The sequence below is a fragment of the Podarcis raffonei genome, chromosome 1, assembly GCF_027172205.1.
Source record: "Podarcis raffonei isolate rPodRaf1 chromosome 1, rPodRaf1.pri, whole genome shotgun sequence".
NCBI lineage: Eukaryota > Metazoa > Chordata > Lepidosauria > Squamata > Lacertidae > Podarcis > Podarcis raffonei.
The window spans coordinates 11,546,753-11,618,841 of record NC_070602.1 but is presented as its reverse complement, the minus strand read 5'-3'; the positions used below and the strand labels follow the sequence as shown (position 1 = coordinate 11,618,841).

The window sequence follows — 72,089 nt, the reverse complement described above, 5'->3', positions numbered from 1 at the left end:
AAGGATTTTGAATTGAATTGAATTGGTACAGTCAAATGCTACATTCCTTATTTCCCTAGAGTGGACACAGGCAGGGGGACATCCAGTCAGTGCACCTTCCTGTTCCACTGGTCTGGAGCTTCTTCCCCCTGCATGTGACCTGGGAGATGGGCGTGGCTCTGGCTGATTCCATAAAAGAGCCAAGTTATGCAGCCATTTTCATAGTCTCTAGTTCTGTCTTCACTTGCTTGGTGATCTTTTGCTGCCATGCTGCTCTCCTGCAGCCATTTTGTTCTCTTAATGTAATTTTGCTGTCTGCTGGTTCTCAGCCAGCAGCACATGAGTTCAGTCTCCACATGAGATGAGCTCACAGTTTCTTTGTGTAACTACCAAGTAAAGCCTGCCTTTCAGGGATCAAATCGTGAACTGAAATGTGAGTAAGCTTTTTGTTACTTTACTCAGAAAGACTCTTGTGTCTTTATTCTTTTAAGAGGGATCAAAGGGGACACCAGGAAAGAAACTTAACTAAGAGATTCAAACGATTCTGCAAACTAGATTCCAGCTACATTGAGGGGAATCTGCTCTGCTACATCACTTACTAGCGTCAGTGAAGGAAGGATAATACTTATTCAATATATCCTTTCCTACTATCCTTAACATTCACACACTTCTTTTGTTGAGGGTCCCCCTTACACGACCTTAATCCCTAATTCCATTTTAATTCAGAGATGTTTTCTGCCCAGGTGCCTCAGGTCAGCTGTGCCTCAACTCCGCACTGAAGGGCAGTGGAAGAAAAACACAGAGGAGACCTCATCTCCAAGGGCATCTATGTACCTGGGCTAATTCAGTAAGGAGTTCTTCTGACTGGTATCAGCTGTTTTGCCAAAGAGTCTTCGTCGCTCCGTAACCAGAGACAACGAGGGGCTCTTTTCTGTATGGGTGTGCGTGCGTGAAGCTTCTGTCAAAATGATTCTTTCAGCCGGTGGCACTAGATGAGTTAATTATGACTTCTTAATTTCAAGAGACAAAGCATCAATCGCGATCATACAAACAGCCATCACCGCGGCGTCTTCGGCTTATGATTACCAGTTGCCTTGTCAAAACTCGGTGTTTAATAAAGATTCATGGAAATGAGATAAGGAGAAAACAATAATGAGTCACTTCTCGCCAGGCGTATTAAGCAAAACTTGTATGTTGCTTCTAGGCAAATGTGGAAATTAAAGACTTTGCAGATTATACTATTTTTGGATGGAGATCAGCAGATGTCTGCATCGACCAATCGGGAAGCCGGACGCCATTGGTTAATTAAAATGTTACTGACAGCAAGGACCCGTTGAATTCCTTTAATTTGTCGATGGAAACAACAAAGGGCTTGTCAAGTGTTGTGTCAGCTTGGGGGAGGGCAGTCAAGTTCAGTGTCTCAAAGGACACATCTCTGGTTTGATGCAAAACCCTGCGTCATCGAGGCAGGAGAACGAGAGACAATTCAAGAACATGAGAAGGATGCCCACAAGAAAGCAAAAGAGAAGTACCATCATTTTGATGGGGGTGGAAATCACCCTTTGCACAATGGAACTTCCACACTGAGAGCCAGTGTGGTGTAGTGGTTAAGAGCAGTGGACTCGTAATCTGGTGAACCGGGTTCGCTTCCCCGCTCCTCCACATGCAGCTGCTGGGTGACCTTGGGCTAGTCACACTTCTCTGAAGTCTCTCAGCCTCACTCACCTCATGGAGTGTTTGTTGTGGGGGAGGAAGGGAAAGGAGAATGTTTGCCACTTTGAGACTCCTTTGGGTAGTGATAAAGCGGGATATCAAATCCAAACTCTTCTTCGTCTTCTCTCCTCTTCCTGGGTGCATTCAATGCCCTCCCCCAATTGTTCTGTAGGGTTGTCAAAAAACCCAAAACAAACTAGGCACAGGTGGGGGGGGTGAGGGGTGCAGAGAGAGGAGGAGGAGGAATGGTGCCATTGTACAACCAAAAGTCCTTGCCCTATCAGAATCCCTTTGTTGGTTACTGATGATTATCATTATTTCATTTATGAATTGCTTCTTATAAAGCCCCTCAGAGCAACTTCTACTACTTGATTTCAACGAAACAAATCCAGTTACAAATCCAATGCAGAAACAGAATGCAATAACAATATCTGCTTAGATGGCTGCTTGAAATGCTTGTTTTGAATTTTATATTAATGTTTCATAGAATCATAGAATCATAGAATCATAGAGTTGGAAGAGACCACAAGGGCCATCGAGTCCAACCCCCTGCCAAGCAGGAAACACCATCAGAGCACTCCTGACATATGGTTGTCAAGCCTCTGCTTAAAGACCTCCAAAGAAGGAGACTCCACCACACTCCTTGGCAGCAAATTCCACTGTCGAACAGCTCTTACACACCCAGTTTACATCAGCTGCAGCTTCTGAACTCAAGGGCAGCCCCACATTGAGTGCATTACAGGCGTCTAGAGGCTACCAGTATGTGAGTCACCCACTTCTATATGCACAAACGAACAGCTGTGGTCCTTAGAAGATAGGTCTCACACAAGTTGCACTTTCTGCAACATCATCGTTTTGGGTTGCAGCACAGGTTTCGACCGCTAGATGCCCCTCTTTGCTGCACAGCCCCCCTCACGGTGTCTTCCTCGCTTGACAAAAGATAACAAGCTAATCTTCCGTTTAGGTGGATGATAATTAGTTTGTATTCCTGCTAGAGTTGAGCTGAAACTAATCTTACAAGTTTGCAGGCTCGTTCTCTGTCTGCAAAGTTATGCCTTGAGTTTGTGTGTGTGTTTGTGTGTAAACACACACACAGAAGGGCGTAGTGTGGGGAGGACCACGGCCCTGGGTGCAGGTTTTTAAAAGTGCGTGAGGGGGTGCCCCCACAACAGGCTCCCTCCCTCACTGAGCCTTCAGGCAGGGAGGGACAGAGGGGAGGGCTCCACCACGTCACCTGCCAAAGAGAGATGAGAGCCTTTTGCAGCCTGCCACCTCCTTTGTGAACAGGGTGCCAAAGTATTGCACCCAGATCCTGCTTGCATGCTTCCCACTGGTTGGCCACCCTGAGGGAAGGATGCTGGACTCAATGGGCCTTTATGGCCTGCTCCAGCAGGTCTCTTATATTCTTATGGATAAATCTTTATAATACTAATACTTTCGGAGTGGCGGAGGGTTGTGTAGGTTTTGATATTGTCCCCATGGGCTTGTCTTACTTACATTCATCTGTTTTTTCTCTAAATCCAAAGTGCCAAATTATATATACCTACATGAAGGGTCCTCACCTTCACGAAAGAAACGTACTTTGCACGTGGCCACAGGTCCTTTAGAAACAACTGCTCAGCCGCTCGAAGGAAAGGAACTCCACCCATGCTCAGAGGTACCCAAGTGAAACTGCTAAATGCATCAGAATCAATAAACGATGGAATCTAGGGACTTAAAAACTGGGCAGCTCTACGCTGCACAGAAATGAAAAGGAGATTCTGACTAAATATCAGCAAGAACGTTCTGACCGTAAGAGCTGATCGACAGTGGAACAGTCTCCCTCTGGAGGTTGTGGACTCTCCTCCCTTGGAGGTTTTCAAGCAGAGGTTGGATGGCCATCTGCCATGGATGCTTTGGCTGAGATTCTTGCATTGCAGGCGGTTGGACTAGATGACCCTCGGGGTCCCTTCCAACTGCTATGATTCTATGAAATGTCAAGGAAGAAGGAAGATAGAGCCATTAGCCCTCTGGAAAGATCAGAATCGGACAGCCCAGCCTGCGAAGCCTCGGAGGAGAGCCTCTCCGAACAAAACAAAGCAAGGGGCAGACAGAGGATAATGAGGCAGAGAGAGCATAATCATTCAATGGTAGCCCAGCTTCTGACTCTCGGCACCATATATATATATATATATATATATATATATATATATATAATGTTGTTGTTTAGTCGTTTAGTCATGTCCGACTCTTCGTGACCCCATGGACCAGAGCACGCCAGGCACTCCTGTCTTCCACTGCCTCCCGCAGTTTGGTCAAATATATATAAAGGTAAGGTAAAGGTACCCCTGCCCGTACAGGCCAGTCTTGACAGACTCTAGGGTTGTGCGCCCATCTCACTCTATAGGCCGGGGGCCAGCGCTGTCCAAAGACACTTCCGGGTCACGTGGCCAGCGTGACAAAGCTGCTCTGGCGAGCCAGCACAGCACACGGAACGCCGTTTACCTTCCCGCTATAAAGCGGTACCTATTTATCTACTTGCACCCAGGGGTGCTTTCGAACTGCTAGGTTGGCAGGCGCTGGGACCGAGCAGCGGGAGCGCACCCCGCCGCGGGGATTCGAACCGCCGACCTTTCGATCGGCAAGCCCTAGGCGCTGAGGCTTTTACTTTTATTAGTTTTTTAACGTATCATTTTCAACAGTAATTAAACATACTTCTACATCTTATACAATTTTTTGACTTCCATCAATCCTGTCTGAAAATTTTCCAATCTAATCTCTTAGTATACAATACTTTCCCTATTACATTTAAATCTCATAACTGATATCTCTATTCTTTTTCTACTTTGTAACGTTTCATATTTTTCTCCTTACAAAACTTCTTGTAGTCCTACTAGCGTAATTTGTTGATTACAGTTGCTCTTCAAATAGTTTGTATACTTCTTCCAATCTTCTGTAAATCTCTGGTCCTGCAGGTTTCGAATCCTTCCTGTCATTTTATCCAATTCTGCATAGTCCATTAATTTTATCTGCCATTCTTCTTTCGTCGGAATTTCTTCTTGCTTCCATTTCTGGGCTAACAATACTCTTGCTGCTGTTGTTGCATATAAAAACAATTTAACATCCTGCCTATTAATATCCTGACCTATGTTGTTGTTTGTTGTTGTTTAGTCATTTAGTCGTGTCCGGCTCTTCGTGACCCCATGGACCAGACCTATAATACCAAGTAAAAATGCTTCTGGTTGTTTTTTAAAAAAATGTATATTTCAACATCTTTTTCATCTTGTTATATATCATTTCCCAGAAGTTCTTTACTTTCTTACATTCCCACCACATATGATAAAATGTTCCTTCTTTTTCTTTACATTCCCAACATTTATTATTTGTCTTATACATTTTAGCTAATTTCACAGGTGTAATATACCATCTATATACTATTTTCATCATATTCGCTTTCAAAGCATTACAGGCTGTAAATTTTATTCTTTCTTTCCACAACCTTTCCCATTCTTTAAGCTGTATGCCTGGGAGTCATTTTGGACTCACAGCTGTCCATGGAGGCACAGGTCAATTCTGTGTCCAGGGCAGCTGTCTGCCAGTTCCATCTGGTACACAGGCTGAGACCCTACCTGCCTGCAGACTGTCTCGCTTCGTGGTGCATGCTCTAGTTATCTCCCGCTTGGACTACTGCACCACGCTCTACGTGGGGCTACCTTTGAAGGTGACCCAGAAACTGCAATTAATCCTGAATGCGGCAGCTAGACTGGTGACTGGGAGTGGCCGCCGGGACCACATAACACCGGTTCTGAGAGATCTGCATTGGCTCCCAGTACGTTTCCGAGCACAATTCAAAGTGTTGGTGTTGACCTTTAAAGCCCTAAATGGCCTCGGTCCTGTATACCTGAAGGAGCGTCTCCACCACCATCATTCAGCCCGAACACTGAGATCCAGCACCAAGGGCCTTCTGGTGGCTCCCACATTGAGAGAAGTGAGGTTACAGGGAACCAGACAGAGGGCCTTCTTGGTAGTGGCGTCCGCCCCGTGGAACGCCCTCCCAGCAGATGTGAAGGAAATAAGCAGCTATCCTATCTTTAAAAGACATCAGAAGGCAGCCCTGTTCAGGGAAGTTTTTAATATTTAACACTATATTGTTTTTAACACTTGATTGGGAGCCGCCCAGAGTGGCTGGGGAAACTCAGCCAGATGGGCGGGGTATAAATAATAAATAATTATTATTATTATTATTATTATTATTATTATTATTATTATTATTATTATTATTTTTTCCAAAATCTTTTGCCCAGTGGACTCTTGGCACCTAATCTTAGTGGGCATTAAAGTTAACGGCAATTCCTCTGACAACCGCAAGAGGCCTTTCTCCACTGGGCTGCTAAGCTTCTTACGGCGACCTCTGCACTCCACATGCTGCTGAGAGTCAGTAACTGGTGTTTCGGCATTTAGTCTAATCCACAGGTTCTCCATCATTAGACATGAAAGGCTGCTCTCCAGTATTAACATCAGCGCAGCGGTGCGGCGATACTTTTTTCTTCTTCTTCAAGCTAGCTTCTTCAAGTAGCTTATAACGACAGGAAGTAGCCCAGATATACCAGGCGCTTGGAGGACGCACACTGTGTACCCCCAAGGCAACGAGGGGGTGGTAAATTCCGATGCAAACAAATAATCAGGCTTAGTATTTTAAAGAGAGAGAAAGTGGGAGCTCAACGGCACAATTGAAAATGAGGTCTGGATTAGCTGATAGCTTTCTTCTCGCGACGATTCCCTTGTCTTTCTCCTGGAGGTTGCACTGGCCCGGGTGATTATGGCGAGCCGGCCAGAATCTCCACAGGCGTAATGGGAATGTAGCTCAGAAACACGGCTTTTCCCTATTTTTGCTAATCCGGTCTGCAAAGGATGCTGAGTGCCACAGATAAAAACGAAAAACAGGGTGGGGGTGGGGAGTCAGTGTAGCTGTAATCTTCATTTCGGCCTGGAAAATTGTCTCCTGCAGACCAAAACGCTCCCTTTCCAAACTTGCTTTCATATATTGTTGTTGTTGTTTAGTCGTTTAGTCGTGTCCGACTCTTCGTGACCCCATGGACCAGAGCACGCCAGGCACTCCTGTCTTCCACTGCCTCCCACAGATTGGTCAAACTCATGCTGGTAGCTTCGAGAACACTGTCCAACCATCTCTTCCTCTGTCGTCCCCTTCTCCTTGTGCCCTCCATCTTTCCCAACATCAGGGTCTTTTCCAGCGAGTCTTCTCTTCTCATGAGGTGGCCAAAGTATTGGAGCCTCAGCTTCACAACCTGTCCTTCCAGTGAGCACTCAGGGCTGATTTCCTTCAGAATGGAGAGGTTTGATCTTCTTGCAGTCCATGGGACTCTCAAGAGTCTCCTCCAGCACCATAATTCAAAAGCATCAATTCTTCGGCGATCAGCCTTCTTTATGGTCCAGCTTTCTTGCCGTGGCGAAGGGGTTTGAATAACTCAGAGAAGCTATGAAGTATGCCGAGCAGGGCACCCAAGATGAACAGGTCATAGTGGAGAGTTTTGACCAAACGTGATCCACCTGGAGGAGGAATCGGCAAGCCACTCCAGTATCCCTGTCAAGAAAACTCCATGGACAAAGACAACAGGCTTTCATATATATGCATCCCTTATCCCCTGGAATAAAGGTGGAGAGGCCATATGCTGTGGGATTTCATTTATTAGGTTAACACAACTCCCGACAGAAGAGGTCAGGCTACGTGGTCAGCTGTGCCTGCCAAACCAGAAACGCATAATAAGGAGGGTTTTGTTTTCCATATGCCTGTGGCATGGAGGGATGGAGGAGGACATTGATTCAGTTACATGCGAATTTACCTCACGTGCCCTTTCTGAAGCACCATGTGGACCCAAACACGGCCATCCTTCAAGATTTGCACCTCTCCAAATTTTGCAATGCGGTTCCCTAGCCAAGAAGGGTGCACAAAAATGCATGTACTGGGGTGAAGCGTGCCTAGAAAGGCATATATTAGTGGAAATAACATCCCTAAATGCATTTTATTAAGGAAGTTATAAATGTTGGGGGAAATATGTGTTGCAAAAATGTGTATATTGCACATAAACATGTGGATATTAGGAGAAATTTGCACAAAGGCCAGTTTTTTGAAATAATAATAATAATAATAATAATAATAATAATAATAATAAATAAATAAAAATAATAGATGTAAAAATGGGGGGAACTGAATTTAAGACTAGAAAAATAAGAAAATGACAACAACTGGATTTTTTTGTGTTAAAGTTTTTTAGGGAACATCAAACTTTTAAAGGGAACATCTCTCCCCCTCGCCCCAAGGTTTTGGGTCTTTTCTTGGATTTTGCCAACTCAGCAAAAATCTGCCCATCTTTATCCTTAAGACCGTGCAGCTGAGTCTGGTTGTTTCTCCTAGATTATCTAGAGCAGGGTTTCCCCACCTGTTTTTGTACTACGGCGCCCATCATCCCTAGCTAGCAGGACCACTGGTCAGGGATGATGGGAATTGTAGTCCCAAAACAGCTGGAGCCCAAGTTTGAGAAACCCTGATCTAGAGCCATTTTAATCTGGTTTCAGGCCTAGTTATGGGATGGAGAGAAGGCAGCCCTTGGATGGAAAACAGTTCCTCACCCATGCTCTGAAGTGGGTATGATTCACACAGTTGAAGCAGCTCCCCCTAGCCCGCCTGAACAGTCATGCATATTACAAATTTCCAGACATTTAACCCTCTCACTGGCTCTTGTGTGGATAGGCGGAGTCCCCCAAACCCTGGGCGGCCCCCCCCATGTGGAATAACAACTCAAGACAACGTGCTATGGGATTAAATTGGCCACAACTATTGTATTTCAGATGTGGGTAGACCTTGGCTCAGGCATTGGCCGTTATCCCTCCCAGTCCCCCGCTGGGGATCTAGGGAACATCAGGGTTATCCAGTGTGGGGGGGGGGGATGGGCCGACTCTGGAGAACATATGTTCAAGCAGAGATAGCCGCCCCCGTTACGCCGCTGTCGCAGGGGAGAGCAATGACGACCTCTCGGCATACGGTCAAAGCCTCCCCTCAGAAAGCCCTTTAATGGGGAACCCTGGTATCGCCGCCGCAAAGAGGAAGGGGGTGTGGGTCACCGCTGCACCCCCGCCCCCATTCAGGAAGATAGACTAAAGGATTCTGCCCAAGGCCTGATACCGCCAAAGTTGTGACGTTTTGCTATGGCACAGGCAAAACCTGCCAATGCAGGGGAATTCCTTTCCAGCCCTTCAACAGCGACCCTGACGTAGCAGTGCCCACATACCTGTGAAGAAAAGGTTAACCTGCAAAATAAGACTTAACTGAGGGTGTGGGGGGGGAGAAGCTCTGGAGCCAACTGAGGATTCCCAGGTAAGATCCTCCCTCTAGTGTGTGGGCGGGTAGTCCCTCCCCTACCTGGCCTGGGCTTCTTGGCAACACTTCCCCCAGGTGGGATTGGACAACTGACTGAGGTAGGCGGAGACCTACAGGTATCCCACCTGGGGGAAGGCGAAGCCAAGCCTGTGCTGATAGAGCTGCACCGGGTCCAGGGGCTGCTTGCGTCCATGCAAAGGGCGCCCCCCGTTTAATGCGGGGAGCAGTCATTTCTGCAATCCACTGGCCAAAAAGTAGAACATTTAGTGAGTGCTACTGAGGTGGCCTATGTGGCCAGTGGGTTGTGCTTGGTGTTATGTGTTGAGTTGCTCCGGCTTGCACAGAAACATATAAATGCTAAGTGTTATTACTTTATAGCATGATCATAGCCAAGCGGAAAAGCCCACACTGCTGATGTTAACCTTCAGTTAACCTTCAAATGATCTACAAAGACTCCTTTTGCTTGCTATCAGCATGCTGCATGAACAGACATTTCCCCCCCCTCCCACTGTTGATCCGATGCTTCAAAGAAACCACATGGGCACCTGGAAGATCGATGAACATCAAAGACCATATGGGAACTATCCAGCGCCTGAGGAAATGATGAACTGCCTAGTTTAGGGAGGAGTCCAGCTTATGAAAGATACAGATCTCACTGGTCCATCCCCTCTCTCACACAGACACTCATATGTCCTGCAGTGCAAGATTTGGTATAGCCATTCTGCTTTGCTTACAAGTTTGTGTTTGCGCCGCAGGGAATAGGGCATGCATCCCTTACTGACATTTATGGCAATAGGACATGCCAGTAGCCACAATCACACCATAGATTGAAAACAGCATCCTACCACTTTAAACAGTCATGGCTCTCCCCCAAAGAATTCTGGGAACTGTAGTTTTTTTTGAGGGTGCTAGGCATTGTTAGGAGAGGCCTAGTCCCCTCACAGAGCTACCATTCCAAGAGTACCTTGGGAAGAGGGACTGACTGTTAAACATGTTGACTGGCAAGGAAAAATAGGTTAATAAAAAAAAATGAGGGAATTCCCTGGATGCCAAGATCCAGGTTGGGGGCAAGTATTCCTTGGTGAGAGAACCTCAGCAGAGATTTAAAATTACAAAATATGCAGCAAAGTTAATTTGAACTCAGGTCAGGGGAACTTGAGTTTCAAGAGTGTCAAGCTCCTAAGGCCGTTCTGCTATGGATTTCCACATTGGCTGCCTACGATCTGTGCTGCATTTGACTAAAGGCGCAGTCTCACTTGCACAAGCACATGGTATCTCATTCAAGGGGCAATTCACACTTGACTTGCACCTGAATGTCACCTAACGCCATTGAAAAGCATTGCGTAGAAGACCAAGAGGCAATATCCATTAGTCATTCATCCATTCATGATATTTATACCCATCCCCTTACCCATCCCCAAGTTCTGCCTAACACAGGGGTCGGCAACCTAAGGCCCATGGGCCACAAGCAGCCCACAGGGGTCGTTTAACTGGCCCACGAGCTGCCCCTGAACCAAGCTGCCTGCTCAGCAAGTCCCCGCGCACTGCACTAAACTGGCACAGCATGGCGGAAGGACTCGCTTCCATGGCGCCAGAAATCATGCCTGCGCAGACGCAGTCGCCGGAAATTGTGTCTACACAGACGCAGATGCCGGAAATCGCGGGTGTGTGTGTGTGTGTGATCTGGCCCACAGAGGGATCTCCGCTGGAGTGAACTGGCCCAGGCAAGGTAAACCTTGCTGACCCCTGACCTAAGAATTACAACAATCAATTCAAACAACTGTATGCATTCTATTTGCATGCTTTGGTCTGTAATAGAGCGTTCCCAATCCGATGCTGAAATCACTGAGGTACAACATGACAAGAGTGTTGGGATCTCTGCTCGGCCAAAGCTCTTTTTCCTCCGGCCGAGCCTTCGGAATCGCCTCCGCCGATAATTAACGACCTGACCCTTTGATGAGGCCTCAGGCACGTTCCCCCATTCAGCAGAGTTTCCAGCAGCATGCGGAAGGTTGAGATAGTATGAGCTACATGGCTAAAGAGTTTTATTATCTTCTACGCAGACAGCAAAGAAATATACATCCTCTCTCTATGAGAGCAGAGAGCAACTGAAAAGAACAAAGGAACAAAGGAACAGGAAACCAGTAATGTCACATCCGTCTCTAGTCTCCCGTGAGACTTTCAACAGTATGGAATGTGTGGATTGTAAATAGAGCCTTGTGACTCTAAGCAGCTGCTCGGTGGCAAACAGAAACTAACATCGAGGGCCTCTCGAACTTTTCGAACTTCCAGCTCCCCCATCCCTTCTAAATGGACTCTACCTTGCCGTTCTTCCTAGGGGGGTGAGGCATGAGGGTCCAGACTTCCCTGCAGATGGGAGATTCTAAGTGGGAGATTCCAAGTTCTCTTCATACAGCTTCTCCATACTTTCCCCATTGCCGGCTCTTTGACCATCTGCCTGCATGGATAAAGGATTTTGAGGAGGTGGGCAAGCATGCTCACTGACATCTAGAACATTAATTACAGAGATTAATAATTGTTTTAAAGAAAACAATAATACTGGCCTCATTCACACCGTACATTTAAAGCACCATGAGACCACTTTAAACAGTTATGGCTATCCCCAAAGAATTATGGGTGCTGAGAGTTGTTGGGAAGCCCATATTCCCCTCTCAGAACTATATTTCTTAGAGTGGTTTTGTGGGATAACCAGCCTCATATAACCAATATGCTTAAGTCTAATTAATGTAGGAAGGGGTTAATGCCATAGAGTAAACTGCCCTGCCAGGCTTTGTTAGGTCACTTCCTCTTACATTGGAAGGAAGGAAATCAAGCCTATTGTTTCCTTCAGTCTATCATGTGAAATCTGACATGTAAAGAGGTCTGATCTGGTTGCTCAAAGCTCAGACCACACGGCTTTCTACAAGCCGCCTTGTGCTCCTATACAAGTAATTTAGGAATTTTCACTACTTTGGAACTAACCTAAGTATTACTGCCTGTGTTTTCTGAATGCTGTATGTAAAAGTACATAAATCTGACCTTTGAAGAGTTTGTAAGTAAACTATTTTTAACTTACTCATCATGTGGTCTTTTCCTCTGCTAGGGGAACTTTGGAAGGAACTTAGAAGGGCATATTTTAAAGATCTAGCAGTCCTATGTGTGGACGTCAACACACATAGAACGGTGGGGCAGAAATTCTGTTTGGTTCCCCATTTTAATGCAAACCTAGCTCCTGAAACAAGATGGGGGCTGAAATGAAGCCATCTTTCAAAATCCAAATTTTTCAAGTGCAGTTTTCCAACAAAAGTGCATACCGTATATTAGGGGAAAGTGTGCACCAAAGATGTATTTTATTAGGGGAAATTGCTTGCAAAAATGTGTAGAACAGGAGAAATGTGTGCTAACATGTCAGAAGTGGGCTCCACAGTAGCTTGGAATGGGGCTTTCAATACGGCTGCTCCTGCTCTGTGGAACAATATTACTCCTGAACTACATCAGGCAAAAGTTATCTGTACTTTCCAGAAACAATTGAAAACATTTTTGTTTCGAAAAGGTCCCTGCCTTAAGATGTTCATTTTCTATTGCTTTTAAATATATCTTCTAGATCAGGCATAGGCAAACTTGGCCCTCCAGATGTTTTGGGACTACACTCCCATCATCCCTAGCTAACAGGACCAGTGGTCAGGGACGGTGGGAATTGTAGTCTCAAAACATCTGGAGGGCCGAGTTTGCCTATGCCTGTTCTAGATAGATAGATAGTTTAAATAGTGTTTTATTTAGCTTTGTTGATGGAGAGGTCTGTAAATTGCCTTGGGACATATATGCAGAAGGAGATTCACAAAATAATAATAATAATAATAATAATAATAATAATAATAATGCTGATGAATTTTCATGAGGACTTAAAAAAAACCCCACATTGATGAATAGATGTGGAGAATGGAACTTAAAGTTGGACAAAGGAGAACTTGGGAGGAATTTGCATCAATTCCTGTACACAGATCAAAATCCTACCTCGTGAACTGCATATATTATGTGTTGTTGTTGTTGTTGTTGTTGTTGTTGTTGTTGTATCCCACCCTTTCCCCAGACCAGGACTCAAGGTGGCTTACAGAAATGAAAACCATTCAGATAAAATACAGAAAGGTAAAAACATATACAAGATCATCGTTCAAAGTAATTAAACTCTAAGAATTAGAGTTAAGAATTAAAGCAATATCAAAAGCTAATTTATTAACGTACAGATAACAGAAGCAGCTTAGCACTATTAAAAGTCCTTGCTTTAAAACACACACACACGGCCAGTTCTCAAAGGCCTGTTGAAATAAAATGGTCTTCACCTGCCAGCGGAAGAACAATAAGGAGGGAGCCAGTCTGGCTTCTCTAGGGAGGGAGTTCCAAAGTCTGGGAGCAGCCACCGAGAAGGCCCTCTCCTACGTCCCCACCAGGCATGCCCTGAAGATCTCAGAGTCCAGGCAGGTCCGTATGGGAGAATATGGTCTTTCTGGTAGCTTGGATCCAAGCTGTTTAAGGTTTCATACGTGTGTATCTGGTTTCTCTAGTTCATCATTTTAAAAATGGCATCAGACCAGAGCACTCCATGCTCTGACACTGGTGATCACGAGCAGAAGTTGCCAATGAAGTTGTTATGTACTGAGTTGAATAGGATCCAAAATGCAGCAGTCTGATTGGTCCTAGAACAATAGGATCCAAAATGCAGCAGTCTGATTGGTCCTAGAACAAATCAGCAGTATGATTGGTCCGCAGGAGCCACCCAATCCAGCTCCAGGTGGAAGTGAATCTGCAACCTGATTGGCCTACAGGAGAATCCCGGAATTAGCCAGTCACGTGTGGCCCATTGTGTAAATAATGTATATAAAGCAGATATTGTGGGGGAGCCTTCATTCCTTGCTACTATGAGCTGAATAAAGAGCATGAAATCCATACTCGACTCCGAGTATATTTCAGAAGTGTTTAATAATGAGAGTGTGCTGTTGAAGTGTCTAGTCAGAAAGAGAGAGAGAGAGAACGAGAGAGAGAGAAAGAACACACTCCTGTCTGGCCCCACGAGCCCCCAAAGCAGCAGGATATTAATAGGGGTCCTGTCTGGTCATATGGATTTGCATTCATTCCTCCCTTTCAATTATTCCCCCCCCCAAACTCCATTCTGAAAAGAACTAGCCCACAGGTAATTTGAGCATGTTGTTTGCAGAGAAAAAATGACATCCCCATTAGCATCCAAGAAGCAGAGATGTCAGAGCTGCGGCGTTCCGGCCCACCCCAGATGATAGCTGTGTGCGGCTCAGAGGGAAGTGGCCCTTTTAAAAGGATGTAGCCATGCTCCGGGGGCTTCAGAAGAGGGCAAGGGAAATAGCCAGGGGTGGGGAAAACACATCCCAATAAGAAAAGTTGGAGGAACTAGTATATAAAGCCTGGAAAAGAAGAAACTGGCCAGTGGTGTCACAACAGCAGACGTCAGAACTTCCAAGGGCTGTCAAAGTGTTGGTGCAGACCTTTAAAGCCTTAAACAGCCTTGGTCTGTTTAACTGAAGGAGCATCTCCACCCCCATCGCTCTGCCCGGACACTGAGGTCCAGCGCCAAGGGCGCCAGGGAAGAGGCATCAGCTTGTTGCCCTCGCCCGCCTCTGCCATGCCACGCCAAAGCAGCGCCACACCTGGAGCCTCCGTCTGCCATGGCCACCGCTGCACGAAACAGCCAGCTGAACCAGGAGGCACTGTTGGCATGCAGAGGGCTGGGAGGCCAGCTGGCTAGCCCCAGCTGGGCTGTCTCCTTCCAGCCTTCCCACTTTGATGACCATCGGAATATGCTCTGACGCAAATCAGCGACCCGGGTTTCAAAGCCAGGGCACACTATCAGCAGAGCGAACTGCGCACACAGAATAGGTGTGAGGCTTGTGGAAGCATACTGCAACTACAGATTTATTAATCATAAATCAGGACAAATAAACATGTCATCTCTCTCGTCGTCTCAGAGAGGACGGGAAAAGCAAAAGCTCCCAGCAAGCTGTGCTGGAATGTAAACAGGCATGTGACACACAACAATTCCACACGTCTGCTCCTTAAGGTGGAATAGAAATGTCAACAGGCGCCGCGTCCAGCCTTCACCTCTTCCCCGCCGGAGGAGCCACCCTCCAGCTGCTGCCTGCATCCTCCAGCCCCGCCAGCAGCACCGTCCTCCCTTAAAAAAGGTCTACAGGTCGACAATTCTGGGAAATGGGGTGGGGCGCCAGAAGGAGCTTTGCACCACAGCGCCGGATATGCTTAAGATGGCCCTGTTGGGTGGCATTAGCATATGCCTCACCACTGGTTTGCCCTTTGCCCTGAAGTGTCTCAACATATTGGTCAGCGGTGTGCATAACACAAAGTTGCCCCGTTCAACTCCTGTGAGCTGCTATGAGCCATCATGTGAGAACGGCAAACCTCTGTGTCAGTTTTACACTTTCGGGAATTCAAATGATAGCTGCAGTTATCGCATCAATAACGTAGCCCTGTGGCCTCACTCTGGGATGAAAGTAGGCGAGAAAGAACTGGTTCCAGAGGTCTGTACGCTCCGGTTTCCAAATGACACGCTTCCCAAGTCAGATTCCTCCAGAATGATAAGAGTCTTGCCTTAATGGCGGCCCATTTTGCAGTCAGAGACACAGAAAGGATGAAGGCAGAAAATGGTGATCTCCTGCAAATGACCACAGACTTCGCGAGACCCATTCCCTCTCTGCCTGCTTCCGTAAGAAGCCTTGCCGGCGATTTCTGCGAAATCTTCAGAGCTGTCTAATGGCTTTATTGATCAACCTGCTGGGAAAGATGCCTGCCTGCAACTGCCGGGTTCAGTGCTCTTTCTTAATGAGACTGAATTGCTGCTCATCTGGGCACATAGAGAAAAGCACTAAGCACATTTTAATGGAAGCAGGAGGTTGTAGCTCCTTTTCGCACAGCTGATTGAATGGGCGCGACTTCCTTCTTATCGCCCTGAAAATCAGCTCACGGTCCATAGACGGAATCCTCCCTTCCTGAGCCACACCGTCTGGCTGTAAATGCTCTCCTCCAGATCACTCCAACTCCCATCAGCCCATCAGGCCAGCACAGCTAATGGTCAGGGACACAGGTGCCAACTTTAATAAAACATTTGGGAGGGGGGGAGGTAAGCCCCACCCTGCATAATTGATCACATGACATGGTGCACCTATCATGACCAGGTAGTATGCACAGACAGTGCACTGAATTAAACTCTTTTAAAGACTACTGGTGACCAATTCAGTCAACTGTTTCTGGCTGTTTAGAAGACGTCTGAAAGCAGGCCTGTATAGGGAGGTTTTTTTAAAAAAATGTTTACTGTTTTATTATGTTTTTATATATGTTGGAAGCCGCCCAGAGTGGCTGGGGCAACACAGGCAGATGGAGGAAGAAGAAGAAGAAGAGTTTGGATTTGATATCCCACCTTTCACTCCCTTTAAGGAGTCTCAAAGCGGCTACCATTCTCCTTTCCCTTCCTCCCCCACAACAAACACTCTGTGAGGTGAGTGGGGCTGAGAGACTTCAGAGAAGTGTGACTAGCCCAAGGTCACCCAGCAGCTGCATGTGGAAGAGCGGAGATGCAAACCCGGTTCCCCACATTACGAGACTACTGCTCTTAACCACTACACCACACTGGCTCTCCAGTGGGTGGGCAGGCTATACTGTAATAATAATAATAATAATAATAATAATAATAATAATAATATGCCATTGCCTTTTGTTGGTCCCCAGCACCTGGATCTCATCTTACAGTGGTGCCCCGCAAGACGAATGCCTTGCTAAACGAAAAACCCGCAAGACGAAAGGGTTTTCCGATTTTTAGCGGCTTCGCAAGACATTCGCAGCTTGGGGAGCCCTGCAGGCATTAATTGATTTTCAATGCATTCCTATGGGAAACCGTGCTTCGCAAGACGAAAAACTCGCAAGAAGAAAAAACTTGCGGAACGAATTAATTTCGTCTTGCGAGGCACCACTGTATTCTGTACTTTCCCAGAGAGGCTGCCGTTGCATTTGTGTGATTCCTTTTAAAAAGCCATTGAAGCTTTTAAAAATGTAGCATGGAAATTAGGCCTTAGATGAGATTGCTACTTGCTATTAAAAAAAGAAAAAAGAAAACAACCCCTGGCATGTTTTTAGTGATACTTTTCTGTGTTTAATTCAGTTTTTAAGGGGATTGGGGAGAGGATGCGACTCTTTTCTTCATCATTCACAGGGCACTTAAATGCTTGGATGCAGTTTTTGTCTGTTACGTCTGCCTGAGGAACCATAGAATCTCAGATGGGACCCCAGGAGTCATCTAGTGCAACCCCTTACGATGCAGGCATCTCAGCTATAGCATCTGTTATAAGAATTCAAAGGTCTCAAATATAGAATAAATGTTCATAGATGTACAAGGCAAACACATACATAAGTATATAAACCACGTGTCTGAAATAGTACAGGAGAAGAATCCTGAAGCCATTTTGACTCTCCCAAATTGACCTCAAATATTTCTCTGCAAGGAGGAGGGAAATGGGGAAGGTTCTCCCATTGCCTTTGGACACCTCCCTTTTCAAATAGTCTGGCAAGTATCTGTTAAGCTGAGCGAACTATGAATATGCATAAGAGATTCAGGAACTAAAGCATTTACCATCTCAAAGGAATGGCCAGGCTACCCAGAAAAGGCAATCAAGTAAGGCATTATCAGGTATCCTGGCAGACAGGAGAGAAGCAACACTCTCAGATTTCTGCTGGAGACTGCCTCCTTCTGTGATGTATGTATGCTGCAGGGTGGGCAATTTCAAAAGTCTTTATAGGGGCTTGCGCACCATTGTTTGGGGTTCTTCTCCCTCCTGCGTGTGGTGAGTGGGGACCCTATTGCAACAGTTTATTTCCTTTAATCAAGATCAGGCTTACTTTGCTTTCAATATACTCTGGTTGGCCTCTGCTTTTTCTCCAACCGATAGAGATCTCCTGAGGGACTCTATACGAGGACTCTAGATACCCCGTAAGGGAATTAGAGGTACCATATTATCTCCCTCTCTGCTCAGCGCCACTCCTGCAAAGCAGGAGGAGAAACGGAAGGGGCTCCATTTCTCCTGCCGCTTTGCTGAAGGGAGGGAAAGCTGCGCAGCACCTCTCCAGCGAAGCGAAGCACCAATCCCTCTTGCTCTCCTGGCTTCAGCGAAAGCTGCACAGCCTGCATTCGCTCCATATAAGACGCACACACATTTCCCCTTACTTTTTAGGAGGGGGAAAGTGCATCTTATAGAGCGAAAAATACGGAATTTTTTTTCTTATAACACATCCCTGACAGGTGGCCATCCCACCTCTGCTTAAACACCTCCAAGGAAGGAGAGTCCACAACTCTCCACAGGAGGTCATTCTCCAAAGAAGGAGAGACCTTTCCACAGGAGGTCAGTCTGCCTCTGAGGCATTTGCAACAGCAACAACAAAGGAACCCCAGTGGGTTTTCCTCCTCGTCCTACAGAGCTCGGCCGCCTTCCGTTTTGTTCACCAGCTGCTTCTGAAGCTGAATAACACCCGCCACAGCATCTCCATCTTTGTTGCAGGCCCAGTTCACGAGAACAACCCACCAGAGGCCCCTCTGCTCTCCCATCCACACAGCGGAGCTTAGGGGAATTAAACACATCCGTCCCCAGTTCCTCTTATGACGAGGCCCTTCTTAATCTTTGGAAGATGGTTAATTACACTTTAAGCAGCATAAGAACCCTCACATATTTGTCTGTTAATAAAAACTCTCACCGGGGGTTTAAATCTTGCAGGCATTCACAGGTCTCGCTAAAATGACATTAAAAAAAAATTAAGAGAGAGAGAGAGGAATACTGTGGAATATTTGCCAGAGAGTTAGCAGCACCATTTATGCATGGGAGACCGCCAAGAGTTTTTAATTTTCCTCCTAACTGCTAGAATGCGGGTGCCATGCTGGGGCAGCTAAATGCAGGCACAGCATAACATCATCACCGCAAAGGTTTTTTTTGGCAGATGTCATATTAGTCAGCTCTTAATTTGTAGCCATGGACAGAGTTTGGATTTGGGGGCAGGCAGGGAAAAGATGGCGCTTGAACTTCATGCTCCTGCACCTGGGGTGGAGAGCGCGTCCTGGGGGCGTGGTGCACCACCTGTGGGGGCATGGTGCCCAGCACAGAGGGGGGGCAGCCACGATGGCACCCTACCAGGATCATGGTGCCGAGGGCAGTGTGCTCTCCCCCCACCCCCTCTTCCTCTGCCAGTGGCTTGAGCTATGTTATATAATACGGTAATCTTTATTGTCATTGTCCCATACAGAACAACGAAGTTGAAAAAATCTATACCAGGCATTCTAAAACCAACAAGCCTGCTGTTATGTACTGAGTTGAATAGGATCCAAACTGCAGCAGTCTGATTGGTCCTAGAACAATAGGATCCAAAATGCAGCAGTCTGATTGGTCCTAGAACAATAGGATCCAAAATGCAGTGGTCTGATTCGTCCTAGAACAATAGGATTCAGAATGCAGCAGTCTGATTGGTCCTAGAACAATGCAGCAGTCTGATTGGTCTGCAGGAACCACCCAATCCAGCTCCAGATGGAAGTGAATCCACAACCTGATTGGCCTACAGGAGAATTCCGGAATTAGCCAATCACGTGCAGCCCATTGTGTAAATAATGTATATAAAGCAGATACTTTGAGGGGACTTTCAGTCTTCCTCACCACTATGAGCTGAATAAAGAGCATGAAATCCACTCTCGACTCTGAGTATATTTCACTGGCTAGCCCAGCCTGGTTAGCCCCCTAAAAACTCTGATACCCCATAATTAAATACAATATATTCCCACAGAGACTACCTTACACTGCGTTTAAAACCAAAATCACATTTGAATAGAAACTGTTTCTCAGGCAGCTAGTCCTAGTCTTTATAACCCTGTACCTTCATCCAGAAGGCAGAAGCTGAAAGAGATCATTTCCGGGGTGCCCACTGTCCTGCACGATCTCTGCAGCTTTCTAATGGCACCTGGAAGCAGAGATTTGATCCAAGGTGGGAAGAGTGCACCCAGTTATTCTCTTCACAGTCTTTACAAGTATGCACTCATACTTACAGCACAGTGCATGGGACGTGTGTGATGTTTCTTCCGTATGTGCACCGTGAGCCCAGGAAGGAGAGCAGGAGCTGTAGCAAAGAAGAAAGAAAAAAAGCACTAGAGAGCAAGGCTTCGACATCACATGTCTCCAGCATCTCTCTTAGTCACCCCATAACCAAGAGAACAGTCAGGAGCTCCATGCTGTCTGGCCTAGGCAGGAAGTCTGTTCCCCAACAGTGACTTCTGGGGGAGCATGGCAGTTTCCTCTTGATGTACATCCACCAGCCGGTCATCATCAGTAGGCTCCCAAAGAAGAAGAAGAAGAGGAGGAGGAGGAATAGTTTGGATATGATATCCCGCTTTATCACTACCTGAAGGAGTCTCAAAGCTGCCAACAATCTCCTTTCCCTTCCTTCCCCACAACAAACACTCTGTGAGGTGAGTGAGGCTGAGAGACTTCAGAGAAGTGTGACTGGCCCAAGGTCACCCAGCAGCTGCATGTGGAGGAGCGGGGAAGCGAACCCGGTTCCCCAGATTATGAGTTTACTGCTCTTAACCACTACACCACACTGGTGTAGTAGATTTATCCCAAAAGGAACTGTCCCTTTATGGGTGGAGTAAGGAAAAAGTGTGCTATTTTCAGAAGTTCCCCCTCCCATTTTTAAATCCCTTGCTTTTTATTCTTGTGCAGTTGTCATCTTGGGCAATTTGACCAAAATATGACAATCTGGTCAAAAATTGGCTTATACAAACATCTAAAATCAAACATATCATAAATAAACATCCAAATCTCTTCCCTGTTTCTGGTTATAACTAGAGCAGAGTCAAGGTCTTAAAGGAACTTCTTTTGCACAGATTTAGGGATCTGGATAGTGAAGGTTTTGCTGAAACTGTGCTGTCCCAAATCACTTTTCCTGCTATTACCTCCCCACTACCTCAGATTGGCCACCCCAAGTTCTTACTTTTCCTTCTCATCCCAAAAGAAATGCTTTGAATGTCAAATCGAAGCCAAATCAAAGTGATGGCAGCATTGGGAAATAATTATCCCTGCCCTCACACTGGTGTTTTATGAGTACGAATATGCCTGCCATCCCTCTGAATAGGCTTCAGGGCAACACCGAGTGAGGACCAAAGAAGGAAGCCACTTTTCCTGTCGGGAGTGGAAAGAATGGAAGCAACTTTGGAGGGTGCCTAGTAGTGGGAAGAATTTATGCCACTGCTGGCAAGGTGGGCAACTTTGCTTCCCCACTCCCACCCAAAATCACCGAAATGTACACCCACACATGCTTTCAAGCACGAAAACGAGGTGATGCACTGAGTTTGGGGTGCTAGGAACTTAGTCTTAGTTCAAGTCATCAAAGCCCACTTGGTAATCTAAATTATAGGTTCATTGCCATCTACTGTCTCTTTCTGTGCAACTGTGCCATTGGAAGAAAAGTGGTACAAAGAAGGGAGAGCGAGAGAGAGCGAGAGAGAATTATGGAGCTCTGCACCTTTCAGCTGACTCCATGCATCATCTTTGGTTTCACTTTGCCTCACTGTCAACATGATAGATGGGGTGCTGACCTAGGTAAGGTGTACACCTGCATGTTGCATGGTGCACATCGTGCAGTAAATAATGGCAGATGAACCAACACAGCTGCCATGACATTTGAATGACTTTTAGACCCTGCATTATCTACCGCAACATAGAGCTGTGGTAGCAGATCTGGAGACACCCTATTTGGATATTCGAAGCATCAGGAGAATTCGGATTTAGGGAGGAGGAAGATGTGGGGCAGCAGGAGTTGGAGGAGACCGTCATGTGGGTGATGGGGAATTAATGGATGCACAAGAGGGTCACAAACAACCCACAATGAGCTAAGCTCTGGACGGCACTTTTGAAATAGAAATGTTTGGGCGGGGGAAAGTGACGGGACACTCTCAGGCTGTCAGTGCTGATAGATTCATTCAGTGGCAAACATACCATGTGTTTGCCAGATGCACCAAAGCTCCCAGCTTCAAAACCCACCTTCCGTTTGCTTCCTCTGCCTTGAAGCAGAGCAGAGCGCAGCTGAAGACTGTGACACAGCCTTGAAGCAGAGCAGAGATGCCAGGATCTCAAAGCAACAAACCGCCGGCAGGCAGCGAGCTGAGGAAAGAGAGGGGAGTGTTGGAGGGAGGCAGCTGGAGAAGGGAAGCCAAAAACCCTTCAGCAGGTGTAACATGTGGGCTGGCGATGGGTGCTTCCTTTCATTGTACCCACTTGTGGATATTTATATATTCCTTTTGATGCCCCCTTCAAACAGCGGGCTTTGTTATCTGCAGGACTGCTTTTGCTGAGGCTTGTCGAGGACTTGTACTTAGCCACATAAAACAAGACACTTCATTGTCAACATCCGGTGATGGCTGGCTGTGTCTCATCTAGCCACAAACAGTGGGGACATCTGGTGACCTTGCCTAGTCAACCCAAACTGCTGAAATGGAACCTCAACCCTTATCGAGATACCCAGCCATGTGAGTTTGTTCAGGATATCCTTAATAAACTGATCTCCCCATGACTGCCTCTGGAAGCCCCTTCCATATTAGTTTCCTAGTTAGATGATCCACTTATCCTGCTTTTTTAAGCCGGTAATTTCAATTTAAGAATTAGGGTGGTTCAACCTTCAACCAGCTCACAGTCTCTAACTTACAACCAGCCCAGGGGGTTGGCACCATTTGTCAGCTTCCTCTTCCTTAGTCTCAGTGTTTCCCTTCTAGAACACAATAGGGAAGAGCAGGAAGATAAATCTTGAATTAGTTGGTGCTGTCTGTCATTGGCCCTGGCTCCACCTACTGTTGACCCCCATGCCTTACACCTTACCAGTCCCAATGGCCACTGCAATTAGACTGGTATTTTGAATAGCATCTTCTCACCTTTACAGCAGCTGCTTGAAGATCTGTCTTGCTATCTGTCTTGGAGAACAGCCTTTACCAAAGATGTCATGGGCTTTGAAGACGCTTGAACTCAGAACGAAAGGGAGAAATGAGCTAAGAGGAAGTCACTTTTGGCAAACCGTTACTGTGATCAACTCCTGCCCAGAAATCTATGTCCCCACTGTGGAAGGATGTGTGGACCCAGAATTGGCCTCCACAGTCACTTTTGGACTCACTGTTAAGACTGTGTTCATGGAAGACAATCCTACTCGGCTATGAGTGATAGAAGAGGGAGGAGGAGGAGGAGGAGGAAGAGGAGGAGGAGGAGGAAGAAGAAGAAGAAGAAGAAGCAGCAGCAGCAGCAGCAGCAGCTATTGTTTTCCTTACTTGGGCTGTCCTTTCCTTATGACCTGCTTTTGCCTTTTTTAAAAGAAAGACATGGCCTAGCTCAAGGCCAATAAAAGAAATTAATTTATAGGAATTCCCACACACCCTTCCCCATAAGATCCCAGGGCAAATTACTACAAAGCCATGGTACTGTTTGAAATCAGATAAGGGAGGATAAGGCTTTCAGTGACAGGTAGCCACGAAGTTTCAGGGAATCCTAAGTGGGGAGAGGGCTGTTGCACTCAGGCCCTGCTTACAGGCTTCCCTAAGCATTTGGTTGGCCACTGAGAAGAGGATGTTGGACTGCATTGGCCGTTGGACTGATCCAGCAGGCTTTTCTTGGGTTCTTATGACAAGGCCTCTCTCTTCTCCCTGCACATGTGCTCCTTAAGGTAAAGGTAAAGGGACCCCTGACCATTAGGTCCAGTTGTGGCCGACTCTGGTGTTGCAGCGCTCATCTCGCTTTATTGGCCGAGGGAGCCGGCGTACAGCTTCCGGGTCATGTGGCCAGCATGACTAAGCCGCTTCTGGCAAACCAGAGCAGCGCATGGAAACGCCATTTACCTTCCCGCCGGAGCGGTCCCTATTTATCTACTTGAACTTTGATGTGCTTTCAAACTGCTAGGTTGGCAGGAGCAGGGACCGAGCAACGGGAGCTCACCCCATCGCAGGGATTCAAACTGCCAACCTTCTGGTCGGCAAGTCCTAGGCTCTGTGGTTTAACCCACAGCGCCACCCATGTCCCTATGTGCTCCTTAGGCTTCCCCCAAATCTGCTCTAGAAGGTCAGGAGAACCCTGGATCAATGTGCACGCGGAGTGGAGAATTCCTCTGGATAGTCTTTAGGTTGTGATTCTAAGTTCGCCCACTTATTAGGGAGTAAGGTCCTCTTCAGCTGAGTGGAGGAATCACTTCTGAGCAAATCTGTTTTGAATCACATTGCATGCCCTTGTTTACATGAAAGTAACAGAAAGCAGCTGGTTTCCATGTAAATGCGAAATGACTGCGAGTTCTTCTCAGACTGAGAAGCTCAGCACAGCAATAACTCCACCTTACAGACTGTCTGGAGTGCCGTAATTGATTGATTCAGTCAACAGTTTGTCCTGAATAGATAAATCCCCCCTCTTATGACGCTGTGTTTTCATTACCTCCAACCTGCCTAACTTCTGGCATATTAATCTTTGACAGCTTAAAAATGAGGAGAAGGAGGCGGCCGCCGCCGCTAACCTTTCTGACACTAATTTCTCTCAAGAGTTTCTGCTTCTGCAGCAGAGGTAACGCTTTCGGATACACCGTGTTCTTCTCAGCCAGGGGAATAAGAGAATATTGATTATTTCCCTAAGGTATCCTGATCTTTCATTTGTCTTTCAGGTATTGAAGTCTTCATTTTCTCTCCCCCACCTTCTGCACCCCCACCACTGTAGCTGCCAAGGGAAATCCTATGATTTATAACCCGGCGTGTTTGGGCGAGGAAAAAATCCAGCAACCCTATGTGCCTGCTCTTTATTATGTTATCCACTTCCCTACTTGCCAATAAATGTGGCTTAAGTGTGGTTGCCTTGTAGGAAATTAACTGAGGTTGTCACGTCAATATACTTCATGACAATTTGAAAGACAGCTCCAGTGAGGGATATGTGGGGAAAGTTGGCCCCAGAAGAAAATCAGCTTCCATGAGGGAAGGTGAGAAGGTGTAAGGAGTTTATTATATTTATTTCTTTATTTATATACGACCAATTCATTCATTATGGCATGGCGATACACAGCAGTACAGGCAATACAACATAAAACACTATAGAAACTCTACAAAATTATTAAAACCGCTGGCTGACCCAACAAATTAAACAGTTGCACAGGCCTGTCAGCAGAAACAGATCTTCAATAGATGTGTGAAAGTCAAAAGCTAGGATGCTAGCTGAATTTTCGTTAAAAAAGTTTTCCACAGAATGGAACCTGGGCTGGGGTGTTTTTGTTGTCACTGTTATTGAGATTAATTTGTTTAATCATTTGTTTCGATTTTCTTATGATTTGTGTGGAAATTGTTCAATTTGACTGTGTACTTTTTGATGTTTTATTGTTTATGTCTACTTTTCTTATGTTTGTAATGATGTAAATTTTTTAAAAAAATTGCTGGAAGCCACCTAGAGGATGCTTCTAACTTTGGAAAGGTGGCATACAAATAAATGATTGACTGACCAGCAACACTAGATGCCTGACTTCTGATGGAGGCCAGTCGAGCTTCTGTGCATGTTGTAATCATATTTTATCGCACACATAGCCTAACAACCTTTGTGTATCCAAAGACCTTTGTGTGCCCAAAATCATGGACAGCTGCCACTAGTCAGAATATACAGCACTGGGCTAGACATATCCATTGTTGTTTATTTGTTTAGTCGTGTCCGACTCTTCGTGACCCCATGGACCAGAGCACGCCAGGCACTCCTGTCTTCCACTGCCTCCCACAGTTTGGTCAGACTCATGTTCGTAGCTTCGAGAACACTGTCCAACCATCTCGTCTTCTGTCGTCCCCTTCTCCTTGTGCCCTCCATCTTTCCCAACATCAGGGGCTTTTCCAGGGAGTCTTCTCTTCTCATGAGGTGGCCAAAGTCTTGGAGCCTCAGCTTCAGGATCTGTCCTTTCCATGAGCACTCAGGGCTGATTTCCTTAAGAATGGAGAGGTTTGATCTTCCTGCAGTCCATGGGACTCTCAAGAGTCTCCTCCAGCACCATAATTCAAAAGCATCAATTCTTCAGACATATCCATAGACTAATGCAAAATAAGGCGGATCATTTCTTTACATCTATTCCTGCAGCACCTGCTGGTGATTCACTACCGGCTGGGGTTCATACCATCCTGACTTTGCAATGGCTCTGTAAGCTGTCTGGATTTGGGAACTGCTATGGTGCCCCATAGCAGTTCCCAAAAAATGGGACACGGGTGGCGCTGTGGGTAAAACCTCAGCGCCTAGGACTTGCCGATCGTATGGTCAGCGGTTCGAATCCCTGCGGCGGGGTGAGCTCCTGTCGTTCAGTCCCAGCTCCTGCCCACCTAGCAGTTCGAAAGCACCCTTAAGTGCAAGTAGATAAATAGGTACCACTGTATAGCGGGAAGGTAAATGGCGTTTCCGTGTGCTGCTCTCGTGCCGGTTCGCTGGAGCAGCTTCGTCACTCTGGCCACGTGACCCGGAAGTGTCTGTGGACAGCGCTGGCTCCCGGCCTCTAGAGTGAGATGAGCAAACAACCCTAGAGTCTGTCAAGACTGGCAAGTACGGGCAGGGGTACCTTTACCGTTACCTTTTTATGGTGCCCCACTGCTGCTTGTAGATCTGTAGACTCAGTGGCGAGGTGATGACGTCATCAACACTGGAGTCATCAATGCTGGAGACCCAAGTTTGGGAAACACTGGGGTGGGGAGATGTGGATAGGAGATTTTGTACACCCAGGTGCATTTCATACCATTGTGACTAACACCAAGAGAGGGTTTAGTGACATTTTTCCAGGAATGAAATGAGATATAAGTCCCATTTTTCTTTCATTTTTTAAAAAAAGATAAATGTTGCAGTTTGCAGTTTCAAGTGTGTTATCCCAGGTTATGGTGGTATTAATCAAAGTAATGGTATCGGGTTATCTGGAGGAATCAATAATATATAGGGATATAGAATCCCACAATTAATGGAGTGTCTCTGTCTCTGAGCCCTCTGTGGCTATGATACAAATAATTTGCCCATCCCACCTTTCTCTACACAGGGGAAACTGTATAGATGGCGTCTTTCTCCCTTTCAAGGGTGAATAAACTTTTCTGTTATTAATGTTCCCAAGTTGCCTGTACTGTTATTACTGAGCATATATGTTTCGGTGAAATAATACCGGTCTAGTTAAGAATTAAGGAGGGACGAATCTAGGAAGGGCCAGTCCTGGTTTGCCCTAACTGATAGGAATTTATGTTGCAAGGTTTTCTGAAAATCCTCCATGTAGCAACGGTGACTACATTGCTGTCAACAAGTACCTTGCACCTGTGTTCTGATGGGTTCTGACAAAGAGGGAAACTCCAGAGCATTTCTGGCAGGTTTATTTTTTCCTGTTGCATACAAATCATTTCAGTAAATAGCAGAAGAGAGGGAGTAAGAGGGAGGAGAGAGAGAGAGAGAGAGAAGTTAACAGTAAGCAGACAGCATCAATAACAGTGACATTTAATATCGTTCTTTCCCTTTAATAGGCAGCACACTGGCTCCTTTGGGGCTGTGTTTGGCAGACCATGGACCAGAGTCCCAGTAAATGTGTATCAGGATCATCAGAGTGAGATTCGTGGAAAATTATGGCTGCTCAGAATCCAACTTCAAACATGTCTACCAGCAGCTCAGACATGCCAAACAGAATCACATTTCAGGTGCTCAGGCAGAAACGTTCGTAAGGTAAACATTTCCAAAGATTATTAGGCTGTGGGTGGCTTCACATGGGTGCTCTGACCTCTCACCACCCAGAGAAGGGCATGTGTAAAAGCAGGTATAATTCTGGGGCAGTATAGCAGGTAAGGGTGTGAATACAAACCTCACTCTTGGCAGGTGTGAAGAGGGATGAGCGGATCTGTCAGTTTCAGTTTTTCCATGTTCCTCATTTTTCAGATCTTAAGATCACGTCCCAACATTTCCACATGAGCTTCCAATTTTATTTTAAGCTCCTCATGAAGAGTCACCAGCATTTTAGTGCAAAATTCTCCCCAAATAAACATTTTCGCAAAACGTGTTTTCCCTAATATTTTCCCAAATACAATGCATTTTTGTTTGTTATTTTCATTTATTTATGATATTTTTGTGCACAGTTTACATTACTTATGCATTTTTGTACACATTGCTTGGCTGGAGAAAAGGCGAGCAAATTCTTAAGAATGGTAGTGTTTCGGCTCATGTATTTTTTCAGAAAGTGTCAATTACTACATTCACCTTGAAACGCAAACTGAATCGAAGTTCTCCCCTATCCCCAGGTGTGAACTAGGCATGTGGAAAAAAATCAGTCTGGTCCAGATTGTAATGCTGCCATCCTACCTCATTAGATTTTCCTAAAAGAATATGTGAACTGAAACAAAGCGATACTTTGATATTTACACTTCTCTAAAATTTTGTATTCATGGGGACAGCCATTTTGCTGCATGTACCATAGCCCTCTGTGCACAGAGTTACACAGGAAGTGAGATATGGTTGGTTCCTGCACAATTTCTAAAAGCACCCCCCTTGTGTGTAGGAGGTATGCATCACACTTTGAAGCTCCTTCAGGCAGGTTTGCATTGTTAAAAGCAAGACAGGGAAGGGAATATATCCCATAAGCCCAATGGCCAAACCTAATTGCAGAAAGGTTTGTAGATCTGTGGACTAAAGTGTAGATCTGTGTTCTGTCCCAAGGAGTAGTTTGACGAGAGAAAAGAAGAGGCTTTGCTGTAAAATCTGGCATGATTCAGAATGCTCTGCCCTTTCCTAGTGCCTTTTTACTTGCTTTTCCAAGAGGAGAGGGAGGGAGAGGTGCAAATTTAAAAGGCCCTCACTTTGGCTCCAGTCAGAAAAGTTGTAAATATCATCTTGTAGTTCTGACAGGAGGTTTTAGGAGTTTGAAAGATTCCCTCCCTCCCTACCAGACACCCTGGATGTTTTGATGTAAAACACTCTACCAATGCAAGGACTCACAATTAAGGTTTGCTGGATCTGTCAATTTCAGTTTTTCACATTTTTGCAGTCCTCAGTTCAGTCATCCAAATTTCCACACCAGTTTGGAAGAACATGAGAAGATTCTGCGAGATCAGGACAATGGCCCTTCTAGAGTAAGGCCTGGAAACGATGCCTTATGAGGAACGGCTAAGGGAGCTGGGCATGTTTAGCCTGGAGAAGAGGAGGTTAAGGGGTGATATGATAGCCATGTTCAAATATATAAAAGGATGTCACATAGAGGAGGGAGAAAGGTTGTTTTCTGCTGCTCCAGAGAAGCGGACACGGAGCAATGGATCCAAACTGCAGGAAAGAAGATTCCACCTAAACATTAGGAAGAACTTCCTGACAGTAAGAGCTGTTCGACAGTGGAATTTGCCGCCAAGGAGTGTGGTGGAGTCTCCTTCTTTGGAGGTCTTTAAGCAGAGGCTTGACAACCATATGTCAGGAGTGCTCTGATGGGGTTTCCTGCTTGGCAGGGGGTTGGACTCGATGGCCCTTGTGGTCTCTTCCAACTCTATGATTCTATGATTCTAGAGTGGCTGGGGGAACCCAGCCAGATGGGTGGGGTACAAATAATAAATTATTATTATTATTATTATTATTATTAGTCCAGCGTCCTGTTCTCACAGTGGCCAACCAGATCCCTGTGGGAAACCCGAAGCAGGATTTGAACACGAGAGCAATCTCCCCTCCTCTGCTTTCCAGCAACTGGTATTTAGAAGTATTGTTGTCTCTGACTGCGGAGGTATAGCATAGCCATCACAGCTAGTTGCCATGTGATTCATTTATTCACTTGTTTAAAAAGTCCTGCTGAAAATTCATCAGTATTAGGAGTCCCTACCAGAGAGGGTGGGACGCGGGTGGCGCTGTGGTCTAAACCACTGAGCCTCTTGGGCTTGCCAATCAGAAGGTCAGCGGTTCAAATCCCCATGACGGGGTGAGCTCCCGTTGCTCGGTCCCTTCTCCTGCCAACCTAGCAGTTCGAAAGCACGTCAAAGTGCAAGTAGATAAATAGGCACCACTCCGGCGGGAAGGTAAACGGCGTTTCCGTGCGCTGCTCTGGTTTCACCAGAAACGGCTTAGTCATGCTGGCCACATGACCCGGAAAATTGTCTGTGGACAAACGTCTGCTCCCTTGGCCAGTAAAGGGAGATGAGCGCCACAACCTCAGAGTCGTCCGCGACTGGACATAACTGCCAGGGGTCCCTTTACTCCTTTACCTTACCAGAGAGAAATGGCAAATCAAGCTGTTAGACTAGGCCGAAATGGCAAAACCGACCTGAAAGCTCAGGGATCAAGAAGAAAAAGGGGGAAAAACTTCAAGATAGAATGGGAAAGAATTATAATTTATTTAGGAGACCACTGTAAGCAGATGAAAACATTAGCAAGATTTTAATCTTACTTGTAATGTATCAAATACTATGGACAATATGGTTAGATTTAAAATATAGATTATGAAATAATATGCAGTTGAAAACGCTGAAAATAGGACCCATGGAGGGGATGGGGAAAGTCTTGAGGTTCGGAGAAATCTCTCTATATGGATATGTACTTGGTTTTGTATAAACTTATATTTGTAAAATCAAATAAAAATGATTTAGGAAAAGGAAATTCACCAGTATTTTAGTGTAACCTGCTCCCAGTTGTTTGTAGGCAATTCTGCCTAACTTGCACATTTTAGTGAAGCAATTTTTCCTGCCATTTTCAGATAGAAAAGCATCTCTGCATGGGCCATTGGACTGATGCTGCCACCAATAAGTACACATAATATTATGAACATAAGAAGAGCCTGCTGGACCTGACAGTAAGAGCTGTTCGACAGTGGAATTTGCTGCCAAGGGGTGTGGTGGAGTCTCCTTCTTTGGAGGTCTTTAAGCAGAGGCTTGACAACCATATGTCAGGAGTGCTCTGATGGTGTTTCCTGCTTGGCAGGGGGTTGGACTCGATGGCCCTTGTGGTCTCTTCCAACTCTATGATTCTATGATTCTATGATTCAGACCAAAGTAAATAACATCACTGAATTTGATAAGGATTTGACTCAGGAAGCCCATGCAGCTGGACAAAAAGAGAAACTTGAGAGCTTTGAGAGTGTGGAGAAGGAGATATATGTTGTTCCTGAGGAAAAGGAAGGAGGAGCTGTAACTTTGCAGATGATAAAGGAGAGCCAGAGGCCTGACATGATGGCTACAAAGGAAAATAAGAACTTGATGTCGAAAATCTGGCTTGAATTGGAGATTGAAGAATGGAGAGATTTCCTCATGTGGAGATCTGAAGACCCAAGGATTACAAATTTGCATAAGGTGGAAGTTGGAGCTTTGGGGACATTTGGACTTGAAAGGAATAAGAAACATGATTCGGGCTCCACTTTTAAGTATGGAGGTCTGGCTGGAAGAAACATGGATCCCGTTGGGCCAGAGCTTCTCCGAGATCTGGTGTTTAATATTAAGGACTATAAAAAAAACCGGCAGAGAGGAATTGAGAGAGAATTAAGAGCCTCGGATGTGAGATCTCCATCCTTGTGCTGGACCCGGGGGGGGGGTTTACCGAGAGGCGTGGTCATAGTCCGGTCCTGGGTTGAGGGTCTGGAGACTGTCCACCAAGGGTGAAGCGGGGTCCAAAGCAAGAAGCCGGGCGTGGTCGGGAACTCCGGAAGAACAGGTCTGGGTGCTGGCAGAAACAGGTTTCCAACGATGTTGCTCCTGCAACCTGGGACTGGGCTGACTGGCCTTTATCTCCTCTGGGGCCTAGGGCGGCCCCGGCCCACAGGTGACCCGCCTCTCCTGGCCTTAAGGCGAGCACTCCTCCTGCGGGAACTTAGTTCCCTCCACCTCTCTGCCCTGAGCCTCTGCAGCTCAGGAGAGGCTGGAGGGTTACCAGACCCAGAGGCAGCTTCACCTTCCCCTGACAGGGCTGGGAGAGGCACACCTGCAGGCAATGGGTCCTCAATCACCTCTGGAGCCAGAATGGATACATTTGGTGTCTGCTCCTGAGATCTGGCACAGGTGCAGGCCCTTCAGATTCAAGCCCCTGCCCCGGCTCAGCCGGCCCTGGAGGCGGGGACTCCTGTGCAGGCTGGGACTCCTCAGGTTCAGCTTCTGAATCAGATTCCCAGGCCATCACAACCCTCTTCTTCCAGAGGCCAACCCGATGTCTTAGGACATGCATGTGAAAGCACCCTGCCCACCTGTGACTCCCATACTGCCATGGACTGGCTGGACACAGAGGAATGGTGGGAGAAACCAGCTGGGGAATCACCAAGGGCTCAGATTCCAGGGAGTGGTGGTGGGACAATCATGCGTGGTCAGAGGGGGAAGACAGGGAATAGGGGGTGTTGGAAGCTAAGGTGGTAAGTGGGCTTAGTGAGCAGGGAGAGTCTGTTGCAGAGATAAGTCCGGAATCACAGACAGAAGCTGAAGCAGGAGAGGAGGAAGGCTAAGGGGCAGACATGAGTCAGGCCGCAACAAGCTCACCTCCCACCTCTGTCTTCCACAACCAGAGGAGGCATGAAAAGGGCAGAGGAGAGGTTGGCTGCATGCAGGCATAGTCTCCTAGTGCTTGGGGGAAACCCTGGAGAGGAGGGGACTTAGGCAGCTGTGGGGAGGCGGGGACCTTCAGTGTCAGCAACTGCTTCATGGGGACAAGACCTACCAGAGATGAGTTGCTTTGCTCATTAGGTCTGACAACCCTTTGCAGATTGTGTATTTGCTAATAAAGAGTTAATTCCAACTTGCACAGTGTGATTTATTGTTGGCTCGCTCCTGACACATGTTATATCTGATGGTAGGGACAGAGCATAGCCATCATGTAGAGTATTGCCCTATTGAATTGTTAGAAGGAAATTTTCCATGTAGCTGAAAGATAAGGGCCATTTCCCTAGCATTTTTTCAGCCATCAGCATTTCCAAGAAAACCAGACTTTTGTTTTCTTGCCAAGTGTCCATCTGTCCGTACTCCTCTTTCTGAATTCATGCCATATCATGGTTGCAGAATAGTTAAGGTTGTCCTCTGGTATTCTGAGGTATATATATATATATATATATATATATATATATATATATTCAAGTGCCCTTAGAAAAATGGCAAAATGCTGTAGAGGACTTCACATCAATATACATTACATTAAATGCCAGTCTCTTTCTTTCCCCATTTTTGCTGCTGTTTTTTATTGACTCCGTGGTGAAATCCAACAAAGAGAATGCTAAGGGAGGGAAAGTAATCAGTTCAGAATCGATACCGCATACTCGTAAGTGCGTTTCTAACCATAGAGTGGACTCTGTTGTAACAAGTGCAGTCCGTATTAGTGGAAAATTGGTTTTGTTAATCTGATCCGGCCCTGCAGGGGCCTAACTCTAGGGCGAGTCTTCTTTCTCTAAGGCAGTATTTCCCAAAGTTCTGAAACTTTGTATTTTTAACCTGGAAGAACACTTTACTCCTCCTTATACCCCAAAAGGTCTCCTTCAAGAGCATAGAACAGGAACCACACACTTTCAGAAGAACCCATCTTCTGCTTGTGTGAAAGAGACACTATTCGGAGTGTACCTGTTGACCGGAAGCATGAGTGTGCCTTCCTTTTTAAAAGCAAGTGAAAAACAGAATCCATCAGCATCTATTTAATTTATATACCAGCTTTCATCTGAAGATCATAAGGCGATTTGGGGTTCCAGACAGGGTCTACCCCAGCCTTGCCTGAATATTCTTGGAATTGAACTTGAGACCATCTGAAGATGCTCTACCAAACAGCTGCAGTCCTTCCTAGCACTAATTGCAGAATCCAGCGAACCAAGCCTCAAAGCTCAATTCTTCTTTTAAATTCCTTTATTTTTTCCCAGTGCATTTCCGAGCACATGTCAAAGTGTTGGTGCTGACCTTTAAAGCCCTAAACAGCCTCGGTCCAGTATACCTGAAGGAGCGTCTCCACCCCCATCATTCTACCTGGACACTGAGGTCCAGCGCCCAGGGCCTTCTGGAGGTTCCCTCACTGTGAGAAGCCAAGTTACAGGCAACCAGGTAGAGGGCCTTCTCGGTAGTGGCACCCGCCCTGTGGAACACCCTCCCACCAGATGTCAAAGAGAACAACAACTACCAGACTTTTAGAAGACATCTGAAGGCAGCCCTGTTTAGGGAAGCTTTTAATGTTTGATGTATTACGGTATTTTAATATTTTGTTGGAAGCCGCCCAGAGTGGCTGGGGAGGCCCAGCCAGATGGCAGGGTATAAATAACAAATTATTATTATTATTATTATTATTATTATTATTATTATTATTATTAATTCATTCATTCATTCATTCATTCATTCATCGCATTTGCACCCCACCTTTCTCTTTGGGAGCTAAGAGCCGTGTATGCAGGTCTCCCACAATCCAGGTGACCCAACCCAGACCTGATTAGCTTTGACGATGCTGCTGAATCATGTGACTTCAGACTGTGCCCAGGTGGAAAGAGTCTAGGGAGAGGAAGACCGGAACCTTTTCCAAGTACTTAATGAGAGTTTTGCATCCAACAGAAGAACTGGGCTCTCTGAATTTTCAGATGCCTGCAGGTAAGTTATTGTCAGCGGAGAACTCGGGCGACGGCTTTTGCAGATAACAATAAAGAAGGCAGTTAAACCCGCACAACCAGTTAGTACCCAGCAGAGAAACCTTTTTAGAGTGGAATGAATTTGGGGGCTGTTTTGATCGAAGGAGCTCTTAACAGAAAGGATGGATTCTATTAAAGAACCAGCGCCTTTCCGGGGGAAGAGGGCATTATTCCGCACCTTGGGAAGTTTTGTCGAATTAAACTCCCGAGGCAGGGGAGCATCAAAGGAAAATGGGCTGGCGGCTTGATCAAAGGGAATTAACAACATGACTTGCTCTCTTTCACCAAGAAGAAGAGAAGAAGAAATCTCTCTCTCCACCTGCATTTTTAGTTTCATATGAGAAGTGCGAACCTGGATTCCCTGACACTTGTTTTGCTGTTGCACACTTGGTTCATACATGGGAGCATAAGAAGAGCCTGGTGGATTGGGTCAAAGGCCCAACTTCTCAAAATGGCCAACCAGATGTTTGCCAGCAGGACCTGAGTGTAACAGCCAGTTAAAAGTAAAGGTAAAGGACCCCTGACTATTAGGTCCAGTCGTGACCGACTCTGGGATTGTGGCGCTCATCTCGTTTTATTGGCCGAGGGAGCCGGCATACAGCTTCCAGGTCATGTGGCCAGCATGACTAAGCCGCTTCTGGTGAACCAGAGCAGTGCACGGAAACGCCATTTACCTTCCCGCCAGAGTGGTACCTATTTATCTACTTGCAGTTTGACGTGCTTTTGAACTGCTAGGTTGGAACTGCCGACCTTCTGACCGCAAGCCCTAGGCTCTATGGTTTAACCCACAGCGCCACCCCACCCACGTCCCAGTTACATATAAGCTAAACAAGCTATAGCTTAGAGCCCCACTCTCTTGGGGGGCTGCAAAAAAATTAAAGGAAAAAACAACTGGATGTACATTTCCAAAACATAAGATAAAAAACAAATAAAATAAAACCTACATACACCAACAGTGTTTTGTGTTGTGTAGGCTCCTGTGATGTAAGTCATGGGCCCCACCTGCTAGCCTGCTCCCTAAAATATCACTGGTTGGTTCATTTCTATATATAGGGTGCCTACATTCTGCAAGTGCAAATGGCTTTAGATTCCTATTAGGTCCATAAATTACCATATAGCATATATTCAACACAAAAACAGCGACAATTTGTTGTTGACAAAGGACAGCTGGACATATAAAGGGCCCTGTTACCTTCAGTAGCTTAGGGCCTCAGCAAACCTCAGTCTGGCCCTGGTAACAGCATACTACTTCTGGCGGTGGAAGCAGAATAGACTCTTTATGACTAGTAGCCATTGATAGCTTTTTCTTCCACATAACACCGGTCTTGAAAGACCTACATTGGCTCCCAGTACGTTTCCGAGCACAGTTCAAAGTGTTGGTGCTGACTTTTAAAGCCCTAAACGGCCTCGGTCCAGTATATCTGAAGGAGCGTCTCCACCCCCATCGTTCTGCCCGGACGCTGAGGTCCAGCGCTGAAGGCCTTCTGGCAGTTTCCTCACTGTGAGAAGCCAAGTTACAGGGAACCAGGCAGAGGGCCTTCTCAGTAGTGGCACCCGCCCTGTGGAAGGCCCTCCCACCAGATGTCAAAGAGAACAACAACTACCAGACTTTTAGAAGACATCTGAAGGCAGCCCTGCTTAGGAAAGCTTTTAACAATGCAATGCGTTATGCATAGGGCTGCCTCTGAAGACGGTTCAGAAACTTCAGCTAGTGCAGAATTCAGCAGCCAGGTTGCTTGCCAGAGCAAGATGGTTTGAGCATATTACACCCATCCTAGTCCGACCGCACTGACTACCAATTAGTTTCCAGTCCCAATTCAAAGTGCTGGTGTGGGCCTATAAAACCTTAAGCGGCTCAGAACTGCAATACCTCAAGAGCCGCCTCTTTCCATATGAACTTGCCCGTACCCTGAGATCATCTTCTGAGGCCCTTCTTTGTGTGCCTCCTCCTTGAGAGGTCCAGAGGGCTGCAACATGAGAACCGGCCTTCTCTGCAGTGGCTCCCTGTCTGTGGAAGGCTCTCCCTAAGGAACAAAATAAAAAAATTCCTTCCAGTAGCTCCTTAGAGACCAACTAAGTTTGTTATTGGTATGAGCACACGAAAGCTCATGCCAATAACAAACTTAGTTGGTCTCTAAGGTGCTACTGGAAGGATTTTTTTATTTTGTTTTGACCATGGCAGACCAACACGGCTACCTGCCTGCTCCCCAACGAAGTTTGCCTGGCGCCTTCATTATACACCTTTAGACACCAGGCAAAAACGTTCCTTTTTAACCAGGCCTTTGGTTGACCGGGTTGACATCCTGTACCATTTTAAAATGCAGCTCTTTGGGGGGGGAGGGTTATTGGGTTTACTTTGATTTTATATATTGTGATATTGTTATGTGAACTGCTCTGAGACCTCTGGGTATAGCTCAGTAAATAATAACAATAATACTAATACTAATAATAATAATAATAATAATAATATATTATTTATACCCCACCCATCTGGTTGAGTTTCCCCAGCCACTCTGGGCGGCTCCCAATCGAGTGTTAAAAACAATACAGCATTAAATATTAAAAACTTCCCTAAACAGGGCTGCCTTCAGATGTCTTTTAAAGATAGGATAGCTGCTTATTTCCTTCACATCTGGAGGGAGGGTGTTCCACAGGGTGGGCGCCACTACCGAGAAGGCCCTCTGGCTGGTTCCCTGTAACCTCACTTCTCGCAATGAGGGAACCGCCAGAAGGCCCTCGGCGCTGGATCTCAGCTGAACGATGGGGTTGGAGACGCTCCTTCAGGTATACAGGACCGAGGCCATTTAAACAAACAAATACCCTGACATACATCAGACTAGTTAAATGCCAACAGTTGTGATACATGCACCCAGGAGGTTGCACATCTACCTGCTACCCCTCACCAGGTGTAGAGAACAGTTTTGCCTTCATCCCATCTTTGCCTGCCCAGGTGTGTGTGTAGAAATTGAAGTGGTGCAAATTGTGGCAAGGTCTTGACCTACTCCCTGTCCCTGGTGATGCCATTGATCCAGCTACTAATAATAATCAGCATGAATCCCTTCTGGTTCTGTTGGTCACACCAGAGTGTGACGAAATGTTGAGCGAGCTGACTTTTGATAAACAGCAGTGCCATTAACCGTAGAACCCTTCACAGTTAAGTCTATATTGATTAGATCAACCTTAAAAGCTGTTATTAGTCAGGCATAAGGAACAGACTTTGCGTGCATGAACACACATGCCAATGTCAATGCAGCTATAAAACTCTACCCTGTGAGAAATAAATTGCAAGTCAGGTTTTTCAGTTCAAAAGTGTGGCAATCTTTGGCATTATGGATTAAAAATCAAAGCCCTCGACCGGGGCCGACTTACTTTGCTCAGTCACCCATACATAACTGACTCCCAATCATCTCCTAGGGATGTTTTTTTCATGACTAATTGAATTAGCAATTGATTTGTATAATGTGACCTTCTGGAAAGATGAAGACATAATCAGCTACCCACTGGGGATTCAGATCACTCAAACCCACAGAACACTGGAAATAGCGCATAGAATACCTGCTACTTTCTGCATACATGCTTGTTTATGGGACTGCTCATTTGCAGGTAGCGCTGAACTAAAATAAGTCCTCACTTTCCATGAAGTTTCCAGAAGTGGTAAAAATAAATGCCTTCCTGGTCATGTATCGCTGTGATTAGGGATAGATGATAATTTATTTATTTATTGCCTAATTTTTAAAGCGAACCAACCTAATTATGAGGTTCCAGATATATTGTGCACTTTTTCTGAATTTTGCAACACATTTTGGGTTCACACATTGTGCACGAAAACTGTATTTCATGGGGAAACGCATGCACAATGGATATGGAATGTGTACAGTTTCAATGCGACTTTCCCACACATTTTTAACCCGTCCCCAAGGAGACAGAATGACTTCAGCCTGACTGCATGCAAAATTGACATGGACCAGAAGTTAGGTGATCTGTCCGTCCCTAACTGTAACTTATGGGTTGGGGACCCACACTGAGATTCAGAAAGTATCTGCTGAATGTGCCTCATATTACACCTGCACCTCAGAAATATTAACAACAACATTATTAGATTCAGCAGCAGCAACAAAAACATTGACTATTTCATTGCTTTAAAGTTAGCTGGCTTCTGTAAAAGAACCAGGCATATACAGTGGTACCTCGGGTTAAATACTTAATTCGTTCCGGAGGTCTGTTCTTAACATGAAACTGTTCTTAACCTGAAGCACCACTTTAGCTAATGTGGCCTCCTGCTGCCGCCGTGCGATTTCTGTTCTCATCCTGAAGCAAAGTTCTTAACCTGAAGCACTATTTCTGGGTTAGCGGAGTCTGTAACCTGAAGCATATGTAACCTGAAGGGTATGTAACCTGAGGTACCACTGTATACAGTCATTTGAAGTTTTCCCATATGTAACAGACCGTCCAAGTGTCCCTGTTTTCCAGGGACATCCTTGATTTAGAGAAGCCGTCCCAGTTTCTGATTTCATCCCAGAATATCCTGCTTTTTCATCAGAGAAATGTTGGAGGGTATGGAGTTATCCAAGCTGTCTGAAGGCAATCCTGTATAGGGAAGTTTCTTTTTAATGTTTAACGTTGTCTTATGTTTTTATATATGTTGGAAGCTGCCTAGAGTGTCTGGGGCAACCCAGCAAGATGTGTGGGGTATAAATAGCAAAATTATCATTATGGAATGGGATGTCCCTATTTTCATTGGAGAAATGTTGGAGGGTATGATAGAAGTGGCAACATGATGAATGAAAACCTTGGGGTGTAGTTCAGGAAGTGAAGGCTAGGGGGCACTAGCACATTAGGTAGGTAAGCAATCAAGCTATGAACATTAGTGAAGGTCAGTATAAAGATGTATCAAGGTTCTTGAGCTGATTGGCTGCCAGCCATGCCAATCACACCCTCTGGCAGTCAGTCCAAGGCAAAGCCTGGGTCTGAGCCTGGGAAATGGTGCTGTTTAATATCGTAGCAGAGCTAAGGTTGCCACATATTGTTATTATAAGTTACAGCCACAAGTCGCTTACTACCTAAAGCGCCTTGATGCAACTCACAAAAATTCTGCACCTAAGAGCTTAAAAGAAAAGAAAAGATTGCGGTAGGCAGGATTGGCATTTTCTGGTAAGATACAGTGCTACCTTGGGTTTCGAATGTCTCAGAAGTCGAATGTTTCGGTTTTCGAACACCAAAAACCCGGAAGTAACTGCTTTGGTTTTCGAACGTTTCGGAAGTCAAACAGTCTTCCGGAACGGATTACGTTCGAAAACCAAGGTACCACTATATTGGAATAGCGAATGAAGTCCAGTGTGGTGTAGTGGTTAAGAGTGGTTAAGACTCGTAATCTGGTGAACCGGGTTCACTTCCCCACTCCTCCACATGCAGCTGCTGGGTGACCTTGGGCCAGTCACATTTCTCTGAAGTCTCTCAGCCTCACTCACCTCACAGAGTGTTTGTTGTGGGGGAGGAAGGGAAAGGAGAATGTTAGCCACTTTGAGACTCCTTCGGGTAGTGATAAAGCAGGATATCAAATCCAAACTCCTCCTCCTCCTCCTCCTCTTCTTCCAGACACTATTAGTTGCAGTCCAAAAGAGTTTCTACAGTCAGCTAAGGTCAAAACCAAAAATGCTTTGGCCTCCCTCACCCAGATTAAGCCCTTTCCCGGGGTGTGGCCACTGTCACATGCTGACAGCTTCCAGGAGCCACAGGTGAGAGCTGAGTGCACGATGGGGACCAAAGGTGGAAAAACTACCCCAGAAGGAGCATGACATGTCCCTCACCAGAGGTACTGCCCCTTCCCAACACCCCATACACACCAGTTATTAACGACACAGTGGGTATTAATATCCAGGCCTCAGTTATTCTCCTGATCTCTTAAACAAATTAATGGAGGACAGGGTTATCAACCAACCATGGTGGCTAAGTTGCGTGGCGAGTCCCGTCTCCCCCATGGAAATAAAGACACATGGCACAATTATTAAGGTTAATGGGCTAAATAAGGCCACAACTTTATTGGTTGCAGGTGATTAGCGGTATTGGCTTAGGCATAGGGCCTAACATTGGTCCTATATCCAGCTTCAGCCTGTCTGCTTGAAGTCCAGGAAGGGTTAACCACCAGTAGGGGGAGTCCTGCTGATGCACATCAACTAGGAACTCCCCTGGGGTCACCATTTGGGAGCGTGCCTTAGGCCCTCACCTCCCCAGGCTTCGGACAGGGCCACGCCGCGTGCGTGGTGGGGCCATGACACCCGCAACCCCACCTCCTCTGCTGGGCAGAAGTGGCTTTCTACCTTCACTGTCAGAGGCTTCTGAAAGCCAGTTGCTGGGAATTATATGTGGGAAGAGCACTGTTGCACTCGTATCTGGCTTCCCACAGGGATCTGGGCGGCCACCACAAGAAGTGGATGCTGGAATAGAAGGACCATTGGTCTGATTCAGCAGGCTGTTCTTATGTTTTTTCTGGTCTTTTCCTCCCACCTCCCTCTTCAGCTCCCTTCTCTTCCAGATCCTCAAGTGACTAAAACACCACTTCCTTTTCCTTGACTGATGGTTAACCCCCATTTGACACTTTACTTCCAGCTGACTGCAGACTCCAGTCAATCAGAGCCTGCTGTCACCCAGCCCAAAGCGGCCAAATTTACCTGCCTCATAAAATCTTAAATCAACAGCCTCTCTCTTCTGGCAGAACTTGTCACCAAGCGCTACTGCTACACAAAGCTTGCAACACCATCACCGAACAAGGCCTCCAACTCTGTCAGGAAAGACTCTTTGGGCTCCGAAACATGAGCATAAACAAGCACATGTGCAGCGTTTCTCCACAGCATCGACGGCATCTGGGAAGGCCACAGGTGAATGAAAAGAAATATACAGGCGCAACTTCACAGGAAACATGTATTGATGCAGCCTAGCGCTGCTCCTCTTAATGAATGCTGCAGAGGTTACAGTTGCCCGCTGACTTCAAGACTGTGTTATTTGGGGTAGGCTTGACACATAGACACCCCAAGGCAGTGCTGTGTGTCAAATTACAATCTGTCGTGAGGGCAATCGCACCCCAGTTGCACGCTGCCAGGAGTTGCCTCTTTTGACTCTGTGAAGCAACAGGTGCCGGCCTTGTTCATAATTGAAAGCTTGAGGTTCCAAATCGATTTAGTCTCGCTGAGTGGGCACCAAGGCTAGGAGGTTATATTTAATTTGACTTAGCATCCTTCAAACACTACAAAGGTGTCCTCCACGCCCCAGACCCTCCAAGTGCTCCCATTTTCCAGGGACAGTCCCAGATTTATAGAAGCCATCCCAGTTTCTGATTTGATCTTGGGATGTCCCACTTTTCCTTAAAAAAAGAAAAAGAAAAAAAAGTAAAGGACGCCTGACAGTTAAGTCCAGTCGCAGATGACTCTGGGGTTGCGGCGCTCATCTCGCTTTACAGGCCGAGGGAGCTGGCGTTTGTCCGCAGACAGTTTTTCCAGGTCATGTGGCCAGCATGACTAAGCCGCTTCTGGTGAACCAGAGCAGCGCACGGAAACTCCATTTACCTTTCTGCTGGAGCTGTACCTATTTATCTACTTGCACTTTGATGTGCTTTCGAACTGCTAGGTTGGCAGGAGCTGGGACCGAGCAACGGGAACTCACCCCGTTGTGGGGTTTTGAACTGCCAACCTTCCGATCGGCAAGCCCAAGAGGCTTGGTAGCTTAGACCACAACGCCACCCACGTCTCTCACTTTTCCTTAGGATGTCCCTATTTTCATCACGGAAATGGGTATGGAATTATGCAATCCCTGAGTCAAGGAGATAATTAACTATACAAGCTATACAAGTGGCTGGGGCAACCCGGTCAGATGAGGGGGGTTTAAATAATAAAATTATAATTATTATTGTTATTGTTATGGAATAGGATGGCCCTATTTTCATCAGAGAAATGTTGGAGGGTATGATGTCGCCCCACTCCCAAGGCCTTTCCAAGACTGCTTCTTGAGGAACAGGAGCAAAGAGCTTAATATGCATTCTCATCCTGTTTGTCCCAGAGGGACACCCAAATGTTGCCCCTCCGACGTCGTTCTTATGGGTAATTAAGGCTCAGCATCGCACCCTTAATTCCACACCAACATTGCAAACAGAGGCTGACAAGGAAACTTGGGAAGAGCAGCTGCTCTTTTCACAGTGGCACAATAACTATCTCTTTAATGGGGAAGGGTGCGGGGGTGGAACAGTGAGCGAGCGAGCAAGCGAGCAAAAGACTGAGAGAAGCAGGGAACGCAAAAAAAAGGGGGGGAATAGCGAAAGCGAAAGCACCTGCTCTATAAACGACACTGCGGTGTTCCAACACAGTGCAGCTAATCTTCTGCCGCCTGTCACATTAATTGTTACAAAGCTACAGTTGATATAAATCTATTTGTCCCTTGGATAAAATAAATCAGGTTTTAAGCACCGCATTTATCTCAATGAGATGAAGCAAAAGTGAGGGGAGGGAGGAAGCTCTGACCAAATTTATGCCATGGGAATCTGGGCGCTGGGATATTTATGGCTCCCAAATCTGCTTGACTGGGGAGGGAAGCTCCTTTGTTGATGCGGAGAAATAAGCTCGCCCAGTGTTCACTGGAGGCCTGCATCAGAGAGACACGGTGGCCCCGATTCAAAGCAGATGGGGAGACCAAGGTCCATTTCGCAACTGAGGTTTCCAGCTTTGAATCTCACGTCTCGCTGTCCTCTCCTTTCCTGCATCAGCGTCACCAGAAAATGAACGAAACTTTCTTTGTTAGGTTGTATATGTGGGTTGTGTACATGCCCACTAGTAAAGCAAGTATGAATTCCTCAATAATAATAATAATAATTTATTATTTATACCCCACCCATCTGGCTGGGCCTCCCCAGCCATTCTGGGCGGCTTCCAACAAAATATTAAAATACCGTAATACATCAAACATTAAAAGCTTCCCTAAACAGGGCTGCCTTCAGATGTCTTCAAAAGTCTGGTAGTTGTTGTTCTCTTTGACATCTGGTGGGAGGGCGTTCCACAGGGCGGACGCCACTGCTGAGAAGGCCCTCTGCCTGGTTCCCTGTAACTTTACTTCTCACAGTGAGGGAACCTCCAGAAGGCCCTCAGCGCTGGACCTCAGTGTCCAGGTAGAACGATGGGGGTGGAGACGCTCCTTCAGATATACTGGACCGAGGCCGTTTAGGGCTTTAAAGGTCAGCACAAGCATAGGTTTTCTCCTTTTGGCTGTGACACAGCAAGAATCCCTTCTCCAAACCCAAGACTCAGGAGGCAAAGGAACTCATGAAGCCCAGAATCATATTCCCCAGACTCCTGGGCTGCCTAGGTGTGGGATTGTGGGTAGAAACTAGCCTATTGGCCCAAGCTCTCTGAAAGACTTCCCACATATGAACCTGCCAGGGCTCTGAGATCTTTGAAGGAAGCCCTTCTCTCAGCTCAGCCACCCTCACAGCTGTGCTTGGGATGTGGGAGAGGGCTTTTTCAGTGGCTGCTTCCAGACTTTGCAACTCCCTCCCTGGAGAAGCAAGACAGGCTCCCTCCTTGTTGTCCTTGCACTGGCAGGTGAAGAAGGCCTTCTGATTCCAACAGGCTTTCGGGAACTGACTGAATTTAATGAATGGGTTGGTGCCGTGCTGTTCTTATTGCAATAATTGCAAAGAATCATAGAATTGTAGAGTTGGAAGGGACCCTGAGATTTATCAAGTCCAGACCTCTGCAATGCAGGAATATTTGTATGTTTCAAATGGATTTTATATATGTATATAGGCAGGGCTTTCAGGCCGAGGGAGCCGGCATTTGTCCACAGACAGCTTTCCGGGTCATGTGGCCAGCATGACTAAACCGCTTCTGGCGCAACGGGACACCGTGACGGAAACCAGAGTGCATGGAATCGCCATTTGCCTTCCTGCCGCAGAGGTACCTATTTATCTACTTGCACTGGTGTGTTTTCAAACTGCTAGGTTGGCAGGAGCTGAGACAGAGCAACGGGAGCTCACCTCATCGCAGGGATTTGAACCACCGACCTTCTGATCGGCAAGCCCAAGAGGCTCAGTGGCTTAGACCACAGTGCCACTCCCGTCATATGAGCCTATATGTGTATTATAGCCATGTGTGTCTGTATATGTACCATAGCCCTATACATATATATTTTTCTGAATGGCAGTCCTACTGCAAATTCCTCCCCTTCCACAAGGGGAAACGAAAAGAACATCTCCATATCAGGACTACTCTATTTTCACTACAGTTTAAAACAGTACAAGCTGCTGATTAAAACCTTTCTGCTCAGTTACACTCAGAAAGAGCCTCTTTGCAACAGAGCTGCTGTATCTCACCTTTAAACCCAATGTTTTTTATTGCGATACAGGTTGCTGTTGTTGCTGTCTTTTCCAGCTTGTTGTTATCAGCTTGGAGTCCTCAAGGTGGAGACAAGTTAGAGGGAGGCTTAAGGATGTAAACGTTGGGGAAACTATAGGGAACTTTCAAGAAGAAGAAAAACACATCAGAAATCCAAAAGGTTTGCTGGGCGTGACTCTTAAGTGCCAATTTGGCAAAAGTTGTGAGCATAAAATTGTCCCGCAGGAAGGATTCGCTGTCCTTGTTCAATATTAAACATGCTTGTTGCTGCTGTTCGTGAGCGAGCCAAAGGAAGCAGATAGAAAACACACTTTATTTTTCAGATAATGTATATGGGAAAATGCAGATAAAAGAGACAGATTTTCAAAGGAAATCACAGCAGGTGGGTGACAATAATGTGCAATCACCCAGCATGCCTGTAAAATCTCACATTTGCATATGCAAACAGGGCTACTGCACAGGCAAATCAGGGCATAGAATTGTTCCTCCTTTCTCTCTTGCTTAGATGGGTGGTTTGACAGATTCCAAGGCTGTGCATTTCCAGTCCAACTGTCACAGGCCCGATATTCACTGAAATTTATAAGCGCCACCTGGTCAGAAACAATGACTGTGTGTTGCAACAAAGCTTGATATACAAAAAAAGAGAGGGTTGTTTTTCTAAATGCTTAGGGCATGCTTTCGCTAAAGCTAACTCAGATTGTTTCAATGGGCAAGGAAAAGCGTCTCGCAGTAGAATGAGGAGGACTTAAAAATGCTTCTGTTTGGTGCTAGATCATATCCCCAAAGTATTTTTCTCTAAGGTTATATCCACAGCATACATTCAAAGCCCTCTTACATGACTTTAAGGGTCATGGCTTCCCCCCCAAAGAATCCTGGAAGCTAGTTTGGTAAGGGCGCTGAGAGTTGCTAGGAGACCCCTTGCAGATCTGTAATTTTGCAGGACTCTTAACAAACTACAGTTCCTACGATTCTGGGGTGGGGGGTGGGGAGCCATACCTGTTAAAGGGGTAGAGAGTGTTTTAAATATATGGTGCATTTGTGACCTCAGGACTCAAGCTCTTCAGATACATTAGTAAAAGTCCTTTGGCAGGTAGGGCACAAGCCATCTGGTTGGCTGCTGTGAACACACAATTCTGGACTAAACGGGCCATTGGTCTGATCCAGCAAGCTCTTCTTATGCCCAGCTGCCACCGGCTTCAGACCTGGTAAGATCCCTCTTAACACTGTCCAAGTGTACAATTGAAGGAGAATGAAGGGGTGTGTGGTTTCAACTGAATGTTGAAGCCCCAGGCCTTAGAGGAAGGGACACTATAGTCTAACATGTGTTAGGAAAGTTCTGTAAGGCAGGCCACATCTTTCTGGGGCAGACAAAGAAGCTGCCTTAAACCAAGCCAGGTCATTGGTTCATTTATCTCAGTGTTGTCTCCACGGACCGGAAATAGCTCTCTGGGATTTCAGACAAAAGTTTTTCCCAGTCTGACCTGATGATATGAAGGACATACTCTCCCACATGTTGAGGAGAAAAACCGAGAAGCCATCTTCCCACGCAAGTCATGTGACCCACACAAGATCATGGCCCTGAATAAAACTTTTCTTGGGGCCACCACCCAAAAGCATGTGTTTTGGGGTGCAGTACAAGATCACAGCCCCCCCAAAGCACTTTGGAGAGCGAGATCATAGCGCCCAAGCTGGCCGTTGTGCTCTTGTGCAAGAAAACAGGATATCCCAGTTTTGTTGGGACAGTTGAGAGGTATGCAAGGTTTGAAACTGAGAAATTCTACAATGCTCTACTACTGAACCACAGCCCTTTTTTCTTTTTCTTTTTTGCAAAGTGTACAAAAAAATTCAGAGGCAGTATACCTCCGAATACCAGTTACTGGTGTCCATGAGCAGACAAGGGCTGTTGCACTCATGCCATTTTTTTCCATATTCTCAGAGGCATCTGGTTGGCCACTGTGACAACAAAATGCTGCACTGGGTTGGCCTTTTCACCTAATCCAGCACAGTTCTTATGGGGACCAGAAAAATAATGGGATGAAGTTGAAGGATGTGTTTAAAAGCCACAGTACATGAATGGTGGCTACAGGCCTGAAATCCACTAGGAGTAGATCCCACTTAACCCCATAGCCTTTAATATTCCTGGCTACAACCCAAGTTTGGACTGGAATTTCCCACTTTTTCCTAAACGTGTAGTGTTTTTAGGTGTTCAAAATGTTTCCTAAATGCTTTCCTAGATGGTGCTTTTAAATATGTTTTTATTCCATTCTGGATTTTCTGTTTTAACATTTTGCAGTTTGCTGCCCTGAGCTCCTTTGGAAATGCACAAAACTGTGTGTGGATTTTTTAAAACTCGGAATAATCTATGAGGATTATGTATGAAACACTGCCAACCACTAGGTGGTGCTGTACTATGTCCTTATAGGCAGGGGAAGGCCAGTGGTGAGTGAGCTCTTTCCCTTGGTACATCTATTGCTCCAGGTATCTGGACAGCATTATGGCACCTTCTGAAGCTAACCCCAACATTTTGACACAGAGGTTTGCAGGATATTATTATCCTGTTCAGGAAACACTTGATAGAGAAATCCAGAGGAGAACTGCAAAAGCAAAGATCCATTAAATTGCTGAGCCAAGAAGTGAGATGAACAACCAGCCAGCAAATACCTCGAACCAGGCATGAGAGAGAGAGAGAGAGAGAGAGAGAGAGAGAGAGAGAGAGAGAGAGAGTCCATCCATCCTTTTAGCATCAGGATGGTTGGAGCCAAGATGGGTGCTAAAACGCCCTGTTTTCAAGCAATTGCCAAATGAAACCCGAATTCTCCATATCCTATCAACATCCATGCAGCAACTCTCCTTTGAATTCTCAGGCACAGATTCTGCCAGGCATGCCGCAGTCTGACCAGAAAACATGCCAGCAATGAGGCTACAGAGGCCATCGCTGCTATTGTCTCTTTGTTGAGGTTTATCTTCCAAGCGCCATAGATCATCCCTTTAATAGTGTGTGACTGGGGCCATGTTCCAGTTAAGCTGCCCCTCCCCTTTGAACAGTGGGCAGGTCAGACATCTGCTCCCAGCAGCTGACTCCCCCATTAAAATGATTATTTGCGGCCCTGCACTCAACTTAGTTAAGTTTCGATTGTCTCTGCTATCACAGTTGAATTGCTAATGTGGCTTAAAGGGTGTTAGGAGCTGCTCGGCCAAGGAATTCATACAAACATGTGCAAGGACTGTATTCTGCTCCAGAGTAGCATAACAAAGCATTCCATACACAAACGATACACTATATTTAGTTCAACAAGTGGGGAATATTATTTGGAGAAAAATTATTGGAGAACAATAGTGAACAATAGTGTTCCTTGCTGGAAAGCTGGACCATAAAGAAGCCTGATCGCCGAAGAATTGATGCTTTTGAATTACGATGCTGGAGGAGACTCTTGAGAGTCCCATGGACTGCAAGAAGATCAAACCTATCCATTCTGAAGGAAATCAGCCCTGAGTGCTCACTGGAAGGACAGATCGTGAAGCTGAGGCTCCAATACTTTGGCCACCTCATGAGAAGAGAAGACTCCCTGGAAAAGACCCTGATGTTGGGAAAGATGGAGGGCACAAGGAGAAGGGGACGACAGAGGACGAGATGGTTGGACAGTGTTCTCAAAGCTAAGAACATGAGTTTGACCAAACTGTGGGAAGCAGTGGAAGACAGGAGTGCCTGGCGTGCTCTGGTCCATGGGGTCACAAAGAGTCGGACACGACTAAACGGCTAAACAACAACAACAAGTTTTCCTTGCAAACGGTGTGTTTGTACACGTCATCATGGGAGCTACTGCAGTAGCTTCAGGTATTGGAAACAGGAAACCGACAGGAGAACTATACTTCCTGGTCCAATCTGGAGCTTTCAAGCTCACAGCCCCAACTGTCTGATGCTCAGGGGCTAAAGCTGTTCTGGCCTTGCCAATTAAAAATTGATATATGCAGTTTAGATAGCAGCGATCAACCCCTTGTGCCAATATACACGGAATGAAATAAAAATAAATTGATAACGGGAATCACAGTGGGAACATCTCATCTAATACGACTATCATTTTCAGGATGTAGGAACAATTAAAATGTTCTGCACATTATTTTGAAAAGTGCAGCAGCCAGCAAAAGGAAAGGAAAGAAAAGGGCAATTAGGAAGAGTTGAAAATGCCAAATGTTTCATAAATCTAGTATTTTAAATTACCACATTTAACCCTTTTGCTGTTGAAAATGAAAGTTAACGAGGTTGCAAAATGACTGTTTTCCCTCCCTAACAAAGCATACAATTATTTTTTATTCAGAAGCTAAAGCATGGTTTTTATCTCTATGTGTATATTTATGTGCTTGTTTGTACATTCTGTACGCAGCTTGATTTTGCTACAAGGTGTGAACTAGGGATGGAGGAGAGATTTGTTGAGTTTGCATATTTATCTGAACTGAACCTACCCAGTTCACACAATAAAGGTAAAGGGACCCCTGACCATTAGGTCCAGTCATGACCGACTCTGGGGTTTTTGCGCTCATCTCGCTTTATTGGCCGAGGGAGCCGGCGTACAGCTTCCGGGTCATGTGGCCAGCATGACTAAGCCGCTTCTGGCGAACCAGAGCAGCACACGGTAACGCTGTTTACCTTCCCGCTGGAGCGGTACCTATTTATCTACTTGCACTTTGACGCGCTTTCGAACTGCTAGGTTGGCAGGAGCAGGGACCAAGCAACGGGAGCTACATGAACCCAAACACAGCTTTCTTCTAAAATCTGCAGTTCTCCAAATTTTTGGATGCTGATCTCTACCCAAAGAATGCATACAGAAATGCACATACAGTGGTACCTCGGGTTACAGACGCTTCAGGTTACAGACTCCACTAACCCAGAAATAGTACCTCGGGTTAAGAACTTTACTTCAGGATGAGAACAGAAATTGAGCGGCGGCGGCACCAGGAGGCCCCATTAGCTAAAGTGGTGTCTCAGGTTAAGAACAGTTTCAGGTTAAGAACGGACCTCCAGAACGAATTAAGTTCTTAACCCGAGGTACCACTGTATTACTGAAAATACTATGCAAAATTGCATTGTATCAGAGAGAAGTTGCTTGGAGAAATCTGTCCGTCTCATGAGTGCTCCTTTGAGGGTCAAGTCAAACCATTGGAGACTTACAGCACCTGTTGTGGGTGTAGAGACTGATACGGGAGAGACATGTTTTGTTGCAGCTGGGGCAGAGGAAGGGGCCCGGTTTTGCTGATGCCATTGCACTATGGCATTTCTTCTCCCTGAGCTCCTCCCAGTGTTCATTCCTCCTCTGCTCACTGCTATGGATGCCCAACCTGGCTGCTTGTCTCCAGGCACTGCGGTCGTCTGCAAGGGATGCCTGCATGGCAGGGTTGATCTTGCCAGCCTACCTGTCACTTTTGCAGACATATTTGCAACACGGAGTTGAAGAAGAAGAAGAAGAGTTTGGATTTGATATCCCACTTTATCACTACCCGAAGGAGTCTCAAAGCAGCTAACATTCTCCTTTCCCTTCCTCCCCCACAACAAACACTCTGTGAGGTGAGTGGGGCTGAGAGACTTCAGAGAAGTGTGACTAGCTCAAGGTCACCCAGCAGCTGCATGTGGAGGAGCGGAGACGCGAACCCAGTTCACCAGATTACGAGTCCACCGCTCTTAACCCCACCGCTCTTAACCCCAAAAAGTACTGTCCCTTTATGGGTGGAGTAAGGAAAAAGTGTGCTATTTTCAGAAGTTCCCCCTCCCATTTTTAAATCCCTTGCTTTTTATTCTTGTGCAGTTGTCATCTTGGGCAATTTGACCAAAATATGACTATCTGGTCAAAAATTGGCTTATACAAACATACCTAAGATCAAACATATCATAAATAAACATCCAAATCCCTTCCCTGTTTCTGGTTATAACTAGTCTACCGCTCTTAACCACTACACCATACTGGCTCTGGTGCCTGAAGCCACCTCTCCATAGAGCACAAACTTGGGACTCCTGCCATCTTCCATTCTGTGGAACATGATGAAGCCAGCGTAGATGTTGCTGAGAAAGGAGTGCAAACATGCTGGGAATGTGTTATCTTGGGAGAGCACATCTTTGTTTGAGGCTCTGTCCTGCCATGTGATGCCCCAAATCCAGGGCCGGATTTAGGTTTGATGAGGCCCTCAGCTACTGAAGGTAATGGGGCCCTTTATATGTCCAGCTGTCCTTTGTTTTTGTGTTGAATATATGCTATATGGTAATTTACAGATCTAATAGGTATCTAAAGCCATTTGCACTTGCAAAATGTAGGCACCCTATATATAGAAATGAACCAACCAGTGATATTTTAGGGAGCAGGCTAGCAGGTGGGGCCCATGACTTACATGAGATCCAGCGCCGAGGGCCTTCTGGCGGTTCCCTCATTGCGAGAAGTGAGGCTACAGGGAACCAGACAGAGGGCCTTCTCGGTAGTGGCGCCCGCCCTGTGGAACGCCCTCCCATCAGATGTCAAAGAGATAAATAATTACCTGACATTCAGAAGACATCTTAAGGTTCAGGGAAGTTTTTAATATGTAACGCTGTACTGTTTTTAACACTGATTGGGAGCCGCCCAGAGTGGCTGGGGAAACTCAGCCAGATGGGTGGGGTATAAATAATAAATTATTATTATTATTATTATTACATCACAGGAGCCTACACAACACAAAACACTGTTGGTGTATGTAGGTTTTATTTTATTTGTTTTTTATCTTATGTTTTGGAAATGTACATCCAGTTGTTTTTTCCTTTAATTTTTTGGGGGCCCCCAAGAGAGTGGGGCTCTAAGCTATAGCTTGTTTAGCTTAAACGTAAACCCAGCAATGCATCTTGATATGGGTTGTTAGCATTCTCCGTATCCTTGAGGAGAAGGTCTCAACCGTGGAGGAATGTTCTCAAAAAAATTATTGGTTTTCACAATATTATAAACAAACAAACAAACAAACAAACACACAAGACAAACAAACATAACAAACATAAATCATAGCCTTATTGAAAATTACAGTTATTAACTTTGTTAAGTGACTTCCTCGCTTCCCCTTGGTTGAATTTCATTGCATGTCCTTTTAACCGTTTTCCAAATCCCAATTTTTATGAAATTTAACTTAAACATTAACACCCTTAAATCTTTACCTTATATAATTAAACATATTAATTCATCACTTAACATAAACAAAAGCCTAAGCCTATTAGGTATCTGCAAGCTATTTCTGGTTAATTTAACTTAACAAATTTAACTAAATAATCATTAAATTTATTCCATTCTTCCTGATATTCCTCCTCCTTCTGGTCGTGGACTCATCCGGTTAGGTCGGCTAGCTCCGATAAATCCATCATCTTCATCTGCAGAGAAATGAATGTACTAGGGGAAATTGTGTACATAAATGTGTATACCAAGAGGAACATGTGCAAACAGTGTTCAAATTTTCAGGTGGGTTTTTCTTTTTTAAAACTGCAGGCGGGTAGGGGAATGTGGTGAAGTGGTGAAGTGGTCAGTCAATGTGAGAACAGGATTCTGGACTCGATGGGCCATTAGCCTAATGGTACATGCCTGTTCGCCAGAAGCGGCTTAGTCATGCTGGTCGCATGACCCGGAAGCTGTACCCTGGCTCCCTCGGCCAATAAAGCGAGATGAGCACCACAACCCCAGAGTCAGCCACGACTGGACCTAATGGTCAGGGGTCCCTTTACCTTTACCTTAATGTACGGGGACACGGGTGGCGCTGTGGGTTAAACCACAGAGCCTAGGGCTTGCCGATCAGAAGGTCGGCGGTTCGAATCCCCACGACAGGGTGAGCTCCCGTTCCTCGGTCCCTGCTCCTGCCAACCTAGCAGTTCAAAAGCACGTCAAAGTGCAAGTAGATAAATAGGTACCACTCCAGCAGGAAGGTAAACGGCATTTCCATGCGCTGCTCTGGTTTGCGAGAAGCGGCTTAGTCATGCTGGCCACATGACCCGGAAGCTGTACACCAGCTCCCTCAGCCAATAAAGTGAGATGAGTGCCGCAATCTCAGAGTTGTCTGCAACGGGACCTAACAGTCAGGGGTCCCTTTACCTTTACCTTTACATGATGCCCATATGAGGGAAATCCTGATTAGGCCAGAATCCAAACTCAGGTGGAGAGGCAAAGGTGCTCCGAACTGCTTTTGACACGCTCCACATTCATGGACAGCAATGTTTGGCTACCCACCCACAAGGTCTCTGTCTTTCTGGGGTTCGTGATCAATTTATTGATCCTCATCTAGACACTGGTCCAGAGCTTGCCCAGACTCCCCTAAGATGTGCAGTCGCACCTTGGAAGTCGAATGGAATCCGTTCCGGAAGTCCGTTCGACTTCCAAAACGTTCAGAAACCAAGCGCGGATTCTGATTGGCTGCAGGAAGGTCCTGCAGCTAATCGGAAGCCGCGGAAGCCCCTTCGGACGTTCGGCTTCCAAAAGAACGTTCCAAAACTGGAACAGTCACTTCTGGGTTCCGATCGTTCAGGAGCCAAAACATTCAAGAACTTCCAAGGTACGGCTGTAATAGAGAAATAGAGTTGTGTATCATTGGTGTCCTGATGACACCTTGCTTCAGATTTCCCAATGGCTATATATATATATATATATATATATATATATATATATATATTGTTGTTGTTGTTGTTGTTGTTTAGTCGTTTAGTCGTGTCCGACTCTTCGTGACCCCATGGACCAGAGAACGCCAGGCACCTCTGTCCTCCACTGCCTCCCGCAGTTTGGTCAAACTCATGCTGGTAACCTCGAAAACATTATCCAACCATCTCGTCCTCTGTCGCCCCCTTCTCCTTGTGCCCTCCATCTTTCCCAGCATCAGGGTCTTCTCCAGGGAGTCTTCTCTTCTCATGAGGTGGCCAAAGTACTGGAGCCTCAGCTTCACGATCTGTCCTTCCAGTGAGCACTCAGGGCTGATTTCCTTCAGAATGGAGAGGTTTGATCTTCTTGCAGTCCATGGGGCTCTCAAGAGTCTCCTCCAGCACCAGAATTCAAAAGCATCAATTCTTCGGCGATCAGCCTTCTTTATGGTCCAGCTCTCACTTCCATACATCACTACTGGGAAAACCATAGCTTTAACTATATATATATATATATATATATATATATATATATATATATATATATATATATGGTTAACAATAATGATAATAATGATGATGATGATATTTACACCCTCCCTATCTGGGTGGTTTCCAGCAGATATAAAAACATAATAAAATATAAAAAACTTCCCTAAACAGGAATTTTGCTGTGCAGTTCTCCAGCCAGGCAATGTGTGCAAAAACCCATATACATGAGTGAAGTGTGAACATATTGGTGAAAATGACATAGAAAAATGCATTCTGCTAAGGGAAACTGATTTGCAAAAATAAAATAAAAATGTGCACCTTAAGCAAAGTTGAATAGATAAATCTGCACTAAAATACTGACTAATTTTCACAAGGACTTTTTACTTTTAATGCAAACTGATGTGGAAATGCGGATAAGTGAGCGTAACTACGGAACACGGGGAAAAAGAAACTGAGATTGACAGATTCACCTACCCCCTAGTGCACACTCCCTCCGTTTGCCAACAGCTGGAAGTTTCCCTCCAGCTTGAAGATCCAGTGATTTCTAGCTGTCACGCAGCTGTTGCAGAGACTCATATCCTCTCCCAGTTAGAAGACAGAACACTAAGAAAAGTCAAGGACCAAATGCCTATTCAAGTTTCAATTGCGCTTTTATGCCTGGCTGTAAATTCTGCCTTCTGCTTTCTCCCTGGTCCCATATGGCTGTTTCTGTAAGCTGATGAGATTGGAGCAGGGGACTCCCACAAAAGATAGTTGAAAAGTTTTCAGGACCCTTTTTCAAAGGGGCATCTTGGTTTAAACCCACCCCCCCTACAAAAAAACCCCAAAAACCTTCCTTTCCAACATGCTCAAAAGCCATTGAACTGTTGTTCAGACAAGCCTAACGTCGACCGTTGCACAATGGCGCTCATAAATTACTCACACCTCCTTTTGTGACTCCGGTCCCAACCGCGGAAAGAGCATAGGCATGAACACACAAACACAGCAGCTTCCAGCTCTGTCCGCCCGCCCAGCCCAGCAGTCTTTTCTTGCCCTGTTTAACCTTCCTCACCACTCCCATTCAAGTTAAATCGAATGCTTAAGCAGCCGAAAGCAGGCGGCGTGATTCAGGGGCCCAGATTGTTAAGTGGGCCTCCTGTTTAAACCTTTGCTAATATTTGCAGGCGTGTTTTATGTCAGACGGCAGGAGACCAGGCCTAAGCATTGGCTGCCATGTGGGTAGCGCATAAAACAACAACAACACACCCCGCAATTTCTTTCTTCTGCTTCTTACAGAAGAAATCTCCTCCCCCACTTCCTAGACAGGCACAGTTTATGCTAAGGATTGCAATGGCTCAGAACACAATCTGTGTGCATGCCTTGATTCTGCATACACACACAAAAATATTGCTAAACAATTTTGAGTGTGGAATTTAGGGTTGGATGCGGAGTACAGCATCTTGTGAATGTCAGCTTTCTTTCATTTTTTTAAAAAGAAAGGTTCTAGTTTTCAAAATACCCTAACGTAGGGTTGCCTTATGTCTGGGTTTTCCCAAACCTCACCGGGATTTCAATGGCGGAATTCCCGAAAAGCAGTGGGTTCATCCTGGATTTTTGGCAACATAACCGAAAAATTGTGGCGTCCCCCCCCCGAAAAGCTTACCAACTTGGGAATTTTCTTTAAAAAGAAGAAGAAGTCAACAAATTGTTTGTGTCCAGGTTTTTACTTCTTGAAATATGGCAACTCTACCTAACGAGTACCAAAAAAAATCTAGTTGTACTTTATTGTGACATAAGCTTACATGGACTTTGTGTCTGTCTTTTTTCTTTTCTTTCTTTTTCTTTTCTTTTATTTTTTCTTTTTTGCTGCAGGAGACTCTTTATTTGATTTTTAAAATTGGGTTTTATAAACAACAACAACAACAACAACAAATTTTATTTATACCCCACCCTCCCCTGCCAGAGGAGGGTGGCTAACACCAGTAAAATTACAGTAAAAACATAATAGGAAAAAACCAATTTAAAATACAGGTTAAAATGCAATTTAAAATGCAGCCTCATTTTAAATGTAGCCCATAGATCAAAACCATAAGGGGAGGGAAACATAAGGGTCAGACTGAGTCCAAACCAAAGGCCAGGCGGAACAGCTCTGTCTTGCAGCCCCTGCGGAAAGATGTCAAGTCCTGCAGGGCCCTAGTCTCTTATGACAGAGCATTCCACCAAGTCGGGGCCAGTACTAAAAAGGCCCTGAGCCCTAGCTGAGACCAATCTAACCACCTTGCGACCTGGGACCTCCAAAATGTTGTCATTTATGGACCTCAAGGTCCTCCGTGGGGCATACCAGGAGAGGCGGTGCTGTAGGTACGTGGGGTCCTAGGCCGCGAAGGGCTTTAAAGGTCAAAACCAGCACCTTAAACCTGACCCTGTACTCCACCGGGAGCCAGTGCAGTTGGTAAAGCACTGGTTGAAGGTGATCCCGTGTCAAGGACCCTGTAAGGAGCCTCGCCACGGCATTCTGCACCCACTGGAGTTTCTGGGTCAGCTTCAAGGGCAGCCCTGCGTGGACTGTATAAGGTTATACAAATAAGTATACCAAGTCTTCTCATGTCATTTGCATATCACGAAAATAGCATGATAAATGTGGGAAAATATATTTATGGCACAACTCCTGGGGGAAGGGCCGTAGCTCAGAGGTGCTGCATTTGATTTCCCCGCAAGTCCTCTGGTTCAATTCCTGGCATCTCCAGGTAGGGCTGGGGATTTCCCCCTGTTTGAAAAGCTGGAGAGCCATTGGTAGCCACTGTAGACAATACTGAGCTGGAGGAACCTAAGGTCCCAGCTGGTATAAGGCGGCTTATACCAACTCCTTCTGGCAACTCCTGCAGCTAAGCTGGTGCCAAACGTCTTGCTCTGCTTTCCATTGGACCACATCAGCGAGTCCCAGAGGTGAGTCTTGTCGTCTGGGCAGCCCTGGACCTCAATACGCACTGCCTAGGCTCGCACCCCAGGGAGGTCACTTGGGTGCTGCTAACACAGCACTTTGATTTCACCTCCAAAGGCGCACTCCATTGCATCTCAAGACAAATGGATGCCAACAAGAAGGCCTGACAGATATCTAGGCCGACACGTGTCCGTGTTGCTTCTCTTCATGGGCCTCCTTGCAGCATTTCAACATGCTTGCTTTTCAGAGCACGTTGTACGATAAACATGCTCAAAATGGAGACAGAAGGAGAACAGCTTGATCGCAGCCTGCTGCTGCCCTCTAATCTGCCTGCTGCTGCAGCTTCTGCTGTTGCTATTTTGGCTGCTGCTTCCTTCAGAGTTGCCTTCCCTGTGCAACTGCTTCGTCTATTAATTGGGGAGTCAGGGGGAACGATGGAAATCCAGTGGGGAACCTGCCACAAGGGGCATTAAGAAGGGGGAGGTCACAATCCTGTGGCGAATGGACCAATGAATACAATAAAAAGAAAAAAGAATGTATAAATATGACTGTCTGTTGTTTTGTCATTTACAAGAAAGGAGATTCCTGACTAAACATCAGGAAGAACTTCTGACAGTAAGAGCTGTTCAACAGTGGAACGGTCTCCCTGGGGAGGTTGTGGACTTCCCTTCCTTGGAGGTTTTCAAACAGAGATTAGATGACATGGATACTTTAGCTGAGATTCCTGCATCGCAGAGGGTTGGACTAGATGACCCTCGGGATCCCTTCCAACTCTACAGTTCTATGATTCTCCCATTCAAAGGCGTAGTAAGTGGTTGTAAGGTAAAAAGGTAAAGGACCCCTGGATGGTTAAGTCCAGTCAAAGGCGACTGTGGGGTTGCAGTGCTCATCTCGTTTCAGGGCAATGGAGCTGGCATTTGTCCACAGACAGCTTTTGGAGTCATGTGGCCAGCAGGACTAAACAGCTTCTGGCGCAACAGGACATCGTGACGGAAACCAGAGCGCACAAAAATGCCATTTACCTTCCCGCCGCAGCGGTACCTATTTATCTACTTGCACTCGTGTGTTTTCAAACTGCTAGGTTGGCAGGAGCTGGGACAGAGCAACGGGAGCTCATCGCATGGCGGGGATTCGAACCGCCGACCTTCCAATCAGCAAGCCCAAGAGGCTCTGTGGTTTAGACAACAGCGCCATCCGCTCCCTCTGCTCTGAGTGGTTGTACACCTAGGTGGCCCCAGCAAAGGTTCTTTCTGAGCTCTGGGGCCCTCAGCCAGTGACTGAACTTGGAGACTTCCAGCACCAGGCCTGACTTTACTCATTGACTCCGTTGAGGGCGCATATCCAGCCAAGGCAACGTTCAAAACCACCCTGAGTATGTTGTGGGAGGCACATCCACTGCCAAAGTGCAGAGCTCATACTTCTTAAACCCCTACCCTCCCTTCAGACTCTTTTCCAACTTGGTCAACAACATGCGGCTCTTTCAAACCCAACCCCCAACAAACTCAGCCTTGTTGGGTCACAGCAGCCTCCTGCCACTAAGTCACCAGAGCTTTTAAAAAGTCAAAAGAGAGAGAGAGAGACTGAATTGAATTAATTCTTCCACACAATGCCCCACCAAATTAAGCTTCTGTAGTAAAGGTTTATTGACTGGGAAACAATGGCCCCTTAATCCCTTAGATGCTGCCAAGGTCCAGAGCGGTTGCTGCTAGCTAGCTGGCTTCTAAGTGATTATTTCTTTAGAGAACTATTCCCCCCCCAACCCGATCCCCTCCCTGCTCTTTTTTCTCGCTTGGCCCCCACCTTTAATGTAATCTCAAAGGTTATCAAAGTCCTAAGTGGCAGAATAGCCTCAGAATCTCATTTAGAACTTTTCAGGAGAGGTGACCTTAGTTCTTCACTGTCCGGAGAACCGTCTTGCCTTGTGGACGTTTGTGGGATGATTGCTCATTGCATGGGATGGGAACTTCATGCCAAGGCTGAGCTTAGAGGGTGAGGCAAACCCTTTGGAGGCATTGTGCAGTTGACTTGAGCAGTGGTGGTGGCAGGGGAAAGAAGCCTGTGAGAAGAAAAGGTCCATCCTCTTCGGAAATGCCAGCAATCATTTCAGTCTTATTGTTATGTACTGATGTTCTCGCCCTGGGCCAGCAGGAGGATACTGTAGATAGTTTTCACTCAGGTCCACATATGCAAATAAGGGATCGAAAGTGACGTTCAGTGATTGGATAGTTACAGAAAATGGTTACTGTTTCATTCTAGTGGAGCTCTATATAAGCAGGCTGGCTGAACCCTTCTGTTCAGTTCTGTTCTGGCCAGTGAATAAACAAGAGCTGTTTGACGAATCGCTGTGTCGTCTGATATGTTCACCCACAACTTAACACTTATACATTGTCTCAAGCAGTGAATGGAGAGATGCCCTGAAAAAATGCTGGACATTTTATTTTTTTTATTTTAAAACAATTTCTATTGAAGATTTTCACAAAATACTAAAGAACGTGCAATGTCTCTCTTTGTTGTTCAAATTATTAAAGTCTTTTGGTTACGTTCAGTGTAAAGGCAATATGGTATCCAGGGGTACGAGGAGAGAATAGAGGGGAGAAAGTGGGTGATTAACTAATTTTTCGTTTTTCCAACTTGGTATATCCGTGAGGTTTTTGTGTCAGGGTCATTTGGTTAGGTTCTCTTTCTATACATTTATTGGTTTACATAGGCAGTGAGAGAAGGTTGAGGGGGGCTCAGGGTGTCGTTGCTTGCCTTTGATTGACTGCAGTGAGATTCACTTGCATGTATGGAAATATTATTGGGTCTAGTTAGCCATATTGATCTGTATGGATTCTGTTGGTAGATCCCTGCTATTGCTTGTCCCTTAAGGTAAAGGTAAAGGGACCCCTGACCATTAGGTCCAGTAGTGGCCGACTGGGGTTGCGGTGCTCATCTCGCTTTATTGGCCGTGGGAGCCAGCGTACAGCTTCCGGGTCATGTGGCCAGCATGAATGAGCCACTTCTGACCAGAGCAGCGCACGGAAACGCCGTTTACCTTCCCGCCAGAGCGGTACCTATTTATCTACTTGCACTTTGAGGTGCTTTCGAACTGCTAGGTTGGCAGGAGCAGGGACCGAGCAACGGGAGCTCACCCCATCGCGGGGATTCGAACCGCCGACCTTCTGATCGGCAAGTCCTAGGCTCTGTGGTTTAACCCACAGCGCCACCCGCATCCCTATCACTTGTCCCTTATTGCTTAATAATAATAATAATAATAATAATAATAATAATACTTTTATTATTTATACCCTGCCCATCTGATTGAGTTGCCCCAGCCACTCTGGGCAGCTTCCAATACAGATACAAACATAATAAAATGTCAAACGTTAAAAAATTCCCTAAACATAGCTGCCTTCAGATGTCTTCTAAAAGTCTGGTCCTGATCATTAGTTGGAATCTCCTTTCTTGTAACTTGAAGCCATTGGTTCATGTCCTACCCTCCAGAGCAGGAGAAAACAATTCTCTTGAAACTGCAGTCCACTTTCCCTCCATCGTGGGACCGAAGGCAGCATATCGTGCTCATGTGGTCCCTCATCTACCGACACTGATCCCACTCAGGTCTGCTTAGCTTCTTCATGTACCTTCAGATCATATACCCTGAAACTCTTGGAGTTTCTCAGATCCTGACAGAGGGCAGAGAGAGAAAATCACACACCCACACCCACATTTACCTGAGATGTTGCCAAAGTTTTATCCGCCCTGAATCTTCTGCTAATTGGATTTCTCTGACCTTAAAGAGAAGATGCAGCCTGTTATTGGGTTATACAGCTCTCACTTTCAGACACCTGCCAGCTTCCCTCTCCCTCTGCACACCTCTGATGTTGCTCTGTGGATAAGGGGACTGTCTCCCGCACCACCTGTCACTCACTCCACAGGTATGGCACAGTCAAGTGTCAAAGTTCACAGTTGGAAGCAGTGATAACCTGCTTTTTCTGCAAGGCAGCGGGGATGTAATCCCCACCCCAGGGTGTTTTCTTTTGAGTGGCACTCACTGGTGCTATTTCCGCTCGAGTTCACTGCCTTTCCGCATAAAGGGTTTGTGTCTAGCTTCTTACGCAGCTTGTTCCATGGACTCCACTGATGCTGAAATAGCCAACTTGATTGACACACTTTCTGCCCATCTTATCTGGGGAACTGGAAAGTTTCCTCCACCCTGCCCTCAGAAGCACTTCTGTGTATCAAAGCATGGCGAATGCTTGCGGGGAGCATAGCTACTGGAAATGTCTAGACGATATCCCAGAAGATGCAATAAACATATGAAACTGATTGCACCTTTTTCTATCATGGGGGAAGACGAGATGCACGGAAAAATAAAAATAAAAAATGGCATGCTGTGTGCGCATCCCATCAACTGAAGCAGGCTTCCCCAAAACCAAGTGCCTTCCAGATGTTTTCAACAACTCCCATCATAAAGGATGAGACCTCTCCCTGTCTATTGGCTACGATGGCCATTGCTGATGGATGGTTTTGTGCACAATGGCTATGTTCTGTCAGAGCAGTGGTGTTGCGTGGGTTGCCAGAGTCTGGGTGTGTGTGGAGAGGGACGTGGGAGGGAGGGAAATGGGCAGAGTATGCATGCACAGATAAGAAAAGAAGAGTCATTCCATAGTCTGGAGAGGTCACTTTCTGGTCCACATGGAGGAGACGTTTTCAATGGAGCCCAGCGACAGAAGTTCACAGCTGTATTGAGACAGCACCGGGTGTTGAAATTTTGCACCAGGGCAACTGTGTCAGAGGCACCATGCCTCTGAGTACCAGTTGTTGGAAGTGCTGTTGTGCTGATGTCCACCTTACAGGCTTCCCATAGGCGTCAGGTTGGCCACTGTGAGAATGGGATGCCATTGACCTTATCCAACAGGCTCTTCTTATGTCCTGATGTACAGTCATATCTCGGGTTGAAGTCGCTTCAAGTTAAGTAGTTTCGGGTTGTGCTCCACGGCGACTCGGAAGTAACGGAGTGCGTTACTTCTGGGTTTCGCCGCTCGCGCATGCGCAGACGCTCAAAATGACATCACGCACATGCACGGGAGCAGCGAAACATGACCCGCGCATGTGCAGATGCACATTCGCATCTTATGTTTACTTCAGAATGCGAATGGGGCTCCAGAACGGATCCCGTTCATATCCAGAGGTACCACTGTATAGTGCACCCCCTGAACCAGCTGATCAGTGCTGTTGCTGGTTTTGCGACAGAGTTTTGTGTGTGCATCAAAAGCAGGGTTGAAGGGAGGAACATCACAAAGAGCACCTGTTTGTACATTCAGCTGGCTAAGAATTGATGTCTTTCCAACTAACGTGGAAACTGACTATTGTATGCCCTGTACTCACATAATGAATTCCCATTGATTCTCTCTCTCCCTTTTGATTGCAAGCAAGTTAATGCATTAATGGTCTTAGGAGCATCACCCTTATCCTTTTAATATGTATGTTCATTATTGGTTTTGCATATAATAAGGACAAACATTTTTTTTTAAAGATGTAATTGTTAATTAATTACAGCGATCATCACAAAATGAGGGCAGGGTAATGTGAGAAGCCCATTGTGGTTGGTAATGAGCAGGGCGGCGTTCATAATTAGTAGTGTCAGAAGCCCAGATTGGTAAATTAGGACAGGATAGGGAGAGAGTTTCTCCGTACTGGAAATTATCCCAAGAGAGATTATAGGAGAGAGAGGAACATTCCATGCGTGGCCTGGAGAAAGTGGATGGAGAATGATGGACATTCAGTGAAGCCGAATGTTGGAAGATTCAGACAAAATAAAGTCCCTCAGCACATATTTAAACTATAGAATTTGCTCCTTCAAGAAGCAGCAATGGCCACCAAGTTGGATGGCTTTGAAAGAGGATCAGACCAATTCAATACCATGATGGCTATGTTCTGTCTCTACTGTTGGAGGCAGCAATGCTTCCGGATTTCAGTGGCTGGAAACCATGCGAGGGGAGACTGCGGTTGCACTCAGGTCCTGTTTGCAGACTTCCCACTGGGACATGTTGTGGGTTGATCACTGCAAGAGCATGATGCTTGGCTATATGGACCACTGGCCTCATCCCACAGGGTTTTTCATATGATCATTTTTGCAATTGAAGGCTAGGATTCCAAGAGCTTGTACAGTGGTACCTCAGGTTAAGTACTTAATTCGTTCCGGAGGTCCGTTCTTAACCTGAAACTGTTCTTAACCTGAAGCACCACACTTTAGCTAACGGGGCCTCCTGCTGCTGCTGCGCCGCTGGAGCCCGATTTCTGTTCTTATCCTGAAGCAAAGTTCTTAACCTGAAACACTATTTCTGGGTTAGCGGAGTGTGTAACCTGAAGCGTATGTAACCTGAAGCGTATGTAACCTGAGGTACCACTGTATGTAAAACACTTCTAAATGTGCCCACTGAAAGTCTGAACTTGGAATAATATTGAACTAGATGTGGACTAGTCAATCGAGGCAAGAGGGAGGTGCTGTTGGTGGGTCTCCTTGGGTTCCCGTATTTGGATGGGGTTTTGTCTGGAGAAGCAGTCGGGATCGGGGGACCCACCAGCCTAATTAGACCTGGCAAAGGGCCCACTTTGGCCCATGAGCCTATTCCCCATAGACAATCCCCACTGCCCCACAGCTGATATCACATGTGATAATGTCTGGTGTGAAACTTTACAAAATACTCCCATTGGACCCAGAGGTATTGCTGACAACATGCTCCAAACCTCCAGATAACCCCACTCAGTGTTTTCATGTAGATGTTAAACAGCACAGGGCATTGAGCCCTGAGAAACCCCACACCCCATGGGACCGAAGAACCTTCCCCAATCAACACCCTCTGAGAACATACACCCAAGTAGGGCCAGAACCACAGCAAAGTGCTGCCACCCACCCTAAGCTCATACAGACATTCCAGAAGGATACCATGGCTGATGGTATCGAAAGCTGCTGAGAGGTTGAGGAGAATTAATGGGGACACATTTCCCCTTTCTTTCTCCCGACAGAGAGGTGACCAAAGCAGTTTCTGTGCCAATACCAGGCCTAAACCCCAGCTGAAATGGATTTAGAAAGTCAGTTTCCTCCAAGAGTGCCTGGATCAGGTCTGTAACGATTTGCTCAAGAACCTTGCCCAAGAAGGGGAGATTAGCAACTGCCCTGTAGTTAGATTGTCCGAATCCAGTGAGGGTTTCTTGAGAAGTGGTTTCATTGGATACCCCTTATCTAAGAGCATATTTCCTCCCTCCTTCAGACGTATTTCTTTATCCAGCTGCAGATATAGTTAGATTCAATTGATTTAAAAGATTTCGTTTATCAGATGACAGCTGCAGAAACAAAGCAAGGTCTTGCTACTTAAAAACAAAATTCTCTTTTAAAAACTCACAGTGCATTTTCTCTCTTCAATTATTTAGCACACAATCTTGGCCCCATTAAAGGCAGACTTAGTGGGGCTTGTTTGCAAGTTACTGAAAACATGCAGCTTTTTAATTGCTGGCTGAGGCAGGGGTGGGGGTGGGGGGCAGAAAAACAAGGAATACTTTTCTACCCCCCACTTTCAACTTCACAGTGGCGCTTAATTACAAGCTAGAAGGCAAAGAGCCAGGGACCCAAATCACCTTTCTCCATGAGAACAGCAGCCACAGATAGCAGAGCAACTGTTCACTGATTTGGTGGGTGGAGCAGAAGAAGAAGAAAAAATGAGAGGCACAAATACAAGATGGGTGACACCTGGCTTGAGAGCAGTACATGTGAAAAGGATCTAGGAGTCTTGGTTGACCACAAACTTGACATGAGCCAACAGTGTGACGCGGCAGCTAAGAAAGCCAATACAATTCTGGGCTGCATCAATAGGAGTATAGCATCTAGATCAAGGGAAGTAATAGTGCCACTGTATTCTGCTCTGGTCAGACCTCACCTGGAGTACTGTGTCCAGTTCTGGGCACCACAGTTCAAGAAGGACACTGACAAACTGGAACATGTCCAGAGGAGGGCAACCAAAATGGTCAAAGGCCTGGAAACGATGCCTTATGAGGAACGGCTAAGGGAGCTGGGCATGTTTAGCCTGGAGAAGAGGAGGTTAAGGGGTGATATGAGAGCCATGTTCAAATATATAAAAGGATGTCATATAAAGGAGGGAGAAAGGTTGTTTTCTGCTGCTCCAGAGAAGCGGACACGGAGCAATGGATCCAAACTACAAGAAAGAAGATTCCACCTAAACATTAGGAAGAACTTCCTACACTTGATCTTAGCCAAAAGGCCGAGAAGCTAGGCACAAAAACCCTCCCGTGGGTTCTCGGCACTCCTCGACGCTATCTCTGATCTGCGCCACTAGCTGCAAGAACTTCAAAAGAATTAAATTGGCAAGAAGGAAATGCACATACTTCAGGAAATGAGGAGGAGTGAAGGCTGCAACAGAAGAGGTCTCTGGAAAAACAAGATTTAATTTATGAGAAGATACGTCAAGATACGGTACAGCAAATGACCGATGGGGGAGGGGGGGAAATGTTTTATTATTATTTTTACTTATGTGATTAAACCCAAGAATCCCCTCCCTTCAAGAGTCAAAAGCCAGAAATGAGTAAGGACTTAAGCTGTGAATTTAAGGCTGTGTGGAGATAAACTTTCGAACCAAAGCATGTTTATAGAAGACTGTGGAATGTATAAGAGCTTTGTTATGACGCAGTCAAAAATGCCGACGCCATTTTGGGAAACTGTCGGAGGACTAAGACCGGGGGGAGAAAGAGTGAAAGAGAGCCTTTTTAAACTCCTCAAAGAGGTCTTAAGATCGACAGAGCTATAAATATACGATGGAAAAAGTGATCTTATCTCCGAAGGTGACGATTTATGGGAACTATCTGGACTTGAGGAATGACGACGGGAAATTCACACAGGAGTATTATTGGCGTTTATCAGCTTAAGGAGACATCAGAAGAGACCATAAAGGATTATAAAGGACAAAGAGAAAATATAAGAATAAGAAGTGATGTGGAAACAGCAAGAGAAGATTGGAAAGAACTATGGACATGTGTTTGGACTGTTGGAACATCTATTTGGACTTATTTGGACTGATTTGGACATTAATGCAGAAGTAAGGATTTAGATCAGAATCCTTCCTCGGATCTGGAAGTATGGGACCCCCAACAAAATTTAAAAATTCGACTCTGTAATTTGGAATTTATGTGGTTTGATTTGATGTGATTGGCCGGTTAATAAAATTTATTAAAAAAAAAAAAGAACTTCCTGACAGTAAGAGCTGTTCGACAGTGGAATTTGCTGCCAAGGAGTGTGGTGGAGTCTCCTTCTTTGGAGGTCTTTAAGCAGAGGCTTGACAACCATATGTCAGGAGTGCTCTGATGGTGTTTCCTGCTTGGCAGGGGGTTGGACTCGATGGCCCTTGTGGTCTCTTCCAACTCTATGATTCTATGATTCTATGATTCTAAGAGCATGGCTGGATCAGGCCTATAAAAAACCTGTAAACAAGAGCTGAGTGCTTAATGCCTCTGAAAGTGGAGGAAGAACCAAGATGAATTACCGACGAAAGAAGAATGGAGGATGAAACTGATGGACTATGCAGAGCTAGATAAATTAACAGGAAGGATTTGAAACCTGCGGGACCAGAGATTCTCAGAAGACTGGAGTAAATATACAAATTATTTGAAAAGTAATTTTTGTAATGAACAGATGACGCTAGTAGGATTGCAAGAAGTTTTGTAAGGAGGATTATTTGAAATATTGCAAAAAGGACTATGAAGAAAATGATTAGTTAATGATAAGAGTATTAGAAAAATTAGGAAATGCAGAATAAGTGATAAAAACGGGAAATCACCAGAGGTGTTGACACTAAAACACTGTATAAGATGAGAAGATATGTTGTATGACTGTTGGAACTGATATGTTAAAAAATTAATAAAAATGTATTTAAAAAAGAAAGAAAGTGGAGGAAGAACAAGAACCATCATGGCAAGTAGTCACTGATTAGGTCTATACCCCATTTGTTTGTCCAAACCCCTTTCAAAGCTCTCCATGTTGGTGGCCATCGTGACTTCTTCTGGGAGCTAATTCTATAACTTAACTATACGCTGTGTGAAGAAGTCTTTTCTTTTGTCTTTTAGCAGGCCAGCACTGCAGCCTAAGCTGATGCCCTTGAAACCTCAGAACACAGTCTACCAGTCTTGGAGTGCAAACTGGTTGAAGGAGCCACAGCTTAGTGGGAGAGTATTTGCTTTACATGTAGAAGGTCCCTGGTTTGATTTCTGGCATCTGCCTGAAACCCCGGAGAACCACTGCCAGCCAGTGTATTTTTAAAAAAATTCATTATATTTTATTAAATTTCAAAAATTTCACACATACACTCCAAAACATAATGACCGCTCCCCACATTAAAGGGACCACATTGCGTGGTCTCGCACAGCCCCTGGACCCTATGTGGCACCATTAGCACAGGCTTGGCTTCACCTTCCCTCAGGTGGGATACCTGGAGGTCTCCGCCTACCTCAGTCAGTTGTCCAATCCTGCCTGGGGAAGCGTTGCCAAGGTGATCAGGCCAGGGAGGGGGAGAGACTACCTGCCCACACAACAGGGGCAGGATCTTACCTGGGAATCGTCAGTTGGCTCCAGAGCTTCTCCCCCCCCCACCCTCAGTTAAGTCTTATTTTGCAGGTTAACTTTTCTTCACAGCAGCTACGTCAAGGTCGCTGTTGAAGGTCTAGAAAGGAATTCTCCTGCATTGGCAGGTTTGCCTTTCCTGTAGCAAAACGTCACAACTTTGGCGGTATCAGGCCTTGGGTGGAATCCTTTAGTCTATCTTCCCTGAATGGGGGGGGGCGTGCAGTGGTGACCGACGCCCCCTCCTCTTTCTGGCAGCGATACCAGGGTTCCCCGTTAAAGGGATTTTTGAGGGGAGGCTTTGACCATACACTAGAGGTTGTCATTGCTCTCCCCTGCGACGGCGGCGTAACGGGGGCGGGCTCTCTCTGCTTGAATATATGTTCTCCAGAGCCTGATGTTCCCCAGAACCCCAGCGGAGGACAGGGAAGGATAAACGCCCAGTGCCTGAGCCAAGGTCTACCCACATCTGAAATATAATAAAGTTGTGGCCAATTTTAATCCCATAGCACGTTGTCTTGAGTCGTTATTCCACATGGGGGGGGGGCTGCCTAGGGTTTGGGAGACTCCGCCTGTCCACGCAATAAACTTTTCTTTGTTTTTTTCCAACTTCCCCTCCCATTTTCCACTGTGTTTTTAATTTCTCCCCCTGTTTTCTCTCTCTTATATCACAACCACCATACAATAATCTCCAATTCCTTCTGTTGTTCATAGTTCAAATCTTGCTCACGAATTCGTCATACTATAATATTTCGGTAAATATTCCGAAATGGGCTTCCGTTCTTCCACAAAACAATCCTCATTAGGTCCTTTTATTTTTGCTGTTAGCTTTGCCAATTCAGCATAGTCCATCACTTTATTTATCTGTTCTTCTTTGCTGGGAACGTCTTTTTTCTTCCATCTTTGTGCTTAGAGGATCCTAGCTGCTGTCATTACATACAGCCACTGCCACTAAACGGACCAATGAACTGACTCAGTATAAGGCAGCTTTGCATCTTATTATGTTGCTATGGTTGCTCTGGAGATAATATCCCAGTCTGACGGTTGAAAGTTGCTGAGATGCACACACAAAAATGTGCCTTACAGTACCAATGCTGAAATCCCTAGATGCCATATATGAATGAAAGCAAGCTTCTATGTGCATATCCCTAACTGGGTTAGGATTTCATAAGTGGGACGCTGGTGGCACTGTGGTCTAAACCACTGAGCCTCTTGGGCTTGCCAATTGGAAAGTCGGTGGTTCAAATCCCCATAATGGGGTGAGCTCCCCCTTGCTCTGTCCCAGCTCCTGCCAACCTAGCAGTTCGAAAGTACACCAGTACAAGTAGATAAATAGGTACTGCTGTGGCGGGAAGGTAAATAGTGTTTCTGTGCGCTCTCGTTTCTGTCACGGTGTCCCGTTGCGCCAGAAGCGGTTTAGTCCTGCTGGCCGCATGACCCAGAAAGCTGTCTGTGGACAAACGCTGGCTCCCTCAGCCTGAAAGTGAGATGAGCACCGCAACCCCATAGTTGCCTTTGACTGGACTTAACCATCCAGGGGTCCTTTATCTTTTTACTTTAGGAGTTCATACATACAGAGAACTGGCACTCATGTGTTCATAGTTAGGGCTAGGCAGGTTGCATGGTTAGCCCTAAAAAATGATCTGCGATTGACTCAATCTACTTCTGGTTTCCTGGACTGCAGTTAAGATTTGCTGAGTTATGCGCATACAACCTTGGCTGATGGAAGTGCATGCCGCTGGATCAGGGCCAGTCTATATTTCTCTTTAATGTGTCCGTCAACAGTGAATTTTTCAACAAAACTTTCGAAATGTAAGAGTTCGGGTTCAACAGGTTGTTCTTTCGAAAGGCCCTTCCTTTTGCTTAGTGTTGCTGGATAACAAGAACAAATGTCGGTGTTTAGTTGTTTAGTCGTTTAGTCATGCCCGACTCTTCATGACCCCATGGACCAGAGCACGCCAGGCACTCCTGTCTTCCACTGCCTCCTGCAGTTTGGTCAAACTCATGCTGGTAGCTTCGAGAACACTATCCAACCATCTCGTCCTCTGTCGTTCCCTTGTGCCCTCCATCTTTCCCAACATCAGGGTCTTTTCCAGGGAGTCTTCTCCTCTCATGAGGTGGCCAAAGTATTGGAGTCTCAGCTTCAGGATCTGTCCTTCCAGTGAGCAGTCAGGGCTGATTTCCTTAAGAATGGATAGGTTTGATCTTCTTGCAGTCCATGGGACTCTCAAGAGTCTCCTCCAGCACCAACTGGATTAGGAACTGGCAAGCAAGTCCAGTATCCCTGCCAAGAAAACTCCATGGACAAAGACAACAGGCAATAAGAACAAATACAAGACCCTGAATTCATTCTGCAGAAATCAACCCTGCCCAGGAACTCTGAGCCAAAGCAAGGCTTAATCCCATTAATTCCCTTCCACATCTTGGAGCAAGGAGATGATGACTTTCTGTACGCAGCCTGCAGGCTTCCAAAGCTTTCTGGCTCTGGTGACACGGCACTAATAGTGTCCTTGGTGCAGCGCAGGGACTAAATCAGTGTCAGCTCCAAACCTCTTTGGATCGCTGCGTGCAAAGTGGAGCGTTGCCAAAGCCTGCTGAACCAAATGACGCACCATGATCTTGAAGCACTTGTCAGAACGAAAGGCTTTCCTCCTTTGAAGTTGGCCACTTTTAAAGCAGCTGTTTATTTGCAGCCAACTGTACTTTTGACGTGTCAGAGACCAAGAACATAATAGGGTTTTTTAAAAAACAACAACAAAAACAACCCAAACACCTAATATGGCAAATCCTCTAGGGATTAATTACTGGTATCAATCATGCCAGTTGAATAGTGGCCCCTGATTAGATAGATAGATGATAGATAGATGATAGATAGATAGATGATAGATAGATAGATGATAGATAGATGATAGATAGATAGATTAGATAGATAAGATAGATAGATAGATAGATAGATAGATAGATAGATAGATAGATAGATAATTATTACGGTAAGAGACCAGCTTATAAAACATAAAATACACTTGGGGGTACAATCCCAGAAGGAAAACAAACATTTAAAACAATGTACAACAATAAATTTAAAATTTATAAATGCAATAAGTGTATAGACACTTAAAACTTTAAGATAAGCTACCACAGAGATCCTGAAGCTGAGGCTCCAATACTTTGGCCACCTCATGAGAAGAGAAGACTCCCTGGAAAAGACCCTGATGTTGGGAAAGATGGAGGGCACAAAGAGAAGGGGACGACAGAGGACGAGATGGTTGGACAGTGTTCTCAAAGCTACAAACATGAGTTTGACCAAACTGCGGGAGGCAGTGGAAGGCAGGAGTGCCTGGCGTGCTCTGGTCCATGGGGTCACGAAGAGTCGGACACGACTAAACGACTAAACAACAACAACAACAACCACAGAGAGATGACCCAGAGAGACCCATGGAACCGAGTTTGGGGATTTTCTTAACAAACTAGTTTGGGTTGGGGGATGGTCTGTGCCCCTTCTAGAGTTCTGAAATATACTTGGAGTGTGAATTTCATGCTCTTTATTCAGCTCATAGTAGTGAGGAATGCCAGTTCCCCCAAAGTGTCTGCTTTACATACATTATTTACACAATGGGCCCCACGTGATTGGCTAATTCTGGGATTCCGGGCCAATCAGGTTGCGGATTCACATCTGGAGCTGGATTGGGTGGCTCCTGCGGACCAATCAGATTGCTGCATTCTGGATCCTATTGTTCTAGGACCAATCAGACTGCTGCATTCTGAATACCATTGTTCTAGGACCAATCAGACTGCTGCATTTTGGATCCTATTCAACTCAGTACATAACAAGTTCCTATGATCGTTTATGGCACCGTGTATACCCCAGCTCTACTACTGTTACATAAAAGCAGGAAACAGGCTTCTAATGTCCTGTGTCGCCCAGAGCCAGGCTGGGTGGGGAATTTCACTTTTCGGCCAGCCCCAGAGCCCCACCAGTATGGTGAGAGCTTCTGCCCCCTCCCCCGCTCGGTTCCGCGCTCCCCTTATAGAGGGAGACACTGCCACAACTCTCCTGAGCTGAAGCGAAACGAGCATGTTAGCTACCCTGTCTTTGTACCTGGACGACTGAGGAGGCGACAGCACTGAGGAGGTAGAGTCCCAGCAAAGGAAGAATGGATACAGAAACTTATATATGCAGAAATGGCGAAATTTATCGCAAGAATAAGAAATCAAGATGACAAACTTTTTTATATAAAAGATTGGAAATGGTTTATTGAATATTTACAGATGAATTGTAAACAGATAAGAACACTGGCAGGATTATTGTAATCACCTGCAGTTTCATAAGAGTATATATTTGAAGAAGATGAATGAATGAGCAAATT

General features: G+C 45.8%; 1 long non-coding RNA gene across 1 annotated transcript; it reads right to left on the bottom strand.

Moving 5' to 3' along the window:
• Nucleotides 1–52,017: 52,017 nt before the first annotated feature.
• LOC128402383 (uncharacterized) lies at nt 52,018–55,348 on the bottom strand. The gene is made up of 2 exons (XR_008327668.1): nt 54,671–55,348; nt 52,018–52,456 (listed from the first exon to the last, which is right to left on the bottom strand). It is a non-coding gene; the product is annotated as an uncharacterized LOC128402383 (long non-coding RNA).
• Between the last annotated feature and the right edge of the window lie 16,741 nt (nt 55,349–72,089).